Genomic DNA, 71,666 nt, shown 5'->3' on the forward strand with positions numbered 1-71,666 from the left:
CCACGGGGTGGCAAAAGAATCAGACAAGACTTAGCAACTAAACAACAACAGCAACAACATTCAAAGAGGATTCCCGGCTCCTTCCTCATATGAAAAGTGAAGAACTTCTGGGACTTGGGGCTTAGACAGAAGAGATGGTTTGTCATACCCACTGATTTCGCTGGCAGGAACTGAGCATGGAGGACCAAAGGCCAAGCCGTGCTCCTCCCTTCTCAAAGGACTCATCTAATAAAGCCTCCTGCCTGGGCCATCCCAGCTGCTTATCTCTGGAGCATGGCCCTCCGTGTTCCCTGGGTGGGCTCGCTATAGGACCAGTATGCAGCTTGCTCCCTGGATGGGTGGCAGTATCAGGGAACAGGAAGCCTGAGCCAGAGCGGAGGAGGTAGGGAATGAGCGGCACGTGCTTCTTGGAGTCACCCACACACATCGAGGAGACGTGGAGGTGTCCTGGAGCTGCGGTGTGTCATGACATGGGAGGGAAACCATTCCTTTGGGGACTGGGGGTGCGGGAGGTGCCAGGGGGCCTCCTCCCATCCATGAATCATTTGTCCCAGGTTCCAGAAACTGCCTGCTCTAAGTTCTGGTCATGTGACGCTCTGAGGGATGTGCCCATCCTCCCAAGGTGTTGCCCACCCTGCCCCTCGCACAGCGGAAGCCTGGTAGAGAATGGAAAGATCCGCAGAGGCAGATGGCAGACCCCAGGAGGGGGCAGCTGGGAAGACTCCACCTGTTTTTTAAAACAGCTTTTAACATCAGTCAGCCTGGATTCAATGTCCAGCTCTGCCCCTTAGTAGCTGTTAGTTTGGGGGAAGCTTATTTCACTTCTCTTGGCCCTGTTTCCTCATCCGTAAAACAGAGGCCATGAAATGCGTACTTCAAGCTCACAGGAGATAACACACATCAAGTGTTGCACAGCATCTGGCATACAGCAAAGGCTAGCTGCTATTGTCATTATCCTCATCATTATCGTTACGAGGAGCTCTCCATGTGCCTCTCCCAACGTCCTTCCAATTTCATCAGAACATTGGCTGAGCAATTATGGGCAACAATAGCTCCTGGGAACCTAACCAAACCCCAGAGGCAGCTGGATGGGCAGCGAGGCTGTAACTGGCTCCTCCAAAGTGTCATCTTCATCTGCCCCATTCCCGAAGCATTCACTTGACCCTGCCCCTCTCCGCGGGGAACTTCGAGGGAAATTCAGCCATCAACAGAGCTGACAAAGCCAGAGAGTTTTACTGGTGCCTGGAGAATGCCTGGGACCTAGCGAACAGAGGACAGTGTCGCCAGCAAACCCTCCCCTCAGTACACACCCATCTTCCTGGAGATTCTGAATCAGTTTGGGAAGTCCCATCACCCACCCTCCATGAGTTTTTTCTCTTTTTTATATATAAATCTCTACGGTATTTTGGCTTCCCAGGTGGCACTAGTGGTAAAGAACCTGCCAATGCAGGAGACTTAAGAGACATGGGTTCAGTCCTTGGGAAGATCCCCTGGAGGAGGGCATGGCAACCCACTCCAGTGTTCTTGCCTGGAAAATTCCATCAACAGAGGAGTCTGGAGGGCTCCAGTCCATGGGGTCGCAAAGAGTCAGACACAACTGAAGCGACTTAGCAGGCAGCACACCATGGCTAAGGTATCTTAGTCTAGCTGGAAATCCTGAGATTCTCCCAGCCTCTTCCTTAATGATTTATTTTTATTTTTTGTTGCACTGGGACTCCATTGCTGCACACGGGTTTCTCTAGTTGTAGTGAACGGGGCTCCTCTTTGTTGTAGTGCGCGGGCTGCTCTTTGCAGTGGCTTCTCTTGCTGCGGAGCACAGGCTCTAGGCTAGAGGGCTGCAGTAGTTGTAGCATTTGGGCTCAGCAGTTGTGGTGCAAGGGCTTAGCTGCTCTGCAGCATGTGGAATCTTCCGGGACCAGGGATCAAACCTGTGTCCCCTGCATTGGCAGGCGGATTCCTATCTGCTGTACCACAAGGGAAGTCCTTATGAATTTATAGCCTCTATAGATGTCCTGGGCCTAAGGAATACTTTTATTTTTTCCATTTAGAGATTGCCTTTTCTCTTACCTCCCCCAAACATGCACATGCCTTGTTCAGTTGCTCAGTCACGTCCGATTCTTTGTGACCCCATGGACTGCAGCAGGCCAGGCTTCTCTGTCCATCACCATTTCCCAGAGCTTGCTCAAACTCATGTCCATTGAGCTGGTGATGCCATCCAACCATCTCGTCCTGCCCTCAATCTCATGCTGCTTTCAACCCAGCATCAGGGTCTTTGCACATACGCCTGCACCCCTGCAAATCAATTTCTGCCCTAGGAAGCCAAGAGAGGAAGGAAAGGGTTTGGTTCCTTAGGAAACAGGAACAGAATAGGCCTAAGCCCTAACTCTCTGCCCCAAGGCCTGGTTTTGAGGATCTGACCAGCTTCCTCTGGGAGACAGAGATGGCTGGTTATCCTCCAAAACAAGTGTTCACTCCTGCCTGGGAACTGCCCAGGACCGCTTTTCTTAGGGCCTTTCCCACTTGATCTAGTTGGTGCCACGTGACATGCGGACAGCCATAAAATATGAGTGAAGTGCTATGGATCACTCCTGAGTCAGAGGGTTTAAGAAATGGATCTGCCTTCTTCACGTTTTCTTTCCTCTGTCCTCTCACTGGAAGCAGATGACAAAGTCAACCAGGCTGAAAAACTCTGAGTCCCTGAAAAACCACGTGGAAGCAAGGCTCCCATTGGCTAGACACCCTCATTGGACCCTTCGATAGATGAGACATAAGCTTTGATTGGGTCAAGCCACTGAGATCATGGGAAATTGTGGGATCTGTGACAGCAGTTGTGTTGCCCCTATTGCTCATCCAGCAGGCCTGGCACATGCCCCCACCTCATGCTTTATCATGCAGATGGAATGAGAAAATGATTGGAGGAAGGATTTGCCTTGGCACTGGCCGGGGGAATTAAACACTCTGCTGCTGCTGCTGCTGCTGCTGCTGCTGCTGCTGCTGCTGCATCACTTCAGTAGTGTCCGACTCTGTGCGACCCCATAGACGGCAGCCCACCAGGCTCCACCGTCCCTGGGATTCTCCAGGCAAAAACACTCTGGAGGTGTCCAGAGGCCAGGCCCATGCGGGCAGGCCTGGAGAATTCTGTGCTCATGGCTAGAGGCATGAGTGTGTGTAGTGGGGGTGGTGTGGGTGCTGGGCATTCATCGTGGGAATGTAATATTAAATGAGGTCAATAAAATAAAAGAGGTCAATACTTTAAATGCAGGAAAAGTACGGAGCAAGAAGGACTAGATCTTTCAGACGAGGCCGATGGAACCACCCATCCAATTCTCTTGGAAACAGTTGAGTAAGCACTGGGGCTTCTTCGTAAACATGCCTTTTGCTGAGCTGGCAAAGGCAGAGGCAGAGAAAGAGGAAGGAGGCAAAAAGGACTGCTGGACTGCTCTTCCCCCACCCATCTGCTTGGTGAAGACTTACGTACTCTTTAAGAGTCATTTCAAACCTCACCTCCTCTGGGAAGCCTTCCCTGACCTCCTTGGTGAGGCTGCCAGCTGTGTTCCAGGCACAGTGTCCACACTGAATCACAGCTTCCATCACACTGGGTCATGACCTTGAGTTCCTGAGGACCACTGTTGCTTTTGTACCTCCTGGGCCTGGTATAAGTTCCTGGTACAGGGCAGGCACCAGTATGGTGGGTAAGTGAATAAATAAATGAATCATGATTAAATGAGCAGAACCCAAAGCTGAGGAACCCAAACTAAGAACTAAACTGAGGATGCCTGAGCATCTGGGTAGACAGCCTCAGTTTTCTACCCAGGGTACCACTGAAACATCCAATGACCAATTTTCGGGTCACACAGTTTTTATTGTTGAAGATCACTGCTGGGGTGCTGTGGACATGAACACTGTTCCCAACCCCAGCCTTGATAACACATCACCAGCCCCCTCAGAACCTTCCGAGCCATGCTAGCCAATCCCAGCTGCTCTTCCAGAACAGTCTATCCCCCAAGCAGCCACCTGCCTGAGCTGGGCTGGGCTGATCTGCTCCGACCCCGCTTCTGGGAGTCATAGCATCACCAGATAGGCCCAAGGGAGGCAGGAGACAGCGGGAGGACCAAGTGCCCCAGAGAAAAGGATGCGGAAGATCCGGGACTTCAGCTGACTCAGAGGCCAGACTCACTGATGTCCAGCAGGAGCGGCAACTCGGATCCTTCCTAAAAGCAGTTTGGAAGCAGCCTGGGGACAGAGTCAGCTTTCTCTCTGAGGCAGTTTCCATGGCAACACTGTGTCCCTGAGAAGGTGAAAGATGAGGAAAGCTGAGAAGAAATTCCAAAGTTCCAGGACATCCTGGGCCAACAGAGAAGCAGCATCGGTTCCTTTGGATATAGCCCTCAGATACAGCAGCAGCGTGGCCGTCTTGGTGATGGATTTGCTTCTCTGAGTATCTCAAAGGGCCCCTTAATCTGGCCCCTTGAGGCCAAGAGCATTCCACAGGATGCCAGGGGGACACAGCTGCCAAGAGTCCCTCAGAGTGCTTGGGGTGATTGAGTGGCTAGCTCTCTTGGCTCCTGGAATTTTGGGAGAACCTTTAAATAATACATTTATTTCCATTACTTGAATATAAAAATGAAATGAAGTTTGCCTCCAACAGCCTGTGACCGGACGAAGACAGTAAGCCCTGTGCTGAGTGATCAGCATGCACAGCCACGGCGCGGCCCCTCTCGGCATCCAGCGAGAGGGCCGAGACTGGGCGGGATGGGCCGACGGTCAACGGGAAGATCTTCCCACTAGAGGCGGTCTAGGCACTCTGTGAAATCTGATACTGTCCCTTGCTGGCGGTGATGGCTGGGCCACAGGGGGCTGCCTGTTCTAGACTAGTCTCCAGTGAGGGTCGGAAACAAGAGTTCCTGACGTGGCCTTCCAGACCATCCCTGGGCTCCGCCTCCTCCATCCGTGACGGACACTTCCGTGTCGGGGAACCCCTCACGGGGCCCAAACGGTTGTCTTCAGGTGATTTCCAGCCGGGGGTTTGGGAAGAGCTGACAGCTCTCCTGATTTCTGAGGACCTTGGGAGAGCAGTGACACACACATGTAAACATACACACGTGTGTATTCACAGAGGCAGCAGACAGTGGAGGTGGCAGTAGCGATGGTGTCTGGTGGCCTTTAGCCCAGAGGAGGTTGCAAATGGCCTGGTCCCTTTGGCCAGAGTCTTCACGGCGGACTCTGTGAGCTGGCGCAGGACAGCTGCTTATGATTTCCGGAAGCGCACCTCCCTCTGAGGACGAGAAGAGAGAGAACAGAGTGGAGCTGGGCTGGGTGTGCACAGGGCAGGATGCGGGCTCAGAGCCTAAAGTTCAGCCCAGCTGCCACCGGGCACTGCCCCTCAGAGAAGAGGGGCAGCCAAGGGGACAAGATGGAAGTGGTTTCTTAGAGACCCGCTACCCTGGATTTCCAGAGCAGACTTCCCCACCTCTACCCGAGCTCTCACTGCCTGGGTGGAGAAGGGAAGGGCGGGCACAGCTACAGGAAGGATGGGGGTCCAGGGGAGGCAGGGGCTGGACTGGGTCAGCAGAGGTGGGGTAGACCTCTCCTTCCCGATGCCCAGTTTCCTGGGAGACCAACCTCCTGCCAAGGAGGGGAGGCCTCCCCAACTCCGTGTGTGAATTCACAACTGTCCATCGCTGGGGAGAGGAGAGGGATCCTGGGGGCCGGCCCTCGCCCCTTTCCAACCCTCTGAGCTCTGTTTTGCAGGAGGAAAAGGAGGGGAAGAAGTCCAGGCAGCTAGGGTTGGCTAACATTTGACACCTGTCCTGTCCTCTCCTGGCAACTTTTGAACACCCCCCAAAGGCAGGCGGTGTGGAGACCTGGCTGAGACCCTGGGGAAAGGCCAGGCTCGCTTCCAGGCACCCCACCTTTGGGGGTCCCTGCCTGCCAGGAGCATGCCCCCAGCAGGGCTCTCACCTCCATCTTGCTGTATATCCAGGGGAGCACTTCGGTCACCTTGGTGTACACGCCGGGTTTGTTCCTCTGGCCGCAGCCCGTGCCCCAGCTGGTGACTCCTGCCAGGTACCAGCGGCCGTTCTGCTCGCAGACCAGAGGCCCCCCGCTGTCTCCCTGTGAGGGAGCATGCACATCAGCAGTGTGGGAAAGGTGGCCCTTGCGCAGGAAACGGTGGGCCCCCGACTCTCCTCCCTTCCCTCTGGGTCCCAGGACCTGAGCCCCACGCAGAAGCAAGCCCACCTGGCAGGAGTCTCTGCCTCCTCGCAGGTCCCCCGCGCACATCATCCTCGGGGTAAGGTAGCTGTCGTAGACCAAGTAGTCGTTGCACTTCTTGAAATCAATGAGGTTGACCTGCACCTCCCGGAGAAAAGGGGAAGTCCTCTCTTCAGCGCAGTGGGGTGGAGGAGAGAGAGGGTGGGAAGGGAGTGAGACTCCGGGAGGCTCTGAGGCCTTCCAGCCGCCCAGCCCAGGCCCCAGACTGGCAACCTTCCAGGCGCGGAGGGCACCATTCCCATGGTGGGCCACCCACGTCACAGGGGCACACACAGCCTCACATCAGACACAAATCACTACACAGAACAGAGACACACACACAGAGACAAACACACAAGCCTATCAGGCTGCCTGACATGCGCACAATGCTTTTCTGTATTCAAAACAGAAAAGATTGAACGGAAAACCCGAAAGAACTTTTCAGTCAACACAAGAGATCACTTCATTTGCCTTTGGGTGCTTTAAATGATGTGCTTTAAGGAGAGCAGGTGTGGTGAACCCACTTACAGAAGGAGAAATCTGGGGCTGAAGAAGGACTTGCCCACAGTCTCGGGTGGCACTAGTGGTAAGAACCCACCTGCCAATGCAGGAGGCATAAGAGATGCAGGTTTGATCCCTGGGTCAGGAAGATCCCCTGGAGGAGCACATGGCTACCCACGCCAGTATTCTTGCCTGGAGAATCCCATGGACAGAGGAGCCTGGTGGGCTACAGTCCATAGGGTTGCGGAGAGTCAGACACGACTGAAGCGACTGGGCAGGCGTGCACAGTCACCCAGGTAGTCAGTTAGAGAGCTAAGGTCAGAACAAGGCTGCTCCCAGCCAGTCACTTCATCCCACGAGCAAGGTCTTGACACCTGCAGCGGCCAGCCTCACGAGTCTCACGGTAAGGCCAGCTGACTGCTGTGCTTTCCTGCCCAGTATCCACAGTCCGACAGAACTGACACCAGATAAGGCCGCCCAGTAATCACGATGAAGTGAGGGAAGACCAAACCACTTTCTAACCTTGTTTCAGCCCAGACAAAAACAAAGTAGGCCACATCACAAAAGGACCAAAGGGCCCCCTCTTCCAGCCAGAATGAGTGGCTGCTGCTTCTTCATTTCTTCATCAACTATAGCTTTAGGCTCAGTCTATTGACTCTTTCTAGATGAGGTTATTAAGATAATCTGTGGAGTCCTATCCCAAGATCACAGGTGCAAGGCTTTGCACCAAGGCCACAGACATGGAGCCCAGAACCAAGGCCACCTCCAAAACTGACTGAGTCCCATTGTAACCATTGCCAAAAGCCCCCCCTGATCATCACCAGTAGGCTTCCGGACCCCAAATTAGGCAAAAATGCCCAACCCAGTGCTTACCCTATAGCGCACTTGCATGCATGCTATCACTTCAGTCATGCCCAACTCTTTGCAACCCTACGGCCTGATAGCCCACCAGGCTCCTCTGTCCATGCAAGAATTCCCAGCAAGAATACTGGAGTGGCTTGCCATGCCGTCCTCCAGGGCATGTTCCCAACCCAGGGTTTGAACCTGTGTGTGCTGCATTGCCAGAAGACTCTTTACCACTGAACCACCAGGGAAGCCTGGCTTTGATGTATATGCAGGTGTATATATATACACATTCACATCCAGGCCCATGAATCTATATACCCAAACCCTCATCTAGGTAGACCCTCATCTCTATACCCCTACATATCACCCCATACACAGAAGCACATGTATAGTTTTTCTGATAAGCAACCTGAGGTGACCTCTAAAAATGGTTCACTAGTCACTTGATCCAGAAAACACCACAAAATTGTGCAAATCAAGAGGTTCAAATCCTCATGTTCACTCTAAGAACACTGATGAAACTGCCCAGGCCATTAAAGGTATGCATATCTGAAAAACCATGAAGTATCTGAAGGGTGTCACTTTGAAGAATCAGCATGTTCCATTCCATCGTCACAATAATGGAGCTGATACGTGTGCTCAGGTCAAACAGTGGGGCTAGAAAGAATCAGTGGCCCAAGAAGAGTGCTGAGTTTTTACAGCAAGTGCTCAAAAATACAGAGAGTAATGCTGAACTTAAGGGCTTAGATACAGATTCTCTGGTCATTGAGCACACCCAAGTGAGCAAAGCCCTCAAGATGGAGCACAGGACTTACAGACCTTATGGGTCGAATCAACCCATACATGAGCTCTCCCTGCCACATGGAGATGATCCTTACTAAAAAAAGGGCAGATTTTCCTAAACCAGAAGTGGAGGTTGCACAGAAGAAAAAGATACCCCAGAAGATCCTGAAGAAACAAAACTTATGGCCTAAAAATAAAAGCCACAAAAAAATACAAGTAAAAGAAAAAAGAAAAGAAACACATGTATAAGTCAAACACACACACACACACACACACACACACACACACAGAGTCTAGCATCTGCCTCTCACCATCTGTCTCCTTGGTCTTGCCAAAGCCTGTGATCCAGCAGATCTCATTGAGGCCGAAGGTCTGTCCGTGCATGGGGAGGCAGGCAGGGTGGACATGAGCTGCAACAAGACCTCAAGACGTCAGCGAAGGGAAGAGGCTGGAGGTTTTGGAGGGGTGTGTGGAGGGACAGGAGTACCAACATCCTAGGACATCCTCCTTCCCCATAGGGTGCTCCTGAATCTTTCAAGGCCTTCAATTGACCAGGCAAGAAACTCAGTCACTTCATCTTGACCCTCCAGTCTTCAGCATACTCAGAGTCCCCCAGACATACTGACTTGTCAGTGGGCGCCATGTGGGCATATACATGTGCCTTGGAGCTTCCCTGTGCCAAGCTGACACTGGGTGGCTGAGGGTGTCTCCACTCCAAGAGCAGCTGTCCTCGCTGAGTCTCTTCCACATCTGTCCCCCAGAGCAAGATGCAGCACCGGCTAAATGCCAGGTATTATTGCCATGATGTGTCAGTGGTGGGTCCTGCTTGGTCTGGAGAGGGCACCCCTAGTTAGCCAGGGCCTGAAACTCTCCCTCCAGGGTGAGACAACCTCTCCAAGTGGGAAGAGTGAATCCCTAGAGGCACAGCCCACTAAACTGCTGCTCACTCGCTCCTGCACTCAGAATCGTATAGAAGGTGCTACTGTGTATCAGTTCCTAAGTTCGCTCTGAGGACTAGTGTTCCCCTGTGGATTAGGGCATCGACCAGTTTACAAGAAGAAAAGAGTTGATAGAAAGGATATTTGCTGTTGTTTAGTCGCTTAGTCTGACCCTTTTGCGACCCTATGGACTGTGGCCCACCAGACGCCTCTGTCCAAGGGATTTCCCAAACAAGAATGCTGGAGTGGGTTGCCATTTTCTTCTCCAGGGGATTTTCATGACTCAGGTATCAAAGTCTCATGACCCTACGTCTCCTGCATTACAGGCAGATTCTTTACCCCTGAGCCACTGAGGAAGCCCTGAAGAGGATATTTGCCATGTTCATAACTGTCATGCATGCTGCAGATTCCTGTACCTAGAGTTGTGCCTGATACATATAAAGTGCTCTTAGGAAGGAGGAGGAGGGAAGGAGGAAGGGAGGGAGGGGGCAGAGAGGGAGGGAGGGAGGATAAATGTAAAATTTTTTTCCTATAAATTGGGAGTCTAACACATTTATCTGCTAGAGTGTAAACAAAAAATAAATGAAGGCATGGCACTAATTAACAACCAAAACCACAAAATATGACTTAAAATAGTCTATGCCTCTGAAAGCATTCCTTCTAAGATCAGGAACAAGACAAGGGTGTCCACTTTCCCCCAAATTATTCAACATAGCTCTGGAAGTCCTAGCTGCAGCAATCAGAGAAGTGAAAGAAATAAAGGGAATCCAGATCAGAAAAGAAGAAGTAAATCTCTCACTGTTTGCAGATGACATGATACCGTACATAGAAAACCCTAAAGATAGTAACAGAAAATTACTAGAGCTAATCAGTGAATTTAGCAAAGTTGCAGGATATAAAATCAATACACAGAAATCACTTGCATTTCTATATACTAACAATATAAAGTCAGAAACAGAAATTAAGAAGTCAATCCCATTCACCATTGCAACAAAAAGAACTAAATATTTAGGAATAAACTTACCTAAGGAGATGAAAGAACTGTACACAGAATATTATAAGACACTGATGAAAGAAATCAAAGATGACATAAACAGATGGAGAGATATTCCATGTTCCTGGGTAGGAAGAATCAATATTGTGAAAATGACTATACTATCAAATGCATTCTACAGATTCAATGCAATCCCTGTCAAATTACCAATGACATTTTTCATAGAACTAGAACAAAAAATTTCACAATTCATATGGAAACACAAAAGACCCTGAATAGCCAAAGCAGTCTTGAGAAAGAAGAAAGAGAAAGAAAGAAGAATGGAGCTGGAGGAATCAAGCTTCCTGACTTTAGATTATACTACAAAGCTACAGTCATCAAGACAGTACGGCACTGGCACAAAAACAGAAATATAGACCAATGGTACAAGATAGAAAGCCAAGAAATAAACCCATGCACCTATGGGTACCTTATTTTTGACAAAGGAGGCAAGACTATACAGTGAGGCAAAGACAGCCTCTTCAGTAAATGGTGCTGGAAAAACTGGACAGCTACATGTAAAAGAAGGAAATTAGACCACTTCCTAACACCATACACAAAGATAAACTCAAAATGGATTAAAGACCTAAATGTAAGACCAGAAACAAAACTCTTAAAGGAAAACATAGGCAGAACACTTGATGACATAAATCAAAGCGAGATACTCTATGACCCATCTCCTCAAGTAATGGAAATAAAAACAAAAGTAAACAAGTGGGACCTGATTAACTAAAAAGCTTTTGCACAGCAAAGGAAACTATATGCAAGGTGAAAAGACAACCCTCAGAATGCAAGAAAATAATAGTGAATGAAACAACTGACCAAGGGTTAATTTCCAAAATATACAAGCAGCTCATACAACTCAATACCAGAAAAACAAACATTTCTCCAAAGAAAACATACAGATGGCTAACAAACACATGAAAAGATGCTCAACATTGCTCATAATTAGAGAAATGCAAATCAAGACTACAATGAGATATCACATCATACTGGTCAGAATGGCCATCATCAAAAAGTCTACAAACAATAAATGCTGGAGAGGATGTGGAGAAAAGGGAATGCTCTTGCACTGCTGGTGGGAATGTAAATTGATACAGCCACTATGGAAAACAGTATGGAGATTCCTTAAAAAACTAGGAATAAAACCACCATGCTGCTGCTGCTGCTAAGTTGCTTCAGTCATGCCCAACCATATGACCCAGCAATTCCACTCCTAGGCATATACCCTGAGGAAACCAAAATTGAAAAAGACACATATATCCCATTGTTCACTGCAGCACTATTTACAATAGCTAGAACATGGAAGCAACCTAGATGTCCATCGACAGATGAATGGATAAAGAAGCTGTGGTGCATATACACAATGGAATATTACTCAGCCATAAAAAGGAATGACTTTGAGTCAGTTCTGATGAGATGGATAAACTTAGAACCTATTATATGGAGTGGAGTCAGAAAGAGAAAGATAAATATCATATTCTAATGCATATATATGGAATCTAGAAAAATGGTACTGAAGAATTTACTTGCAGGGCAGCAATGGAGAAACAGATGTAGAGAATAGACTTATGGACCTGTGGAGAAGGGAGGAGAGGGAGGGATGTATGGAGAGAGTAACATGGAAACTTACATTACCATATGTAAAATAGATAAGCCAATGGGAATTTTCTGTATGGCTAAGGAAACTCAAACAGGGGCTCTGTATCAACCTAGAGGGGTGGGATGGGGCAGGAGATGGAAGGGAAGTTCAAAAGGAAGGGGATATATGTATACCTATAGCTGATTCATGTTGAGGTTTGACAGAAATCAACAAAATTCTGTAAAGCAATTATCTTTCAATAAACAAATAAATTAATTTAAAAAACAAATAACAAGAACCTACTGTATAGCAAAAAAAAAATTAGTCTATACCTATTTTGGAGACATACAGTCTTAAAAACATGTAACACTAGTATATATCTACTTGTGTTTTTATAGAGTAATTAAATTTATCCGTGAGTTTCCACAAGCTTTCTCAGCTAGTACAGTGACTTCAAAGTGCTCAGTCTACCAGGCAGTTTAAGAAAATCTGCTCTGATTTCTAAACCAAAAACCAGGGCACATGGTCTGACCTCAGGACTACATAAATCCTAGCTGTGATTTATGATGCTACAAAGATGCTTCTTGACCAGAAGTGAAGGGCAGGGAGGGGTGGCTATCAGAGTATAGGGAGGGACTGCTGTAGTCTGAAAAGCATATATAATGCTATAATAACTTAAATTTCATTTTACAAATTATTTAATTAGATTTGGAATTTCAGATAATATTAATGGGGGTTTGGGTTGATGGCAAACGAGGTCCGGATGGTTAGCCAAATGGAGTCTGTGTTTGACAAGGTTGGGAAGGCCTGTTTTGGTCCTGCAGACTGCCTGCCCCCTTTTATGTGTGCATGAGGGGGGCAAGGCAGGGGCAGTAGGGCACCCCTCCCCTCACAGTCCGAGGCTCCGCAGACAAGGATGTTGGGGGCGGGGTGGGGGGTGGGGGGTGGCAGGCAGAGGGCAGAGAGGGCCCGCAGCGTGGGCGTGGCTGGAGGTGGGCGTGGCTCTGGATTGGCCCCACCCAACCGAATCTTGTGTTGGGGATTGGACTCCTCCCCACACCACTCTGACGAGCTATCTGCTCTGACTCAGGACCAACCCCGCCTCCGCAATTAATGTGCCAGGAAAGGCCAGCTCACAGGCCCAGAGCGCCAGAAAGGCTGGACTAACCAGAGAGCCCTCCGAGGCTTCCGGAAGCCTCTCTAGCCTGCCAAGACTGATTAGGTGCCCACATCTGTGCCGCCGTACCCGCTCCCGCGGTGGCCCCTGACATCACATCACTAGCTTCTAAGCGGCTGTTGTTCTCTTTGCAGGGGAACTGCAGAGCCGCTAGGTAGTACACACTGTATTTGATACCTGAACAAATGCGCGGATGAACTAATGAACGAAAACTGATCTCCTCCTGAGAATTTAGGTAGCATTTCCTTTCTGTAGCCCCATTTAGTTCTCAAGGTCTCAGCTCCATCCTTTGAGCAGTTGGCTGTTTGGTTGCGTAGGTATTTTGCTTGTGTTTGCAACTTCGGTGTTGGCAATTTGCCAGCACAGAGCAGCGTGGGAAGAACATTGCCTGTGAGGCAGACCCACCTGGACCCAGTCCTGAAGCTGCTCCTTATTACTTCATGACCTCGGGAAATTCTCTCTCTCTAAAGGTCTTCTCAAAGGGAAAATGAAGCTAATAATAGTACCTGCTTCACAGGATCTGGTAGTGAAGAGAATATGAAATTGTAGATGTAAAACACTTACCATGGTGTCTGGCCTCTGTTAAGTGCTGGATATACCAGTGAAACAATTCGATCTGTTTATCTTAATGAAGCCCAGTACGTAAACCCTGGCTCTGTCACCAACTTGCAATAGAAGAGGAGTCACTGGGGCAAGTTTATTTCCAACCTCCCGGTCTCAGTTCTCCCAACTGTAATACAGAGTTCCACCAAATGATCTCGAAGACTGACATCTGCCATGCTGAAGCTCTGGACCCTGGGATGGGTTTGTGGATGCTGCTAAGTGCAAAGGCTCGGCACCGAGGGGTGCTGGCTGAGCAGGGGGCTCACTCACCGGACAGGGTCAGGGGCTTGGAGAGCCGCATGAGGGCGATGTCATAGTCATCCTGGTCATCTGAGTAGTTGCTGTTGATGATGATCTGGGCGACGGAGGCTGACTCGGGCAGGTGGTGCAGGTCGTTGGTGCCCACGTACACCTTCCAGCCCTCCAGGATCTTCTCCCGGGTACTGCCAAAGCCACAGAGAGCACGGGCCAGTTACCACCTGGCAGAGGTCCTGGCAACATCTGCTGCACACAAGGAGCTTCAGCCAGAGCACCAGCTTGGAGGCAGGAGGATGGATGAAGTGACCTCTGGAGGGGGCACTCTATCTTAGCCCAGGGGTCTAGAACAATCCTCTACTTTCAGAAAGCTGTTCTGAACTGGTGGTTCTGTACCTTACAATAGAAAATGGGGGCTTCCTTGGTGGCTCAGTGGTAAAGCCACAATACAGGAGACACAGGTTCGATCCCCGGTCCAGGAAGATCCCACATGCCGAGGAGCAGCTAAGCCCATGTGCCGTATCTGTTGAGCCTGCGCTTTAAAGCCTGGGAACCACAACTCCATGTGCCACAGCTACTGAAGCCCCAGCACTGCTCCGCAGCAAGAGAAGCCACCTCAATGAGAAGCCCATGCATCTCAACTAGAGAGTAGCCCCGGCTCGCTGAAACTAGAGAAAGCCCACATGCAGCAATGACGACCCAGTGGAGCCATAAATGAATAAATAAATAAAATTTTAAAATGGAGAATGGGAGGAGACGAGTAAGACTTCTGGAACCACTGGCCCCACTGTCTCCTCTGGATGCCACCAAGGATCCAGTGAAGTGGACGGGACGCATCTCAGTGGTAGTATTCTCAGCAGAAATGAGGCTTTCGACAGGACAAAGTGACCCACTGAAGACTCACTGCTGGGGAAGCTGGTGCCCTTGAGGCCTCATCTCCCAGCCCTTTCCTGTCCACCAACTCGAAGGACAAGCCTGGCTGGTGCCTGTTGAAAGCTGACTGCTCTGTCCTGCCCGCAGTTTCCGGGACAGCATTCCCAATGTCTCCAGCTCCTCTTCTGTAACTTCCAGGTTTGAAAGCAGCCACAAGCCCCAAACCTCTTTATTTCACCCTGTTCTTTAGGGCAGGCTCCCAATTCCTCCTGTCTACCTTCCCCTCTCTCTCCCCTGAAGCCAGCAATGGTATTTTCTCACTCTGCACTAGCTCAGGATAAGTAACCCCAATTCATACTCCCAGGACCGAATCGTGGTCCTCACCACACATGTGCCACCCAGTCCTCGGGGCCAGGCTTGCAACCAAAGTCCCCCTCCACAGAGAGAAGTCAGTCTGCCCTCAGCCCTTCCTGGCGTCCAGACCCTCAGCCGCGTCTCATCATGGCGCCCTCGGGCACTTACATAAAGAAGCAGTGGGCAGCGGTGAGAATCCACTGGGCATCGATCAGCGTGCCCCCACAAATGTGGGTATGGGAGAACTGCAGGCTAACTTGCCAAGGCCACTTGCTTTCTGGGGCCAGTGCCCCTCCCACGATCCGCCCGGTCATGGCCCTCAGTCCACAGTCTGGAGAGAAGCCGAAGAGATGAACTATGAAGTCGGCTTTTCTTAGAGCTGCTACCGTGCTCCTAGGCCCAGAGAAGCTCAGGCATGAGGGCACCACCCACCCACCCACGGAGGCCGCTTTGCCCACTTAATCTGATTCGGCACAGCTATTTTCCGCCAACACAGAGCTCCCACATGGTGGGTTAGCTTTCTGGGATCATCCAGTAGAAAGTCTGATCCTAGGAAATATCCTCTTTCCTCCCACTCATTTATTGTTCTAGTAATTCAACAAATGCTTCCTAAGCACCCCCTGCTTTGGGTGATGTGCCAGGCGTTAGGGTCACAATGGTGAACCCCAGGGCTGCTGTCAAGAGCTTTGGAAAACAGACCAAGTCTAACACAACCCTGAACTGATGAGCAATGTGATTTGGATCATTTCAAAACGAAGAAGAAAATTCCTTCCCATGATGCACAAGTAGTTGGTGCTCACATGGTTTCTCAGGGGTCATTTAGTGCTGTTGGGGACCCTGTGCCCCAGGGGAACATTTCCAAACATGTTCCAGAGTGAGTCATCCCCTGAGATCATGCACAGAGTTTCCTTTCTCTTTGAAGGAGGAGAGAGTGAAGAGCCAGCGGGGGTCTGAGGGGGCTCTGTCCATAGCACTGTGCCCACTTGCTCAGGGGGGCACCCCACCTGTTCATCATGAGGACACAGCACTCGTGGACTGGTTAACGGTTTGGGCCCTGTGGTCAGACCCAAGATTTAATACCAGCTCTTCACCTACCATGAGCTCTGACATGCTCTCTCAATCCTCTGCCCCCTGCCCAGAATCCAAGACACTTGAATGATGAGGTTGCTGGGCTGGGCAGAGTCAGAAGGGGAAATGCTGCCCTGAGAGTGTCTATCCAGATGACTTGCAGGCACCCTGGCCCTGAAACAGGCCTGCTGCTCAAGCCCCTCTTTCTGGCTCTGATCCCCAGGGTTGGCTCTCTTCCTCACAGGGACTCCATCCCTCTGTCCCCTGACTCCCACCCCACACAGGCCACAATCCAGGAGGAAGAGTGTCTTCTTACGGGAACACTGTAGAGCGACATACTGCTGGGAAGGGCAATCAGACCTGCAGGAGAATATACAAAAGTTGAGAAAAGGGTGCATCAGCCACCGCCTCCAGGAAGGCTTCCATGATTGGCCCCTGCTAAGTTCTATCCTATCCCCTTTGCACAAGAAGGTGGAGATTCTGACCTTTCTCCCTCCCAGTAGGACAGACCCTTCCTGTGCTTTCTCTAGAGACAGGGATGGCTTAGTGCGAACCAGCCCCACTCTTCTCCCCATCTCCCAGTTTTTCTGTGGCAGGTTGCACATACAGGCTAGGTCATGTCTTCTGAACTCATGACTTCACTGTCCCAGCATCTTTCTGCAGCTAAACATGTGGCTCAGCTCTCCTCTGACACTTGCTCAACGCTCTGCCAGCGATGCAGCACGTGAACCACCCAGCACAAAGCAGGAATCCAGGAGGAAGCTCATTTGCCTTCCTTCCCTCTCCACGCCTTTTTCTCTCACAGCCTGGTTTCTTCTCTCCTCTCCCCAGGGTAAACACTGCTAGCTGTTGGAGAGCCCCCCTTCCCCCTCCACCCAGTGGCGTTGGGACCAGAGCAGCTGCAGTGCAGAGTGACAGGTGGCGAGGCCCAGCGGGGAAGAGAGGGTGAAGCTCCCCAGATGGGCCTCCCTGCCCCTGACTCCTTGCACCTGGCACTCCCCCTCCCCACTGCCACCCCAGCGATGTTTCTCCCCCTCCACCCCAAGCACCCTCCCTGCAGCAGCTTTCAGTCCTAACATCAGGCTGATCAGTGGCCCCACGGTTTATTCATTGTCTTTGGCAACCAGGTAAATTCTTTGGGCCCCCCTGACTTCGAGGTGCTCTGTGCACCAAGTTTTGATGACTTCCAACTCAGGAGGCAGGTAGTGAACGAGAGCTGTTTCTGAGATGCTCTGGACATTCACGAAGGACTCCTGGAGGCAGCAGATAGCCACGCCCACCCCACATACGTGTAGGTGCTCTCCTGGATGGTGGAGTTAAATTCGGAGACTGAGAAACTGCTGCCAACATTCCTATTGGCCACTTTGGTTGTCCAGTAAGCACTGCAAGGGAGGAGAAGGGAGAGGAATGAACCACCTTGAGAAAGCGCCCACCCCTGGTCCCCGAGCCTGCATGAGAGTCCCAGCCAGCCCTGCTGCAGAGGCCAGAGGCAGTTAAAATCCAATGGTCTCAGACCCCACACACATATTCCACTACTCCCCCCACTCGCCTTACACACTAGCCCAGTAGTTTTGAAAATATGGTCCCATCTCAGGGGACAATGTTAGCACTGCCTGGGAATTTGTTACAAATGCAAATCTGGGGGCCCTGTCTCAGACCTGCTGAATCAACAGTTCTGGCTCTGTGTTTTAACAGGCTCTCCAGGTGATCCCGCTGCACTCTGGAGTTTGAGGAACATGGACTGAGCCCTTTCCTGTCCGGACTGTGATCCATGGACCCACAGCAGCAGCATCCCCTCCAGACCTGCTGAGCCATGCTCTTCATTTTAATGAACTCCATGTTATGGGTTTGCACACTAAAGCCTGAGAACCATTTAGCTCCTTAGACCAGAGTGTGCCTAAGAACCACCCTGGGGTGTTGTTAAGTGTTTGAAATCCTAATTCCAGAGATTTTGATTTCAGGGTGCATTTTAACAAGCACCCCAGGTGATTCTGCTCTGTGTGATCCATGGACTGCTATCTGTGTGGCACTGTGGTGCGTTTCTAGGACATGGGACGCCCTTGCATGCAAGCTTGCCTTTGTGGGTGCTCTTCCTCCATTGCTCTGCTGACCTCCAAGTGCAGTCAGGCACCCTCTCTGTTGTGTGTACATAATGCTTCCCACATATTCTTTCCATTACACATCACACAGCCCTGTGATTATTGGTTAAAGCCTCTCTCGCCCACACCATACCAGAGATTGTCCCACAACAGGGATCTTGTCTGGGTGTCTGGCACATAATAAAAACTCGATGAATATTCTTTGAATAAATGACGCTGTCTATTGAAGTCCAAGGGAAGTTCACATTTGCATAAAGTCACACAACTCAATGATAAACCATGTCCGTCATCTTCCAACTAGGTCACCCAGGTCATCTTTCACGATCGGAACTCTGATGTGGGGGCAGAGAACTGGTTCTCAGTCCTAGCCTCCAAGCCCTAGTTTTCCAGGTGCTTCTTCTGCAGAGAACCCACAGTGAGATCCTTAATAAACCCTCTCTCCAGAACTTCACACACATTAGTGAACCGCCCCCCCAAACTACTTGGTTTGAAACTCAGACCAAAAGGGAGTATGGAGGTGACTATGTGGCCAAAAATGGAGGGCTCCTTCAAGCTGGAAGGTCATGGTAAACCCCATTCCCTCCTCCACCCACTGGTACCAGCTTCCTGTTTCAGATCTTTAGAGTCAAAGGTGCTAAGGACTTTACCTGGCCACATCTGCCCATCTCACTCTTCGTTTGATGAGTCCTAGCTCGAGTTGCAGCTGCTCAGAGTCCGCTGAAGGGTTTGCCCAGCCTGAGCTGCTAGTTATCAGATGTGAGGAGAAGACAAGACCTGCCCAAATGCACACCCACCTCACAGGCCACCACGACCATTGAATGTGATCGTGGGCACAAGGGTGCTTTGATGCAAAGAACCCTATGGGGTGCCATCCTGCTGCAAATCTGCTAATAACTACTTTGGCCTCCTGGAAACATCTTGCCCCCAGACCTGGGCTCCCCAGGATGCTGTTCCTTTGAATAACTTGAGGGCACTATGAGCTCGTGACCTCAGCCCTGGTCCCCAAGAGTCTTCTTGGTATGAGTGACCCTCATTGAGCCTGAGATGCCCGTGTGAAAAGTCTGAGACGTCCCTGAAGCAAGGACTGGTGGGGAAGGTGTACCTCTCGAAACCCAGCTGCTGGCAGGTCTTCTTCGAATAGGAGTCATTCCAGCTGTCACTGCAGATGGGAAGCCACTGATGGGAGGATCCAGAGTAGACTTTAAGCAGAGACTTGTCCCAGTCAAACCTCACTGCCGGTCAAGAAAAGGACAAGGTGGGTCCTCAACACCGGGAGGCTCCAAGCTCTTGAGGAATGAACTGAGCGAGGCTCTGAGATGCTCCTGTCCCCAGGCTTCTTGCTGAGGCCTTGCAGACGTCTGGGAGCTTGGCTGGGGACAGGATGGCCATCAGCCAGTGCTCAGAGCCCAAGATGCTTGGTGAGGGCAGAGCCAAGGCAAGGGGCTGGAGCGGAGCAGAGAGCTCTCTGTTCAACAGAACCCAGGAGCCTTTGCTGGGAGAAGGGGTGAGCACTGCCAGAAGGCATTACCCTAAGAGGGCAGTGACATGCCCAAATAAGAGTGTGACAAGGGGAACCTTGATCCAACTGAGTCCTCACTAGACCTGTGCAGTCACAGATGGATGTGGTCATGGGCAAGAACACACATATGCACACAGGTGGAAGGGGCAGGTTATGTACCCACAGACACCCACGCCAGGGCTGTACATAGACGACACTTGTAAAAACCACTGAGGACAGCACTTAAAGAGGTCTTTGTCTCATCTGCAGCTTCATTTACAAACTGACCTTCATGAAACCATAGAGGTGGCAGGTCAGAGGTTACCTGCTGGGTGAAGAGAAGGGGTACACGGACAGGCCTTCGGACCCCACCCTTGTCTCCAGCTGCAGAGCAGCTCTGCTTTGCTGGGAGCTATCAGATTTTATTTGAGAAGCACTCATCTTGTCCAGTCCACACATTTTGCAAATTAAGAAACTGAAGCCCAGAGAAGGTAAGTGATTTGCCCAAGACACACCCAAAGCCAGGTTCCAGACCCCAGTCTATTATGACTAGAACCCAGATCCTCCAGGTCTCTGTCCGTCACCTCCCGTTTGAGCTGATAGCCAGTTTGCAGCCCCCAGAGTGCACGCCCGAACGCACGCACAGGCCCAACCTCCTTACCACAGCCCAGCTCATCACTCTTCAGCTTACAGTCCTCGACTCCATCACAGCGCACAGCGTGACTGGGGCAGCTCTCTCTTGGCTCCTTGTAATTGACCCCTGTGTGGCCCCACCAGAAGTAAACTGAAAAAAAAACATGAAGCAGAAGCTGGGTCATTGCTAGCCCCAGAGAGACATGACATGATGCAGCCCAAGGCCCTGGGGGTTCTGAGACACCGACCTGCAATCCCTCTTGGGCTCTGGGGTTCTCGTCCCCCATCTGTATGGAGAGAAAGGCTGCTCAGGAATGCTCTGGAATGTTCCAGAAAGCTCCTGCAAGCAAGACAGCACCAGGCAAACTCAAAAGCAGCCACTCAGAGAGCGAGAGAGAGAGAGTAAGGGAGGGAGGTGTGGAGATGGGTAATACTCTGGAAGTTCTCCTGCCTTATGTGCTGGGCAGAGTGTTGTTCCGAGAAATCTTCCTTTCCAGTGTCCCAGAGGCCCCTTCTCAGACCCAGTCCAGCACCCTCACCATCTCTATGCGCTGCAGGTTGTAGCACACACATCTGCAGCCACTGCCTGTCTGGTCTTCTCAGAGGTTGTCCTTCCAGCCTCAAAAGCGCCTAGATTTTCTTCCACCTCCCTCTTCTCCAAACAAGAGCTATCCCCTAGGCTCAGTTCTTGCCCCACTGCTTGTCTCAAGGCCTTTAACTGTCTTCCCAAGGACTCCCTGGTCGTCCAGTGGTTGGGAATCCACCTGCCAATGCAGGGACACAGGTTCGATTCCTGGTCCAGGAAGATCCCACGTGCCTCAGGGTAACTAAGCCTACAAGCCACAATTACTGAGCCCGCACACTCTATAGCCCGTGCTCCAGAACAAGAGAAGCCACGACAATGAGACACCTACGGACCGCAGCCCAAGAGTAGCCCACCGCTTGTCGCAACCAGAGAAAGCCCACACACGGAAATGAAGACCCAGGGCAGCCAAAAATAAATAAGTGTCTTCCCACTCAGCGAGCAGCTCTAGGTGGCTGATTCCCGAATCCACAAGTTGGGTTGAAAAGCCGACAGCTTAACAAACCATATGTGAGCATCAGCTCCACAACTCCTAAGAGCGCTTTCCATACTGGGAGTTGTCATGCCTCCCGCCTGGAAACTCCTCACCTTGGACGCCTGAGGAAGCCCAGGGTCTGACCCCTCACCCTGCCTCCTGCCTGCAACCTGTGTCTCAGCCCTGACTCCGGCCTCTGTCGCTGGCCCCACTGTGCTGTCATGCCATCTGGAGGTCACCCTCTGTGACTGCTCCTCCCTGGTTCAGACACCAGTCCCCCTAACTTGTTGGACTTCCCTTCCTCCTGTGCCCTGGTCTTTCTACCCCCAACCCCCATCCCGGGCACCGAGGCTCCTGGGATCGCCTTGATGTGCAGCAGAGAGCTCTCAAGAGACGGGGGCTCTAGTCCTGACCACATTGCCAAGCTGCTCAGTGACGACCTCCCTGGGAAGTCCGGAGGTCAGGGGACTTAAGGAAATGCTGTGAAATCATGTTGAGAGTCCCCCCTGCCCAGGTTGCCCTCTCACCTCCCCCTGGATTATTTCCTGGTGCTCTCTGTGCACTGCTAGGGGCCTCCCCTGGAGCATGTGCCTTGTGTGGGAAAGGGAGGGAACAGGGTCGAGCATCCTGGTGGGAGGTTCACATGGGGGCCACGGGGCAGGCTCTGTGCTGACACCCTCATGCGCATTGTCAAGCAGGCGGGGAAACTGAGGCTCAGGAAGTTCATTAACTTAAGTGGCTGCGCCAAGATGCTTCAGCAGGTCTGTCTGGTCCTAAAGCTGTACTTGTAACCAGCTACTTCTTTCCACGTGATTCTCTTCCTCAAACAGCCCTGCCAGCTGGCTGTTTCCCTGTAGTCACCCAGCCTGCCCTTCACCACCCTGTGCAGCCTCTGTAACAGAATCCTTACCCCTTGGCCTGGCACTTCAAGCTCTCTACAACGTGGCCAAGCCATGCCCAACCCAAGGACAGCCTTCAGGTCCCCAGATGAGTATTCACCTTGGTGAATCGGGTCCCTCCCCATGCCAACTTGTCCATTTGCCTCCCCCCCCGACACTTCCTGCAGCTGCTCACCCCGCTTAGATGCCCTGCCAGGAGATCCTCCCCTCCCTGCCATCTTCTGGATCCTCATCTGGCCCCACAGCCTTCAGGAACTGCCCCCTGCCTCTGTACCCACACAGCTGTCCTCTCTTCCTGTTGGTAATACTCAAATCCACTTGGCCTTAATCATTTCTATCTCTGTCCCCCAGGAGACTGTACTCGCCCCAAGGACTGGGGGGTACAGTGGGTACTCTCCTTTGCTTCCCACTGTGCTGGGCTCAGAGCAGACACCCCCGCAGGGAGCCCTGGCACAGGTCCTGAGTGTCTTTTCGAGAAGATGTGGATTTCAGGGAGATTGGACCCCTGAACGCTTGATCTCATTAACCAAAAAATGCCCAAGGGGCCTTTACCTCATCAATGTTCCAAGTGTCTGTTTTTTAAATAACTCACATTTTTAGAGGGGGATTTTGTGTCAGGCACTGTGCCATTAGCTCATTTATTCCTCATAACCCAGTGAAATCTTCAGGATATTTTACTAAGCACATGTTAATTTTAATGAATGAATGGATTTAATCCCATTTGAAGACACAGAAACTAAGCTCAGACTGGTGAACTACTACAGAAGTGACCCACTGCCGGTTCCTCTGACTTCCCACCCTCTCAACCCACCCACCGCCAAGGGGCCTGGAAGTGCCAGGGTTCAAGGCCACTTGTAAGAGTGTCCCTCTGTGAACACGGCAGCCTGTGTGTGTTCCCTACTTTTGTCTCCCTGCTGAGTGCCCCCATCCCCCAACCCCACTCCACCCTGCAGTGACCAGGGGCCAGCCTTGCTCCCTCTGTTAAACTCACATAGGATGATGAGCGACACCGCGAGGGCGATGAGAAGAAGGACACATCCGATGAGCGGCAGCCGCTTCTGGCCCTCCTGCCAGGTGAACTTGGGCAAGGTGATACCTAGGAGCAGGCCAGCAGCAGGGGAGGGTGTGACTGAGAGAGGGGAGTCAGGCAGAGAGGAGATGGGGTAGGGAAAGAAGGCTGGTCCAGGAGGACCCAGTTAGGCCCTCTCCTCCCAGCATATGGTACCATCCCTGCCTGATACCAAGTTCCCTTTTACTTAGCATCTATTATGGGCCCGTTAGGCATTTATGTGTGGTATCTTATTTAATTCTGACAGCAACTGTGTGAACTGGGCGTTATTATACCCATTTTATAGATGGGGAAGCTGAGGTTCATGGAAGTTAAATGACTTGCTCAGGGTTACTTGGCTAGTGAGTGGCAGAACAGGGATTCAAATGAAATGTGTTTGATGCCGAAGGTCTCTATACCAAAGTGCCTCATTGACTCTTCAGAGGGCAAGATGGGCAGACTGAACTCGAGGGCAAGAGGAGGGCAAGCTGGGATGGGGGCAAAAGGGCTGCTTCATTAAGGGCAGAGCCAGTCCCTGAGGCCCATTTGGCATGTCTCCGTATGGGCTGAATCATAATGGCCAGCTTGGGAAGTTGGGGGTGGGGAGTGCCTGCCTGATCAGAATCTCTCCCTTTGTTCCTTCACCCACAGATAGGCCCTTGATCATCGCTGTACTCCCGTGTAGACTCCAGCTTCCCTGGCAGACCCTCCAGGGCAGCTCTAGGAAAGAGGCCTGGTTTCTAACCAGGAGCTCTGGCTCTCAAAATCTGCACCTTGACCCAGTATGTGCAGCCTCCAAATTCATGCCTGCTGTGTTGGTCCTGATTTCTCATGCTTTGCCACATTTGCCCCAATTTCCCACTGTCTTGGGTTTGTGTGTGATGGTTCCTTTCTGCCCCCACCTCCCCAGGTCCCCCACTGCCCATCCAAACCATCCCCCCTCCTTCCCAGACGTTGTCATCCAAGAACTAGAGGAGAAGCAGAGAGCACCCAACTTGGAGATTTACCTGCACCACACCCCCTCCGCCTTCCGATGGCTCCCCTGTCCCTCCTGCCTTCCCTGCAGGAGTCCCCTTACCTGGGCTCTCCCTGGCGGCCCTGGTGGCTGCTGCGGGCCCGGCAGGAGACGCACGGACAGGGACAGTCCCCACTGGTGTGGCTCTCACAAGGTACACTCGGGTTGGAGATGATGTCAATGCTGACACGGTAGACGAGGACCTGCCAGACGATGACCTGGAAGGTGATGCCCGGGCTGGGGGTGCTCGGCCCGGGGATGCCCGGGCTGGAGGCGTCCTTGCCAGGGAGGCATTCTGAAAGCAGATCAAAGGATGTCCCTCAGGCTGCTCCTCTATTAACTCATGCAGCAGTCAGCCCTGCTGACCCAGGAGATAGGTCCTGGGGCAGGTGGCTAAGGGGTGAGCAGAGCCCCCAAACAGGGAAGAGAGTGTCTGAGGATGGAAAGAAAGCTCAGAGCCTGCTGTCCCCAACTCCCTGTGGTCTCTGCCCTTACAGAGAGGTGGGCAGAGGGCACTGGGCCATCTGCCTAGAGCGCGGGGCATCTGCTTTGGCTGTATGTGTCTGCTGTGCTGTGCTAAGGCACTTCAGTCCAGCTCTGTGTGATCCTATGGACTCTAGCCCACCAGGCTCCTCTGTCCCTGGGATTCTCCAGACAAGAATACTGGAGTGAGCTGCCATGCCCTCCTCCAGGGGCTACATGTGTCTGCTGCTGCTGCTAAGTCTCTTCAGTCGTGTCCAACCCTGTGCGACCCCATAGACGGCAGCCCACCAGGCTTCCCCGTCCCTGGGATTCTCTAGGCAAGAACACTGGAGTGGGTTGCCATTTCCTTCTCCAATGCATGAAAGTGAAAAGTGAAAGTGATGTCGCTCAGTCGTGTCCAACTCTTCATGACTCCATGGACTGCAGCCTACCAGGCTCCTCCACCCTTGGGATTTTCCAGGCAAGAGTACTGGAGTGGGTTACCATTGTCTAGGGACCCTCAAAAAAGAGGCTGCTGGACCAGACCTCACTCTGAGCTGGGAGTTACCACCCTTTCTTCCCTCTTCACTCCCCAGCACCCCATCCTTCTGTGTATGTGTGTTAGATTATAAACCATCATTCTTACTTTGAGCTGTCATCAAAAAGTGTGAGAAGCACTGCTTAAGAAAAGCCCTGACCTGTCTTGTTCTCCCCTCTTCTCAGTAACAAGGGAACTCGTGCACACTCACACACACACACACACACACACACACACACACACACACACACAACACAACAGGAGAGGTAGAAGGCAGGGGAAGAAGGTGACCAAGGTCCTTAACCTTATTCAGCTATAGGAGAAGTGATTCATTCATCTAGAGTTAGCACTTTAATCCGTAGTTTCAGAGGAGTTAACGTGCTTTATATGTATTTATTCACTTGATCTTGAGAAACAACCCTATGAGGAGGGAACGCTGATTATCCCTATTGTGCATCCAGGGAAACAGAAGCAGAGAGTTTGATCAAAACTTGATCTCACGTGAGAGTGGCAGAGCCAGGCTGTGAGCCCAGAAAGTTGGGCTCTGAAGGTCATGTTCAACCAGGAGGCTTTGCAGCCTCTCTGAGGAGGGAGGTGAGAGTTAAAGCAGCTGCGGCCAGAGCAGGTGATCCACGAACGCCAGCGCTGTTCCTCCGTGGAAAGCCTTTCAGTTCAGTTCAGTTCAGTCGCTCGGTCGTGTCCGACTCTTTGCGACCCCATGAATTGCAGCACGCCAGGCCTCCCTGTCCATCACCAACTCCCAGAGTTCACTCAGACTCGAGTCCATCAAGTCAGTGATGCCATCCAGCCATCTCATGCTCGGTCGTCCCCTTCTCCTCCTGCCCCCAATCCCTCCCAGCATCAGAGTCTTTTCCAATGAGTCAACTCTTCGCATGAGGTGGCCAAAGTACTGGAGTTTCAGCTTTAGCATCAGTCCTTCCAAAGAAATCCCAAGGCTGATCTCCTTTAGAATGGACTAGTTGGATCTCCTTGCAGTCCAAGGGACTCTCAAGAGTCTTCTCCAACACCACAGTTCAAAAACTTTGGGTGCACTCAATTTGGGACTGGGAGTTGGTGAGCAGCCAGGGCTGATGGAAAACCTTCGAGCAGCCTCTGGTGGCAGCCATGCCCTGGTCTGTAGGACACCCAGGCCCTATCACCAGATTAGGCCTCCTCTCTCCTCCCCCTGGCCCCTTACAGAGGTCTCTGCCCTCCCTCATACCACCTCTGCCTTCTAAGCCCCTGTACGTGTCCCCAGCACAGCAGGGGAGCTGGGGGCTAGCCTGGCCTAGGGGGTCACGTCTGCCCCTCATTCTCATTTTTGCTGAAGGTTGACTGAACACCAAGGAGGGCAACGGGGGAGCAGCAGGAAGTGGGAGGAGCCGGGACCTGTGCTCAGGGTCCCTGCACTGGGGGTATAGTCAGCAGGGCTGTGAGGAGGGGATGTGGTCTGGACCTCAGGCACCTCCTTTTCATCTTTCACCTACCACTGTGCTTAAACGCATTTGACATTATTGGTAAGCAGCCCAGTTACTAAAAAGTCCTGCTTATTAGAACATCAAACTCAAGTCAACACTATCAAGCCTACCAGACAGGGTTGGTTTTTTTTCTTTTAACTCCATCTTCTAAGAGTCAGAGGTAACGGATTTAGTTACTTCTTTGTTTTTCTGGAGGCTGTGAGATGAATCCAAGAAAGAGTGTCACGTCCCTGACTATGCTCAGCTTGCCAGGGGCAGGGACCAGGAGTGACTATCCCAGGAGTCACTAGTCCCCGGGGTTCACTGACGGATGTGGGTAAATACACACGGTCCAGATGCCCCGGCCAGCACAGCAGCGACACACGCGTGTGTGTTTAGGGACGTGAAGAGCACCTGCAGCAGCTGCTGACCCAGATGAACCAGAGCTCAAATTTCCTTCCTACCCTCGTTGTCTAGAGGCTAGAGCTCCACAGAACAAAGACAGGGTATGCCCCTGGAAGCCTCAAGGGCATCAGGACAGGAGTCGGAGCAGGGAGAGGAGGTGAGAATATGTGTAAATGTACAATGCCTCTGTTCACAGCACTGGCTTTGGTGTCAGGCAGACCTGGGCCCCAGTCCTGGGTCTCACCCGAGGTGTGACTTTGGACAAGCCCCTCAACTTCCCTTTTTCTTAATCTGTAGAATAGGACTAGTCGTCCTGAGGATTCAATGAGATAAAATAGGAAATCTCTGGCCTGTGTCCAGCAGGTAACGGTCATTCCTCTCTCCCCTTGCACTGGCGCACCCAGCACCCACCGTGCTGAGATTTAACAGCCCTGGGGCACGACCAGAGGGCTATAAGGTGGTATGAGCTCATCTTTGGAGAAAGAAGGAACTGGACAAAGACCAGACCAAGGTCCTACCATGAGAGGGACAAGCTCAGGCTGGGTAGGGTCCCGTCCTTCCTTCCCAGCAGTCACCCAAGCCTCAGCGCCTGCCCGGGACCTTGGCATGGTGGCATCCCCACTGACCTACCAGGTCTCCGTCTGTGATGCTCATAATATAAGTTTATCCCCACCTCAGGGGAAATTCCCATAACTCAAGACAATAATATGATAATAGCTCCCAGTGAGTGGCGCTTTAGGGTTTACCATAAACCTGCATATCTCTGTCCTCCTGGGATCCTCCATCCGTGGGAGGTAGACACATCTGGAAGCCCATTTTGTAGATGAGGAATCCAAGGCTCAGAGCACAGATTGCCCGGAACCCCAGAGTCCGGAACTGCCCCAAGCCGGCATGCGTCTGAGCCCCCTGCCCCCCTGAGTCAGCAGCCAGAGGCTGCTGCACACCTCTCTGAACGCCGCACCGGTTGCTTGTTCTGCATCTGCGCCGTGGCCTGAGAACCGGGGCTGGGGCCTCGCAGGGCTGGGAGCACCAGAGGGGATCTGGGGGTGGGGCCGGGGGTCCCTACAGGGATCTCGACCTTGTGGAACTTTCTGGTGGGAACCAGTGTTGGTCCCAGAGGCCTGTCAGGATCTCGGGTGGAACCTGGTGGTCAGGAGCCCTCCAGAACTCTCGAAGCCGGGTGGTAACTCTGGGAAAGTGGCTCAACCTCTGTGCATCTTGGTTTCCTCGTCTGTTCAGTGAGCTGGTCACCCTGCCTCATAGCATTGCAGCGGTGGGTGATGAATTTTGCAGAGTAAGCGCCTGGCGACCATCACGCTTGGTGATGGCGGGTGGGTAGGTGTCTATTTGTTTGTTTGTTAAAGATACTGGGCTTCAGATGGAAAAATTTGTGTTCAAATATGACGACATCCATGCCTGACTGGCTCAGGCAGGCGAGTTAACTCTTCAGAATCTGTCTCCCCACGTGCGAAATGGGACTGATCTTGTCTCCTTCCCCCAGATAAGCGAGGAATCTATACGACAGAGCCCAGTTTATAAATGCTCATCACTGTAACAAATGGAACAGCCCACCAGACGTCTCACTTGATCCCATTTCAACCTCATAACAGCTTTCGTGGTTGGTATTATTAACTCCATTTTACAGATTTTGAAACTGAGCTTCAGCGTGGTTGAGAATATGCCCAAATTCACATCTCAGTTAATTGATGGGCTTGGATTCTCACCAGGCCCCCTCAGAGCAAGTAGAATCTGGCCCCAGAGTATCAAGAAGGCCCATAGTAACTTCCTGCATTTCTTCAGGGTTTACAATTTGCAAAGAGCTTTTATACCCTTTATTCCACTTTTCACAAGGCTCTTAGTTAACAAGCTGGACAGAAATTTTTATCTCCAGTTTATACATGAGGAAACTGGGGTTCAGAGGCACTCAAGAGCATGCCTAAAACCTCTAAAAGGATTGGTGGTCTTGGGACTTGATCACAAGCTTCTGATCCTGTTACCCCATCATGAAGGGCAGGGGCTGTATAAGAAAGGGCTGAGAGGCCTGCAGTGGTGAAGGCCCAGAGGAAGATGGGCATGGGTAGACCTGGGGGAGGCTGGAGGGAACAGGGGGCAGGAGGCAGAGCAGGAGGCCAAGAGCAGCCATGAGAGGCAGGGTCCCTGTCCCTGATGCTGGCTTCACCCACAGGTAGGTCCCAACTTGCCCACCCTAGGCCTTGACCAACAGGAAGCAGAGATGAGCTGAGCCCTGGGGTCCTGGCAGGAAACCACCTGGGTCCCTCTTCTCTGAGTCTAGAGGGAGGTGGGACCTGTAAGATGGAACCAACCCAGGGGCTTGGTGCCCAAGGAGCCAGGTGGAAGGGTGAGTCATCTCCAGTCAGACTCCTTCAAACTGTTGACTCTGGGCCTCGGTGGCCCAGCACAAAGACTTCCCAGGGTTGGGAGGCAGGGGGTGGGGGTGGAGGAGAAGCTGGGGGAAGGGGAGAAAGAGTGATACCCCAGAAGGGGCTGGACGCCCCAGGAGCACAAGCACTCTAGTGTCAGACAGGGTAGGAGGCAAGTGGAGAGTTTCTGAGCCCGCGGACCAGGGACCTCCAGGTGCCGGACGAAGCGGTCCATGTGGGGAGCCACCCCAGTGTGTGCGCCTAGCGGGGACAGGGGGTGAAAGCGCGGCCCCAAGACCAGAGGAACACAGCGTCAGAGAGAGGCCACTGACTCCGTCTTCCTGACTCCAAACATCACAGGACATGCTAGGTATTCTCATTTTCCGGGACCCCCCAGAGTAGGAGGTTCCGTGGCCGTTGACGGCCTGCCTCCCCACCTTCCCGGAAGTCCTTCCTCAGGTCTAGCCTACTAGAGCAGTAACTCATTTCCTTTCCTCAATTCTTGGAGAGCAGTTGCTGAGATTCCAGCATCCCTCCTGGAGACCTGACCTCACCCTCAGGGCAGATGCCTTGAGCAGGTGGGGAACAGGGCGGGGAGGAGACTTCCTGCCCTTGGTCCTGGACACAAGGGGCAGAGCCCAGGCCTCAACCGGCCTGACTCCTGGCCTTGGCCCGTGAGCAGCAGACCCAGTAATGGAACTCAGAGGACCAAGGCCCAGGCTCTCCACAACCTACCTGCAGACCAGAGGCTCCACTGCCTTCCCTGGGAGGTGGGGGTGGACAGGGCAGAGCTGAAGCCTGGGTGACTCAGGGCTGTTTCCCTGGCTTAGCATTGCCGAGCCTAAGGCATTTCTTCCTGTCTAACCCCATCCACCCCTGGCGTGGTCTCTGGGTTTACCCCTCAGCAAATAGAGCTGTGAACCCTCACCCTCTTATGGACCAGGCCTACACCCCAGGTGGCTGCTGCTGCCTGGCTGTGTCTCTGCAGCTCCCAGGGACCCCTACTCAAAACTCATCCAGTCCCCTCAAGATGTTCTGGGGCAGGAGGAGGGAGGCAGGGCCGGGGTCCGCAGGAAGGCAGCGGGGATGGGCCAGGGAGAGGGCTGACAAGAGCAGGCCCGGTCCTGGGCCCTGGGGCTCTTTCCAAGCACTTTCCTGGCCAGGAGTTGCTGAGGATTATTATGCCCATTTTACAGACAAGAAAGTAGAGGCCCTAATTATTTGTATGCTTTGCTCAAAGTTGCTCAGGTACGTCTTGTCTAATCGCAGAACAGGGACTGAAACTAGAGACCTGCCCTCTGTACCAACTGCATCCAGGGTAGCGTCACCATGGCTCCTGGGCCAGGGCTTCCTGCTGCAGCTCTGCCCTGGCCCCTCACCTGGTGGGGGATGGGGGTGAGCCAGCAAGCCCCCGGGTGTATCCTGCCCTTGGCCTCTCTGCATCTCCTGCAGGCCCAGCCAGAGGTGCCAGGGAGGCGGGGGCCTCTGGCTGTGCTGAGTGATGTCACAGTCACTCTCCGGTTGCTTCATCTCAGCAGTTACGTGGCTGCCGCCATGGACTGTGCCCTGGGCTTTCCGCAGTGACAGTTATTTACCCGCGGACGGCAGGCTGCACTCTGCACGTCACTCAGAGCCCCGGGCAGCACAGGGAAAAGTGCCCTTTAATAACGTCTCACGCTAGACTTGAGAATGTCCGCCTGCAATAGAGATCCAGACGTGGAGAACGGACTTGTGGGCACAGGAGGGGAAGAAGAGGGTGGGACGAACTGAGAGAGTCGTGCTGGTCAGTGCTAAGTCGCTTCGGTCGCATCCGACTCTTTACGACCTCGTGGACCATGGCCCACAGGCCCCTCTGTCCATAGCGTTCTTCAGGCAAGGATACTGGAGTGGGTTGCCATGCCCTCCTCCAGGGGATCCTCCCGACCTGCATCTCTCACGTCTCCTGGGTTGGCAGTGGGTTCTTTACCACTAGCGCCACCTGAGAAGCCCCGAGAGGGCAGCACAGGCATATATACACAGCCGTGTGCATAACACAGGGAGCTCAGCCCGGTGATCTGTGATGACCTGGAGAGGTGGGGTGGCAGTCGGGGTGGCAGAGAGGCTTAGAGGGAGGGGGGTCTGTTGTTGTTGTTCAGTTGCCCAGTCGTGTCTGACTCTTTGTGACCCCATGACTGCAGCGTGCCGGGGGCGGGTGGAGGGGGGATATATGTATACATATAACTAATTCACATTGCTGTTCAGCAGACACTAACGCAACATTGTAAAGCAATTATACTCCAATTTTTAAACTAAATTTAATTTTTTTTTAATTTAAAAAGAAAAAAAGGTCTACCTGCGGCAACCTGAACATGTCTTCAGGACCAAGGGCAGGTCCATCAGGGCCCTTCAAGTCCAGCCCGGACTGACTGGGCCTCCCTCCTCAGCCCTAGGCTGTGCTTTAGGCTGTCTACAGACTAGAAGCATCTTGAAATCCCCCTAGTCCAACCCATTTTCCTACTGCTGAGGTCATTAAGGCCCAGAAAGGCAGTGTGACTTGCTGAAGGTCACACAGCCAGCGGGGGCAGTGCCAGAATCAGAATCAGGACCTGACTCCTGCCCTCAGGCTGCTGCCCACCTCCAGGGTCCCCCTACTGCCCACCCCTTAACAAGCTCAGAAAAGGAAGGACTCTTCACCAGCTTGAGGCCCCTGTGGCAATGTCGCTCTTCCAGGGATCCTTAGCATCAAGGAGGTTCGAGGGCTAGGCACCCCAGCACTCCAGGGTAGGCAGGAAGAAGTGGTCCCCAACCCTGCAGAAGCCGGGATACCAAGAAAGATCAGGAGCCCCTTTAACAGCACCCAAAAAGCTCCCTGGCTTATTGGGAGCCTGTGGAGCCCATGGGCCATGGCAGGGGAGCCTGAACGCCCTCCAGCATGAACTGGACTGGATCAGAGAGGTTCAGCCTTCTTTCCATCCCCACTGCCCAAGCCAGGCTTCGTCGCATCTCCAGTACACAGGGCTGACTCCTCCCCTCCTTTCCCTGGACCCGGAGAAACCCCACAGATACAGGGCCTCAGAACGCAGGCAGATTCCCCAGCATCTCCTCCCACCCAGCCCCCAGTACCACCCACCCCCACCCCCCTGCGCCTCCTCCCCCACACACACACACAAGCAATGTTAGCCTCAGGGGCCCGAGGCAGCCTGGAATTAAACTGGGCTCCAGGACAAGGAGCCGGAGCTGTGAGGCGCCCCTCGCCCCATGCACTGAAGGCACCATGGAGTCTTGCTTCTGCTCTGAACCAGCTCTGTGACCTGAGGGATAACGGCATTCCTTTCTGGAGCTGGCAACTTTACACAATGAAGGGATTGAACAATCAGCTGTTCCAGAGACAGACTCACAGACTCTGAGACTGAGCTTACGGTTGCTGGGGCGTGTGGGGCGGGAGGAAGGCAGGAAGGGATAGTCAGGGAGTTGGGGATGGACATGTACACACTGCCATATTTAAAATGGATAACCAATAACGACCTACTGTCTAGCACAGAGAACTCTGCTCAGTGTTATGTGGCAGCCTGGATAGGATGGCAGTTTGGGGAAGAATGGATACATGTATATGTATGGCCGAGTCCCTTCCCTGTTCACCCGAAACTATCACAGTGTTGTTTGTTACTGGGCTGGTATACCCCAATACAAAATAAAAAATTTTAAATAAATTTAAAAAAACAACCAGCTATTTTCAGACAAGTTTCTACTGAGCATTCGAAGTTCCATGGAGACGCCTTGGAATCCAGCTTAGTAAGTAAAAGTCTTCAAGTCCTTTATCCCACTTCAAACAGAGCAGATTAACTTTTCAGTTTGATACAATGGGTTCCAGATAAGATTTCATCTGAATGAAAGAGGCTGCTGCTACAAAGAACTTGAAAATTGCCAGCATGATTGGGAGCTAAAGTTCCTTCTAGTTTATGATGCCTCTTAAACATGTGAAAAAGCTGGGGATCCCTATTAGGCCAGAATGAAAACACCTTCCTATTCATTCATTCATTCATCAAATAGTTCAAAGAGTATTGAGTACTCCCTATTGCCAAGCAAACAATGTTTGGTTTCCCAGGAACTTGGTTCCTCAGTTTCTCCTTATGTCCCCTCTCTGCCAATGGTGGGGTGTTGACACAGTTCAGGGTTGCTATGAATGGGAGCCCCATGGGCAGTCCTGGGTACTGCTACCCTACCACAGACTCCACCTGGCTTTATCAAGGCCTCCACTTGGCTGACAAAGCCCGGGGTTCCCTGTGCTAACTTCCCTCATGCCCCAGTCCAGCATCCTCCCTGCCTGGCTGGGCACCATCCACCCCCGTTGTTGCCATACCAAGAGGAAGCTGTTTTGCCAAAACACTTACCCAAGACACTTAAGCTAAGTGGCTATTGTTACATCAGTCGGTCTTCCTGCCCAGCACCCAGCCTGCAGCCCCGTACACACACACCCCCCCACACTGATGCTCACATTTGCCAGGTCACAGGGACAACACAGGGGGCGGCAAGGCAGGCTGGGCTTGGTGGAAGGCTGCTCAGCACCAGTGCCGACCGGGAACCCAGAGGTCTCAGGTGAGGGCTGCATACCTGCAGGGACGAAGGGCAGGTGCCCGAGGTCCTAGGGGGTGCCTACACTTTAGGGTCTAGGGAGTGGCAGAGTCACCCGAGTCTGCTGTCTGCCATCTTGGGAACCTGACAAGCCTCCTGTAGAGAGGCTGCCTCATCCTGGACCAGACTTGGGATCTCCAGCCATTCTCAAGTCCACTGCATCCGTGGTCTTGGAAAACCTGCTCCACTTTAAGTAGACCCAGGAGGGGAAGAGCCACTCTACAGAGAATTGTTGCTTTGTCAGTGGGTCTACTCCTGTCTTTCTTTAATAAATGTGACACTTCTTTTTAAGGATTAAGAATGTGAAGCCTTATGAAAAAACACGAAATACACACTATTTTTAAAGAAGCAACGTGCATCTCCGTGGTGGCACAGCTGTAATTCCACTCTATGTGATTCCAGAGATGGTCACGGAACCAGGAAAGGGCCTCAGGGCAGTTTGTCCAACCCTCTCGTTTTGTAAGTGGGGAAACTGAGGAACAGAGAACAGAAGATATTTGTCCAGATTTAGAGGAACTAGGACCAGACCCTAGACAATGATGATGATGACAATAAATCTTAGCTATGAATATAGGTCTACCTGTATATCTATATCTATCTAACTATGCTAGACATTCTCGTCAAAGAGCCTTATTATGTGAAAGACACTGTTCTAAGACTCCTTGAAGTAGATACTACATTGGTTCCATTTCACAGATGAAGAAACTAAGGTGCGGAAAGGTTAAGTAATTGGTTCAAAGTCACAGCTGACCAGGAACTCAGTCAGTGTTCTGTCCACCACACCCTACAGCTTCTCCTTTGAATACAAAGAAGCTCTGAACCTTCTCTACCTTCTTTCCAAGATTCCCCTGAAGTCCCGACCAGCTCTCAGAGAAGCTTCATCAGGCTGAAGTCCAGTGGCCACCATCTTTCTCACTCCTCTATGGAGCTGATGGTCAAAAAGTACAACGCATCTTTCTAGACAGAGTCCTCAGGGAGAAGGCACAGCCTTGCATGATCAATTACTCCCACTCTGCTCTTACTCAATTTCATTTGTATTAAGAAACCCACTGCAGATAAGATTAAAACCTGCAGGAAGCTCTCTCTGTCCCCCTCATCAGGCTCACAATCTTGGAGTTTCCACCTTAAATAAGGGGACAAATCTAAGAACCCTAATTAAGGAAGCAATTGTTCAGTTCTTTCATTCTGAGGTAAGTTAGGACAGCCTCCCAGAGTGAACATGGCACCTGCCACACATGCGCCATTTATCCATCAATAATGAAAAGCCTGCATCCATCCTGTGCTCCAGTGACCTTCCATGTTGGTCCCTAACTCTGGAGAGGTGAGCTTCCTAGCAGGTATCACCCACTCCTGTCACCCTGCCCCAGGGACTGACCTGGGCTTCTGTTCTAGGAGCCATGAAGTTAGGTTCCCAGCAAGTTATCAAGGAGCATGACCCATGGCTGAGACCATGGGCTCACTTTCCCCGTACCTCAGACAAAACTCCCTCTGCATTACGCTTACTGCTCACCAGAGGCTCCGATGACCCCCAGAAGCCTAGGGTCGAATGAGCTTGGTGAGGCAGAGACATGAGCCAAGAAGTCCAGAGTAGAGGGCAGGAGAGAAAACCAAGGACAGAAAAGTCAAGAAGCAGCTGGAAAAAAATGGCAGGAGAGATGATGGTAACGTGTGCAGAAACACTTCTGGGGTTCAGAATGGACCACAAGCCCACTGTCAACCAGGACATAGGCTTCCGTTCCAGAGGTGGCCCATCCTTCCCCAAGTCCTAGATTCTACCACACCAGTAGAGAACAGAAGAAGGTGGAGATGCGCAGAAAATAAGACCCGAGGAGAAGTTAGAGCACAAGAGGAATGTCCCTCAAGAAAAGAAAGCTGAGCTGAGGAATCGTTGAACAAAAGCTTTGGAAGCCTTCAGAGGCACATGGCAGGCTTTTCCACAGAGGACAGTTGGCTGCTCTCCACCACCAGAAGCAGAAGAGGAAAGTCACCTTGGTTGTAGCAGAAGGAATCATGGTTAGACATAAGGAAGCACTTTCCAAGCGTGATGATTATGGAGGCTCAAAATAATGACCAAGGGAGGTTGAAAAAGCCCCTTGAAGATCTAAAATGCACATAGAAAGTCACCTTTTCCAGGATGGTTTAGTGAGGAAGTTTCCCAAGATAACCTTGAAGCTTGGTGAGAATGCTATTAATAATTTTTTGTGATTCTCAAACCAGCTAAGATTCCCCAGGAGCACACACACTGGCTGGGGTTCTCAGAGACCACAGACTGGGAAGCTGGGATCCAGCCACGGAGCCCAGGGGCTGCTTCCTGACCAGTCTCCAAATCCCATCAGCTTCTCCTCCCATGCAGCCCCTTCTAGGAACTGTGATAAAGCAGGCTGCCCAAGTAGCTGCCAAGTAGCTCCTGGAAAAGGCACCTTCAATTTCCTATGAAACCCAATGCGCACACGGGTGCCCGTGCCACACCTAGCTGCCAGACCCATCCCTACTTTCCCGGTGCTAGGAGGTTCTGGCCCGAGGTCCCCAGATGCACTCACCCGGCGGCTGTCCCCTTCCATGGTCTCCCAAGGCCTGAAGCCTCCAGACTCAGCTGGTGTTGAAGGGAAGATCCATGTTGGCCTCTGGCGTCCCAGGCATGTAGGGAAAAAGGGGGTTGGAACTGAGGGCCGCCCCCCACACCCCCCCGCAGCTGGGCGGGGAAGCTGGTTGGGACATGTGAAGTAATCCCATGTATGAACAACAGCGCAGAACTAGCCAGACCTGTCCCCTGCCCCTCCTCCAAGGCCTCCACAGTTACTCAGCAAATGCCGAATACCCGGAGGATGAAGCTACCTTTATTCCTAAATCTGCCCCCACAAAGTCAGCTGTTGGGGAGAACAGGGGTTCCAGATTGCCTCTTTCAGAAGAGGATTCTGGGGAGACAAAATGGCCCAAAATGTCCTCACAGCACCTGTGAGGATGATCTTAGCCTTGCCAACCTCGGCTCCTAAAACAGGTGCTTCTGAGCCCTCTGAGGTACGATCCTGTCCCCATGGGGCTCGGTCAAGCTCAGAGGCCCACCCATGGCAGGACAGTGTGAACCTTCATCTGCAAGGACCGCATGCCCACATCTCAAATCAGGACATGTGGTCTGGCAAAAAGAATTTTTTTTTGCTTATTTCTATAAAAACGCTAAAGGAAATTAAAATCAAACGGCTTCTAATTATGCACATAATGAATTGCCTCTATTGAAAATGATAAAATGTTATGAAACAAGACATCAAAACCAGTGCAAATAAAACATACAAATGTTTTGAAGGGAAAAGGTTCCAAGAAATCCTAGGCTGACTCATGGTTCCATACCTCTGCCCTACACTGTCGAAAGAAGTTGAGTCTAAAGAAACAGAGCAAGAGGAGCCGTGAAGGGTTACTTAGCACCTCCACACCCAGCTGAGCTGCTGAGAACAGCGGAAGGTGAGCTTCAGGAAGAAGCTTCCAGACTCTGAGTATCTGGAGCACCAAGATCATAGAACTGCAGATCTTTTAGAGCCTGAAGGAAGCCGAGAGTTCATCTAGTGATTCAGTCTCCTCACTTTACAGGTGGACAACCTGAGAACTAAGAGCCTGAGGAATCTGTGCAAGTCACATCTAACAAACAATAGCAACAGCAGAAATAATAATAAGGTGCTGGGTATCCTACCAAATGCTTCACATACAGCGATGCGTTTAATCCCTACAACAATCCTATTCACCCATCCTTCACTCATTCATTGAACAAATATGTGTTAAGGGCTTCTTATGTCCCTGGCACCATTTTAAGTGCTGGGGACCCAGTAAACAAAATAAGTGAGGACCCCTGCCTTATGGCACTAGCATTTGGGGGGTGGGGCAGACAAAAATAATTTTTAAAATAAACAGATAGATAATAAGGATGGTGATAGATAGAAGATACAGTGTGTTAGAAAGGGGAGAGCGTCATAGAGCAAAACAAGGCAGGGAAGGAGATTGAGAGGGCTGGGGAAGCAAAATCACAATTCGAAACAGGAAGGTCAGGGAGGGCCTCACTGAGGGGACATTCAAGCAACAACAACGGATGTGACTACTATTGTCTCCATTTACATACAGGAAAATGGAAAGTTCTAGATCAGATTGGAAACCATTGGCTCCAAAGGTGCTTTAAGGGAAATCGAATTCAGAGACAGAAGGATGGAGGACAGGCATTCCGGAGGGCCCAGGCAGAGACCCCAGGGGTCTGCAGATTTGGGTGGTTTGGGGCATCACCTCCCTGGCTCTCCAAAAGAACTCAGCTTTGGCCCCATCCCCTTCTCCCTCCCTCCACCAGCCTGCCATGGTAGGGGGACTCCTCCCACATGGCTATCCATTCCCAAGGAGATGCCAAATTGTACCTTGTCTTCCCTCTTTCCTAGGGAGGCACTTACCCCGACTCAGGCCATCAGGGACTGAGGCTGGAGACTGGCATTGGGCCTTTCCTTCCACACACCAGACTTGAGGACCACCACTCTGTCCCCCAGGCAGACCACTGGCCTCCCAGGGTCACCCTTAACTTCACGTCATTCCCTGAAGGTCCCACCGGCCTCTGATAAGAGCTCAGGATTGGGGTCCTGGGCCAGCCTGGGGGGATGGGAATCCCACCTTGGAGATAAAGGCCAGCTATGTGAACTTGGAGGTTTTCAGATTCACTCTCTGGAAGACGGTGGTGACACGTCCACCCCCAGAGAATATGTCCAGCACTGTGAGGCTCTGGAGAAATGTTGGTTGTATTTCTTGCTCTGTTCTTTGGGTCCATCAGAGACACAGGTTGTCTCAGCATCCTTGCTGACCAAGCCTTAGGACCCACGTGGAAAGCTCCACCAGCCATTGGTTCAGTTCAGTCAGTGCTGATGGCTCAGCACCAGGCCCCACAGTAGCTGCTGGGGTGAGGGTGGCAAAGAACAGAAGGGCGGGGTCGGGGGAACATGCAGGATATGTGCTGGGGCTGCGAGGAGGTGCTGAGGGACACTGAGGCTTGAAATTCTGCTCTGGTAGTTTTCCTCTTTCCAGAGGGGTAGGTGCTAGGCTGGCCTAAGGTCTGGACTCTCCCCCAACAGAACTGGCCTTGGGGAAGACTTACCTCTGCCCTCGGCTTCTGCACTGTCTTGTCTCCATAGAAGGAAGACACCCGGTCACACCATCCTCAGTTCTCTCCGACCAGGGACCTGACCTTGACCACTTCCCACCCAGAGACAAGCAGTGCGACGGACCCAGGTGTTCATTTGCTCCGTTCATCTCCACTGCAGTGGGGACCCCAGGCCATCCGCAGCCTCGTCCTTTCCTGCCTCTGGGTCATTTTCCTTCAGGGTGGAGGAGGTTTCACATAAAATATATCATCCATGCAAACAAGCAAGTGCCTCGAGGCAACCCCAAGAGCGTGAAGAGTGACAGAAATCTCACTACTATTTTGAGACTAAACTCTTGGCACTCCGCTTTTCACGGCTGCTCCAGTCGCCACTACCCAGGTCCTTGCGAGCTCCTTCCTAGGGCTACAGATTGGGGACCGAGGCTCTTAGCCATTCTATTTGCACCTGGTTGCCAATGGTCCTGGCTCCTGAATCCTTCAGCAGCCTCCCTCCCGAATTTCTTCCTCGCTTCCTCCGTGGAAACTCTGAGTGCCCTCCCTCCTAGGCACCCCACTTCTGAGCTTCTCCATCACTCAGAGCTCTGCAGAAGGGTTTCCCTTCAGGTCTAAGGGAAGCCAGGACACACAGACCACATACTTAGAGGCCAGGAAGAGAGAAGTCACCCTCAAGGGAGTAAGTCACCAGGAGAGACCCCTTGGGTCAAGACACCTGCCCCACCCCAGAGTCTGTACTACCCCCACCCAGCCCCCGCTCCCCACCCTCCAGCCCCCAGTCCAGCACTATCCCTGAGTCCAGACCAGCAGGGCCACTGGCCCGGATCAACACCAGGTACTTGGCTAAAGATGCTCCCCGATAGTATAAGGGGAGGCTGGATAGAGTGGGGGTACTTTTTTCCAAGCCAAGAAGAAACAATCCATGTGCCTAAATGATGTCCCTGGTCCCAGCTGGCCCCTTGGGTAGCCTAAGGAAGACTGGTAGGGGGCTTGCTGGTGGGGCACGGCTGAGGCTTCCCAAGTCCTACAGATAAGGGGCCTCTTGGCTTGAGTAATGGGGAGGGCAGAGGGAGGAAGGCCAGGCATACCTAGAAAAGACAGGTAGGCAGGAAGCCTGAACATGGCCAAAGGGCCACCTGGTGACCCCACAGCTGAGTGCCTCGGAGGGTCCAGAACCCTCAGCCCAGGAGCCAGCGTTCCCCTTAGTCATGGAGTTTCTACCCCCTGGGTCTGGTGCAGGATCAACAGGAGGCAGAGAGGTACCACGGGTCTTCTCCCCGTGACCATCACAGTTCCCATCACTGTCTAGGGTGGTTAGCATCACCCCAAATCCATGATTACATGGGATAAACTAGGTAAGACGCCTCTGGCAGAACCCTGGGCTACCTTGGCACACTCTGGCTCCCGCTCCCTCTAACAGTGGGCAGTGAGCAAGGCTGGGCCTGTCCTCAGGATGTCCCAGGCCACAGCAGCCCAGCCCTCTCAGACGGACCCTCTGTGATGCCCCGCCCTGGAAGCCACCCAGCTGTGCCCACATGGGAGCAGAACATGCACCATCTGGAGACAGTCCTAGGTGCCACCTGTTTCCAAAGAAGGATTTGGCGCAGCTGCTCTTCCTCATGATTCGCCCACACCCGTCTCTCCGAATTCCCAGTCCTCCTCCCAGCAGAAGTCAAGTCCCGCTTCAGCACGACAGCCCCTCTCACACTCTGGGGAATGGTTTGGTGACCCTCTGAGTTGGCATCTGCCCACCTGAACACACCCAGTTCCTTCACTTGCTCCTAGTGTGAAGGGATATCAAGGTCTTCTTCCCTCCACGAATTTCTCCAAAATTTCTTCCCATGGGTGCTCTGGCCCCCCTGAAACATGGGCCCAGAGCCAGGGCCCCCACAGTCATATTTGCACAGGCTCCTCCTTGAGATAAAAGCAGGTGGCACAGGTGGTAAAGAATCCGCCAGCAGTGCAGGAGACCCGGGTTCGATGCCTGGGTCGGGAAGATCCCCTGGGGAAGGGAACGGCTACCGGCTCCAGTACTCTTGCCTGGAGAATCCCATGGACAGAGGAGCCTGGTGGGCTACAGTCCATGGGGTCAGAAAGACTGGGACGGGACTGGGCGGCTGAGCACAAGCAGCGGTTCACCAGGACCACCCACCGACTGCTGCTAATTTTTCCACAGGACTGAAGCACCTGCAAACAGACTGATGGCGCTGGCAGACAGGTGGAGGGTATGCCCTGCAGAGGCGCACTGTGCCACCTGGGCACAGCCAGCCAAATACTTGCAGAGTGTGAGGATAAATGAGACACTGCTGTGGCCACGAGACTCCCACGTCAGACAGCAACGTCTCTACTCCTCTCTGATCCATCTGAGAAGGCTTTCTGGAGGAGGAGGTGAGATTCCAGGAGGTGTGAGAGGCAGGCAGTAAGACAGGCTGGCACTCTGGGGCTGCCAGGGGGAATGTGAGAGGCCAGCGGGAATGTGAGAGGCCTTAAAGGAACATTCAGAGTAGGGAGTGTTGAGTGGTTTGTACAACAGACTTTGAGATCTGGCATGGAAGCGAAGAATTGATGCTTTCAAACTGCTGTGCTGGAGAAGACTCTTGAGAGTCCCTTGATCAAACCAGTCAATCCTAAAAAAAAAAAAAAATCAACCTGAATATTCACTGGAGGGACTGATGCTGAAGCTGACACTCCAATACTTTGGCCACTTGATGTGAAGAGGCAACTCACTGGAAAAGACCCTGATGCTGGGACATATTGAAGGCAGAAGAAGGGAATGACAGAGGATGAAATGGTGGGATGGCATCACCAACTCAATGGACTTGAATTTGAGCAAACTCCAGGAGGTAGTGAAGGACAGGGAAGCCCAGGGTGCTGAAGTCCACGGGGCTGCAGAGAGTCAGACATGACTTAGAGACTGGACAGCAAGAATCTCAGCTCTCCGGGTACGACCTCTGTGTCCTTGGGCAAGTTACTCCTCATCTCAGAGCCTCCCTCAGACGGGGATAATGGTTCCTCTCAAACAAAGTATGTATGTCCACTCACTGAAAGCATTTGTATAAAACACTTGGCCCAGGCCTTGGGACATAGTACCCACCAATGAATAGAAGCCGTTGTGATATAATTTCTAAATTTGGTTGAACAGCAAATAATGCTTTGAGCGGGTATAGAGAGGGTTAAGACCCATGCTTTGAATCCAAAGCCCAGAGAGAAGGATCCTTACTGGAAGGGTGGTGGAGGGAAGCCCTGGGCTACGGCTCAGTACTGGACTTTGGTTGCTGCCGTGTTACTCTTAAGCAACTTCTTCCCAGGGGCCCCTAGTCTCGGCTTCCTTATCTAAAAAGTGAGGTCCTTTTCAACTCTGGAGAACCTCATCTCTAAGCAGAGAGACTGGGCACAAGAGAAGGGAGTCAATGAAGGGGACCAGGCAGCGTGGAGATTGTTGCAAAAGAGCTGAGGAACAGAAAACCTCACAGAGAGAAATAGAATCACAGTCCAAGAAAGAAGACAATGCCACCAAAGTTTGCCCAGAAAGACAAGAACAGAAGGGTGATCAGAACCCAGAGAGAAGAAGAACAGGTACAATGCGCAGTAAATAAGAATCTGAAGGGAAAATTCTATATATATATGTATATACACACATATATATTTCATGGTTAAATATAAAAGGAGCACCAAGAAATAATACCTCACATTTGCAAAGCACTTGCATGAATATTATTTCATTCCATCCTCAGAACACAATTTCATTTTGCAACAAGGAAGCAAAGAGTCAATAACCTTGCCACTGTCAATAGTTTATGCAGGATGGAGCTAATGCTCATATTCAGATTTTCTGCCTCACATCTATGTTCTTACCATGATAGTGTCAGTTGTAATAGACCGGTGTAATGGGTCATCACATTTTTAAATTTTCTTAAGTATCAATATGCTGTTTTGATAATAAAGTTTAAAATATTAAATATGCACGTTCTTGTTAGAACCTTTATTCTTTGCAACTCAGAGTATTTTAAAAGGACGACTTCATTTGGATGTAAATAACTCTTTTCCTAGCTTCATTTTTTCAGATGTGTTTTTATCAGAGCAGATGAAAAGTGTGAAGTCGTTGAAGGTGAAGCCCTGCAGGTCCCCAGATTAATCATGCTGTGTTTTGTCAACTGTCACCAAAAGATAGACATTTATATTGTTTCCCCAATGAAAGGGAAACATTGCGCATTTTGAACTTTGGGCTTTTCTAATATGAATTATTTTAAAAAAGATACAAAGTTATCCAGGCTTTAAATCTAGACAACATGAGAAAGTTTAGAATTTTTGTGGGGTATAGTTAATTTACAATGTTATGTTAGCTTCTGGTGTATAGAAAGTGACGAAGTTTTATATATATGTGCATATATATACTTTTCAGATTTTTTCCATTATAGTTTATTACAAGATATTAAAAACAGTTCTCTGTGCTACACAGTAAATCTTCGTTGTTTATCTATTATACATAGTAGTTTGTATCTGCTAATCCCTAACTCCTAATTTAACTATCCCCCCCTTCCTTTCCCCCTTTGTAAACATAAATTTGTTATCTACGTCTTTGAGGAACTTTAGATATTCGAGCATGCAACTATGTTATTCCTTTTCTCCAATAGGTTATTCAGAGTTTGGAAAGCAAGCATGAGCCTTTCTGTTTTTTCGGCTTTCAAAAGATTTCTCAGTTTAGATCAAATTAATCTATAAGAATATGAGTTTTTCCCTCTATGCACATGGATATTAAGACATTAACAACCACATTTGCAAAGCCCTTTCTCTTAGTTTATCTCCTCTAGCCCTTAGGACAGCACTCCTACATGGACCGGACAGCTAACAATCTCAGGAAAGGCCAGAGAGTCTCTAGGTCCCCAGGCTGCTGAGCCCGGCTGCAGCCGAACTGCCTGCAAGGCTGTGCACTTCACATTCATGCCCCTAACAACTGTGATCAACATAAAAGTTCATGAAGGCAAAACTTCCCTTGAAACTGTCTGTGTATCCAACTTAGAACACTGCTTGGGGACAACGCGCCTTGACCCAGGTCCAGTCCTGGCTCGGTTCCTTCCCCAGAAGTGGAACTTTGGCCAAATCACTCCACTTTAGTTCTCTCAGCTGTGACCCAGCCAAGATAGGGTCTTCTCTGCCTACCCCTGTGAGATCAAATGGTAGTGTGAGATGGCTCATGGGAAACACTGAAGTAAACTTTTAGGACATAAGATGTTATTACCATCAGCTTGAAACTATGTATAAACACGTCTGTCTACAATTTGTCTTCACTCAATGCTTTTGACTGCTAAAATGTGTCCAGAATTCAGTTCAGCCTTCCAAGTTTTCTAAGTTCATATTGGGGTTTTCTTTTTAGCTTTCATTTTCCCACAATTTCCCTAAACTAACTGGGTTTAGGGGTTCCTGATGGAAACCCTTGAAGCACTGAATGGTGGCATTACACAGAGCAAGATCAGATTTCCAGCTAGTTTCCAAAGTTCTCCCGCAAAACATCCAGATTCCATGGACCTTCTGTGCTGTGACTACCCTTTGAACCACCCACTAGTAGGCAGTATCCAAAACTATTAGTAACGCCTTTTGGTTCCCTTTCTTGAGTCAGAACAAAAGGCTCAGGACCCACGACCTTGAAGGTAATTGTTGCTGCTGTTGTTGTTCAGTTGCTAATTTGTGTCCGACTCTTTGCCACCCTATGGACTATAGTACACCAGGCTTCCCTGTCCTTTACAATCTCCTGGAGTTTGCTCAAACTCATGTCCATTAAATAGATGACGCCATCCAACCGTCTCATCCTCTGTTGCCCCCTTCTCCTGATGTCATCCTTTCCCAGCATCAGGGTCTTTTTCAATGAGTTGGCTCTTCACATCAGGGGGCCAAAGTATTGGAACTTCAGCTTCAGCATTAGTCTTTCCAAAGAATATTCAGGGTTGATTTCCTTTAGGATGGACTGGTTTGATCCCGGTGCCTGGATCATTTTGCTGAAATATGTTCCCTTCCATTTACCACTCAGCCCCTGAAATCTTGCTTAATTATTATACATCTGTAAACAATAATTTGCTGTGCATCTATCATGTACCAAATACTGCTCTGGCCACGAAAACAGAAGGAGCAGCCGAGCATGGTGCCCGTCTTCATGACACTTACCCTTTCATGGAAGCCTCATTCTTCTCCGTCCTCACACTCCTCATCTCAGGACTTTGCTACCAGAAGAGTCGCTAATGTGTATTGAATCCTCTTTATGGGCAGTGTCTGAGTCGATTGCCACATCACACTTATGAATGGATACTTTTATCCCCATTTTACAGACGAAGATGTAATCAAGGCTCAAAAAGGATAAGCAATTTGCCCAAGAACACATAGCTAGTAAGAGCTGGAAATGTGTCTGAAAACAACTGTGACTTGACAATTCTTTGTATAGAGAAGTTTCCAATTTTCTCTATGGTTGGTTTTCTGGGTGAGGCTACTATTTTATCTATAATGGTTAAGGATGTAAACTAGACTATGGCTTAAAATATATATACCCTAAAGTGAAATTCAGGTTATATTACTTATAAGTTTACTATCTAGATCTCAGTTTCTCTATCTGCAAAAGAGAAAAATAATACCCCATTACTATCCCATGGAGTTTCAAAGGTTAAATGAGACAACGCTCAATACAGTGGTAGTATATTATATCATGCAACTTTCCTCTTAAGCACAACTTTTTCAATAACCTTGAATATTGGAGCTTTTCACCATATTTAGAAAATCTAAAACAAATATTGAAAACTAGCTTCTCTCTAGTGGGATTAAGATGTTTGTGATGGGAAAAACTCAGTGTTCACCTTGTGTTTCCCCATTCCTGCCTTACCCACAACACTGACACCAGAAGGTGGGTTTTTTCCACACACCAAGCAATTTTGTGACACGAGATGAATGTGCTACGATTTAACTCAGTTCTGACACATCCCACGGGTTAAGGGCACAGTCCCATGAGGCTGCTCCCAACTTCAGATACCATTGCAAGTAATAAGGTCTCCGCTTACCTACAACTTTCATTCAACTTAAACTGCAAACTGGAGGATCTCATGACCTCCTCCCCCTTGGATTCAGTTACTGACTAAAACAAGTCACCAAACTCAGGGAAACAACTACTCACACTTACCTTTTATTAAAGGGTATGATAAAGGACACAGATGAGCAGCCGGATGAAGAGACACACAGGTGAGGTCTGGGAGGGCAGGAGTCTCTGTCTCCACGGTCACCCTCCCAGTGCTCACCAACCTGGAAGCTCCCCATGCCCCACACTATTGGGGTTTTATGGTGGCTGCCTCAGGCAGGCATGATCAATTGTCAACCCCGTTTCCAGCCTCTCTGCGCTTTCTAGGGAATGATGGGGTGGGGCCGAAATGTTCAAGCTTCTCATCCTGACTTGGCCTTTCTGGTGGCCAGCCCCCATCCAGGAAGGCTCAAGAGCCCACCCAGAGTTGCCTCATTAGAACAAAAGACACTCGTATCACCCAGGAGATTAAAAGAACTTTAGGAACTCTGAGTCAAGAACCAGGATCAAAGACTAAAACACTAAAACACTAAAACAAAAGGTTCTCCTAGCATTCTATTTACAAGGGATGCAGGAGCTCTACGACAGGAATCGGAGGGAGCAGAGACGAATACATAGATTTCTTCTTATTTCACAATTTATTTTCTTTAATTTGGACACTATTACTTTAACCTGAACTAACTGCCAACATTAAAAAACCTATAGAAGTTTGGTCTCTCTTCCAAGACCGGACAATACTTTTCAGAAGAATACACACAATAAGTACTCATTAATTGACATGTAATTCTTTTGCATCCCCTCACAATGTCTAGCACAAATCTAGGCAACCAGTCAGTCAGTCAACAAGTCTTCATTTTTGAAACAAAACTTTTTATTTTGTATTGAGTGAGAGTCACTCAGTCGTGTCCAACTCTTTGTGACCCCATGGACTGGAGCCCGCCTGGCTCCTCTGTCCACGGCATTCTTCAGGCAAGAACACTGGAGTGGGTTGCCATTTCCTTCTCCAGATTTTGTATTGGGGTATAGCTAATTAACAAACCATGTTGTGATAGTTTCAGGTGGACAGCAAAGGGACTCAGCCACCCATATGCACGTATCCATTCTCCCCCAAACTCCCTTCCCATCCAGACTGCCATATAACATTGAGCAGAATTCCCTGTGCTAAACAGTAGATCCTGGATGGCTATGCATTTTAAATACAGCAATGTGTACATGTCCACCCCAACTCCCTAACTCTCTTCCCCCGTCCTTTACCCCAGCAACCATAAGTCTGTTCTGTAAGTATCAACAAGTCCTTATTGACCCTCTACTATGTGTCTATCAGGTGTCGCTTACTAACTAAATTTCCTCCACTGATCTCCCTATCACAAAGAACAATTCCTGTGACTAGGCTACACCTCCTAGGGTCATGTGAAGATGAAGACAGGGCACGCACAGCTGTGGCACAGACTCAGTGCTCAGTGGGTGTTCACAATCAGGCTCGCAGAATGTCCGATCTGAAGGAACCTCAGGGATCCTCTTTTCCGAATCATTCTCTTAAACTACTGCAGGGTAACTCTCTGACATCTTATGGCAGAGCTTTGAGAGGCCAGAATTCTAAAGACCTACTTCCTGTCCTTGCCTTTTATTCCTAGGCCTCTGCCCACATCTTGGAGCCTGAAGGCTGCCCAAGGCTTTTTGGTTCAACACCAAACCATAGACCCTCCTATACTAAGTTCAATGCTTCAAGGCCAAACACGAGGCCAACCAGCCAGCCATCCTCAGCTCTGGCCTGAGCCACCGCGGCTCCACCCACTCTGGGGCCCAGTTTTGGGGTGAGAAGTGAGGAAGACCAGAGAGCCCTCTGTGCCACCACTGTCCCCTCTCCCTCTAAGTGCTGAGCGCCCTGGCTTTCCACTCACCCCGAGCACCTGGGAGAGCCAGTTCTCCCAGTCTTCACTGGGCCAAGACTGGTGTGATGCAACGTGGCCCAAGTCATCAGCCCCAAGTTTAGTGCAATCATTCACATGTGTGGATGACACACACACAGAGGTTGAGGGGCAATTAACCCCGGGCGGGGTGACAGAGCCCAGTGACTAAGAGAATGCTTTGCTCTAGCACGGAGAGCTGGAGAGAAAATTCCAGCAGTCTCACCTGGGCCTGGATCCTGTGCAGCCCTCCAGGACACCCTTTCCAGGAGGTCTCCCATAGCATCCAGGGATGCTCCATGGGGATGGAACCCCAGAGGAGAATGGGACATGTGTGTGGACTTCTCTGGCATCACTGTGCGTTTCCAGAATAGAGCAGAGTAGACCAGCTCATGGGCTTTGCGGGGGCTGCGGGTAAAGAACCCACCTGCCAGTGCAGGAGATATAAGAGACACGGGTTTAATTCCTGGGTCAGGAAGTTCCTCTGGAGGAGGGCACAGCAACCCACTCCAGTATTCTTGCCTGGAGACTCCCATGGACGAAGGAGCCTAGTGGGCTATAGTCAATACGGTTGCAAAAAGTCGGACATGACTGAAGTGACTTAGCACACACAGACCAGCTCTTAGCACACAGACCAGCTCATGGGGGCATGTCTTACTTGATTTGTCTCCCCTAAGAGCCAGGAAGTGATCAGAAGAAGCAGATTCATGAATTCATCCCCCTGCCCCCGCTCAACACACACAAAATTGCAGCTTTGAGACAGAATTCACATCCCTAATAACTTGCCTGCTTACAGTGTATAGAGTTATGCAACTATCACCACAATGAATTCTAGAACACTCATCGCCCCTCAAAAGAACATCCCACCCATTAGCAGTCACTCTCTCTTCTCAGCTTACCTCTCACAACCCCATAGGCAACCACTAACCACTAGGCTACTACAAATATTTATGTACAGGTTTTTGCATGGACACATGTTTACAATTCTCTCAGGCATATCCCCAAGATTGGAATTGGTGAGTCATATGCTTGGAGGGAATGGGGGCAGGAGGAGAAGGGGACGACAGAGGATGAGACGGTTGGATGGCATCACTGACTCGATGAACATGAGTCTGAGTGAACTCCGGGAGTTGGTGATGGACAGGGAGGCCTGGCAAGCTGTGATTCATGGGGTCACAAAGAGTTGGACATGACTGAGCGACTGAACTGAACTGATGATAACTCTGTGTTTAACCTTTAAAAAAAAACTTTTTCACAAATCATTTTGAGAGCTTCCTGTGTGTTAGGCCTGGGCTGGGTACTGAGGATTCTGAACAAATCTGGTGAAAAAATCTGAACAAATTCTAGTGAAGAAAACAAATGAGGTTCTTGTCCTTATGGAGCTTAAGTTCTAAAAAGGAAGACGAACAGTAAGCAAGAAAGAGTAAACAAACACAATCATTTCATGTAGCAATGGAAAGAAAATTGATAAAATGGAGCAGAATGAAGGGGTGCTTTGGGTGATGGAGTCAGGGAAGGTCCTGGATAATGAGAAAGAATCAGAGGCGGTGCTCTAGGTAGAAGAAGAGCTTCATGGAAAAGAGAGCAGCATCATGGAAGCAGAAAGAACAAGGGAAAGAGTGGTCCTGGAGTCCCATAGGCCACAGTCCAGTTCAGTTTAGTCGCTCAGTCGTGTCCGACTCTTTGTGACCCCATGAACCACAGCACGCCAGGCCTCCCTGTCCATCACCAACTCCCGGAGTCTACCCAAACTCATGTCCATTGAGTCGGTGATGCCATCCAACCATCTCATCCTCTGTCATCCCCTCTCCTCCTGCCCTCAATCTTTCCCAGCATCAGGGTCTTTTCCAATGAGTCAGCTCTTCACATCAGGTGGCCAAAGTACTGGAGTTTCAGCTTCAGCATTAGTCCTACCAATGAACACCCAGGACTGATCTCCTTTAGGATGGACTGGCTGGATCTCCTCGCAGTCCAAGGGACTCTCAAGAGTCTTCTCCAACATCACAGTTCAAAAGCATCAATTCTTTGGTGCTCAGCTTTCTTTATAGTCCAACTCTCACATCCATACATGACCTCTGGAAAAACCATAGCCTTGACTAGACCGACCTTTGTTGCTTTTTAATATGCTATCTAGGTTGGTCATAACTTTCCTTCCAAGGAGTAAACATCTTTTGATTTCATGGCTACAATCACCATCTGCAGTGATTTTGGAGCCCCAGAAAAATAAAGTCAGCCACTGTTTCCACTGTTTCCCATCTATTTCCCATGAAGTGATGGGACCAGATGCCATGATCTTAGTTTTCTGAATGTTGAGCTTTAAGCCAGCTTTTTCACCCTCCTCTTTCACTTTCATCAAGAGGCTCTTTTGTTCTTCTTCAATTTCTGCCTTAAGGGTGGTGTCATCTGCGTATCTGAGGTTATTGATATTTCTCCTGGAAATCTTGATTCCAGCTTGTGCTTCTTCCAGCCCAGCGTTTCTCATGATGTACATCTGCATAGAAGTTAAATAAGCAGGGTGACAATATACAGCCTTAACATACTCCTTTTCCTATTTGGAATCAGTCTGTTGTTCCATGTCCAGTTCTAACTGTTGCTTCCTGACCTGCATACAGGTTTCTCAAGAGGCAGGTCAGGTGGTCTGGTATTCCCATCTCTTTCAGAATTTTCCACAGTTTATTGTGATCCACTCAGTCAAAGGCTTTGGCATAGTCAATAAAGAAGAAATAGATGTTTTCTGGAACTCTTCTGTTTTTTCGATGATCCAGTGGATGTTGGCAATTTGATCTCTGGTTCCTCTGCCTTTTCTAAATCCAGCTTGAACATCTGGAAGTTCACGGCTCATGTACTGCTGAAGCCTGGCTTGGAGAATTTTGAGCATTGCTTTACTAGCCTGTGAGATGAGGGAAGTTGTGCAGTAGTTTGAGCATTCTTTGGCATTGCCTTTCTTTGTGATTGGAATGAAAACTGACCTTTTCCAGTCCTGTGGCCACTGCTGAATTTTCCAAATTTTCTGGCATATTGAGTGCAACACGTTCACAGCATCATCTTTCAGGATTTGAAATAGCTCCACTGGAATTCCATCACCTCCCCTAGCTTTGTTCTTAGTGATGCTTCCTAAGGCCCACTTGACTTCACATTCCAGGATGTCTGGCTCTAGGTGAGTGATCACACCATCGTGATTATCTGGGTCCTGAAGATCTCATTTGTACAGTTTTTCTGTCTATTCTTGCCACCTCTTCTTAATATCTTCTGCTTCTGTTAAGTCCATACCATTTCTGTCCTTTATCGAGCCCATATTTGCATGAAGTTTTCCCTTGGTATCTCTAATTATCTTAAAGAGATCTCTAGTCTTTCCCATTCTGTTGTTTTCCTCTATTTCTTTGCATTGATCACTGAGGGAGGCTTTCTTATCTCTCCTTGCTATTCTTTGGAACTCTGCATTCAAATGGGTGTATCTTTCCTTTTCTCCTTTGCTTTTCGTTTCTCTTCTTTTCACAGCTATTGTAAGGCCTCCTCAGACAGCCACTTTGCTTTTTCGCATTTCTTTTTCTTGGGGATGGTCTTGATTCCTGTCTCCTGTACAATGTCACGAACCTCCATCCATAGTTCATCAGGCACTCTGTCAGTCAGATCTAGTCCAGACAGGGGTCTAAATTTTATTCCAAGAACAATGAAAAGCCATCGTGTTCTTTTAAGTAAGTGGAGTGTGTTGAGGGAGTGTAGTGGCATGATCTGATTCATTTTTTTAAAAAAAATCAGATGTCATGAAGTGTAATTTATGTACCATAAACTTCAACTTTTTAAAGTTTGAAATTTGATGCGTTTGAAAAATATTACAGTTGCATAGCTGCTACTGCATTCAAAATAAACAATTATTTTCATCTTCCCAAAAGTTTCTGTTATGCCTTTTCTCAGTCAATCCTCTGTCCACACTCCCAGGCCCTGACAACCATGGATTCACTTTTCTGCGCCTTTTTAGAATGTCATATAAATTGTAATCGTAAGTATGCACTCTTTAAATATGTGACTTCTCTCAGTCAGCACCGTGTTTTGGCATATAGGAGTAGTCTGCTCTTTTTTTTTTTTAATTGCTAGTGCTATTCCATTATATGGATATGCTGCAATTTGGCCCTTTACGAGTTGGTTGACATTTGGATTCCTTCCAATTTGGAAATTATAAATAAAGTTTCTATGAATGTTCATGTACCTCTTTGTATGGACATGTTTTCATTTCTCTTGAGTATAAAATATCTAGGAATGGAATTTCTGGGTCATATGGTAAGTTTACGCTTCGCTTTGTAAGAAAAACTAAACTGCTTTCCAAAGTGGCTGTACCGTTTTTGCATCCCCGCCAGCAACATATGACAGTTCTGGTTGCTCTGCATCCTCACGCATGCTGGCTATGGTCAGTCTTTTACATTTCAGCTATTCTAATGCGTATATAATAGTATTTCAGTGTGGTTTCAGAGTGCGTTTCTCTGATATCTAAGGACATTGAGCATTCTTTCTTGTGCTTATTAAGATAAGGTAAGTGAGTGAAGTTGCTCAGTCATGTCCATCTCTTCGCAACCCCATGGACTGTAGTCTGCCAGGCTCCTCTGTCCATGGCGTTCTCCAGGCAAGAATACTGGAGTGGGCTGCCATTTCCTTCTCTAGGGGAACTTCCCAACCACGGATCGAACCCGGGTCTCCCACTTTGCAGGCAGACTCTTTATCATCTGAGCCACCAGGGAAGCCCTGTGCTTAGTGGTCATCTTCATATCTTCCTTGGGTTTGCCTGGTGGCTCAGCTGGTAAAGAATCCGCCTGCAATGCAGCAGACCCCAGTTCGATTCCTCGGTTGGGAAGATCTGCTGGAGAAGGGATGGGCTACCCACTCCAGTATTCTTGGGCTGAAGCTGAAGCTCCAATTCCTTGGCCACCTGATATGATCAACTGACCCACTGGAAAAGACCCTGATGCTGGGCAAGATTGAAGGCAGGAGGAGAAGGGGACAATGGAGGATGAGCTGGTTGGATGGCATTACCAGCTCGAGGGACATGAATCTGAGCAAGCTCCAGGAGTTGGTGATGGACAGGGAAGCCTGGCGTGCTACAGTCCATGGGGTCGAAAAGAGTAGGACACCACTGAGCAACTGAACTGAACTGATATCTCCTTTACTTGAGTGTTTATTCAGATCTTTTTTGTCCCCTCCCCTTTTTATCTAGCTGCTTCTCTCTTTATTACTGAGCTCTAAGAGTTCTCCTTATATTCTAATATGTTTTGCACTCTCTGTATATCTCCATTCTGCAGCTTATCTTTTTATTTTCTTCACAGTGTCTTTTAAAGAGAAGGGTTTATTTTTGATGGAATTCAACATATCAGTTTTTTCCTTCATAGTCTGTGTTTCTCAGGACTTATCTAAAAGTCATTTCTTGGGGAATTCCCTGGCAGCCAAGTGGTTAGAACTTGGCGCTTTCGTGACCAGGCCCTGATTCAATTCCTTGTTGTGAACCAAGATCCCACAAGCCACAATGTGGCCAAAAATTTTTTTTTCTTAATAAAAAAGTAAATAAAAATTATTTCCTAATCCAAGGGATTTTTCTTCTATTTTTCTTTATAATTTTTATGGTTTCAGCTTTTGCTTTTAGATCTATAATCCTTTTAAAGTTAAAATCTTTGTGTCGTTCGAGGTAAAGGTCAAGATCCTTTTCTCTTTTTTTTCCATTTTGAACATCCAGTTATTCCAGTACCCTTTATTATCTTTTCCGTATTGAGCTATCTTGGTATCTTTGCCAAAAATTCAACTGACTATGTATATATGTTGGTCTATTTCTGTACCCACAGAGCACATTAGTGTCTGAAGCAGGGAGCTACATAGCAATCTCTGACCCCAGAGTAGGAATGCAATTAGGGTCACTGGGCAGCCACATGACCCCTGGGCTGATGGATGCCCAGGACCCACCTGGGAGGAGGCACACACAGGGATTGTTCTCCACTGTGAAGAGGAAAAGGGAAAGACTCCCAGGGCACAGTGCCTGGCTCTGGTCCCAGCAGAGGGGACATCTGAACTTAGAGATCTCTTTCAGCTTCTCTAGTGAGAAGTGAGAGAGGCTAGAGAAGGGGAAGGCCAAGACAGAGGATGGATAGTAGAAGGGATGTTGCTGATTGGTCTAGGCCTAGTAGGCAAAGCTGGGGTAGAATTAGCATTAGGAACCTAGGCATCCAAGAAAGACCTCGAGAGCCGCAAAGGGAGATGGAGAAGCCGGGGAGGGGGAAGGAACAGCAGTGGCCACACGGGCCAGCACTTGAGCCTGGAGATGAATTACTGCGCCACTGACACCTGGGTCTCACCCCAGTCAAAGCTGTGGAAGAGAAGCTGGCCACTTGTAATTTTGAGACGCTTGCCTAGTAATTCTGATGAGCAGCCAGGGCTGAGAACCCCTGTTCTCATCCAGCTGCTTTATCTTGCAGAAGAAGAAACCAAGAGGCAGAGCTGAGCGAAGGCTTGCACTAGAGTAACTGACCATCTTGGTTTGCCCAGGACTCTGGGGGTTCCCAGGATGTGGTGCTTTCAGCTGTAAAAGCAGGACAATCCCAGAACGTGGGACTTTCAGTGCCCAAACTGGGTAAGCCCCCGGTTAACCAGGATGAGTCGATCATCTGAACTAAAATGTGTACCTCCCTATTCTCAGTAGCTCTTTCCACTTAAAACGATAGATTAGATGATCAGTGAATCCTGACAACCTACTGGGTGTCTTGCCGTTTGATCAAACCCCTAATGTGGCAGAGTTTTAGTTTCTAGCTGCCCCTCAGGACATGACATCCCTGAAATTCAAATGCAAAGCAGTCAATTAGCCTCTGAGAGGACGGAAGTCAGGTGACCTCAGCAGAAGCCACATCTAGCTTTGCTCAGACGGGTTACCATGCTGGTTTCCTGCCTGTGGGTAACAGAGGGGCTCCTTTCCTGGCTAAATTCTCCTAAAACAAGCTTTCATTTCACCATACACCTCTCCTCTGTATCACAGTAGTCATTCTGTATTTCTGTGATAACTGGATGGACCTCTGTCAAGATTTTAAATTCACTGAGGACAGGGGCCATGTCTGTTTCAGCTCATTATTGCATCTCAGCATCTAGTGCAGCATCTGGCACATAGTAGGTGCTCAAGAAAGGAGTAAATGCAGGCATAGATGAATGAATGAATCATGAATATCACTACCTATAATTGTGCCCAGGGAGTAACACTGCCCCACATCCTTCTATCACTGGGAGATTTCAAACCAGTAGGAGCTAAGGGTTAAGTGCTTGCCTAGTGGGTCCTACGCTGTTATGATAAATGTAATTCATCATCAGTTGAAATGTTCAGGATGATAATGAACAGGGTGTGCTATCTTTGCTATCTGCTTCCTGAGACATGACTACTTCCGAAAGCAGAGGTGCTGGTTATCCTCAAATCCAAACCACACACCACCCTGCCTCAGTAACCTCTGACATCTTTATTAGTATCTGTGACATTCAGGGCTTGCTTCAGCAGAGCCTCCGTAGCATTCCTAGTACGTTAATACAGATGACCCATGGATGTATCATCAACATCATCACCATTATCATTATTACCATATCTTTATTGAATATCCATCGCTATGTTCTAGTCACTGTACTGAACGCTGGCAAAGAGGTAGCTGGGGTGGGAGTTCGTAAGATAGTGTTAACGAATGAGACATAATTCCTAGCATCTTTTACCATTCAGCTGCTTGGAGAAATAAGACATGCACTTTGAAAAAACTTATCAGACTCTAGGGCAGTTTGCATTAAATGCCAGAGACGTAGTAGCGTCAAGAAGTCGTGTGCAGTTTCAAAGGAGGGAGAGTGCAAGAAAGAACCATGGGTTGGGCTGGGCTGGGGTGTTCTCCATTTTGCCATCCACACCCCCCATTTTCCATGTTCAGACACCAGTGTTTGGCTTTGGCTTCCCCATCCTCCACTCCACTTCCCAAACTCAGAAGGAAGCAGGACAGAGGTATCTTTGTGGAAATGCTTGCTATGTCCCTCTAGATCAGGCACTAATTAGAATGTTGATGAAGGTCGAATGAATAAGTCAAGAAGGGAACCCCCAGCTGCACCGTCACCTCAGATATAACGAAGTGATGCAGTCCTCCTGGGTTTCACCCCGCTGAACCTAGTGATGAACAGCCCACTGATGAAGTCATCCTGGAGAGTCATTTCCTGGCAAAGGGCCTGAGGAACCACCTCCCACTTTGCTCGCTGAGCCTCACAGGACATACTTGGTTTAGGGCGCCACCTGCTGACGCTTCTAGGAAAGGCTCTCCAGTTCACCACCTCCTTACCTGCCTGGGCCAGCCTCAGAGTCCTCCAGGCTAGGAACTACAGGACACCAAAAGAACAGAATCAACTTTTTCAAAACTCCTCCTGTAATCCTCTTGTGTGGCCTTGGTTTTGATCACCCTCTTAAGGGAAAATGTCCCCAGTATATCAGTTTTTTATATGCCCCTAACACATTTCAGTTGTCTGAAGATTTTACCCTCTGCTCCCCAGCCCAAACTTGTGGGGAGCCAGGGTCACTCCCCACACCTCCAAGGATGACAGAGTGGGACTCCTGTTCCCCAGAGTTTTCTCTAGATCTGCATTCTTTCTTTTGCTGGTGCCGGGACTTTTGCTCACTGCTCTGGGTTTTACATCCTATTCACATGCTCCTCTTTTTCTACACCAAATACCCTAACCCTAACTTTATTGTGGGAAGAGAGTCTCCAAGATAGCTCAGGTCAGTTCTGGACAGGAGTTCTGCGTGAGCAGATGATGGCCCTGCCCTCATGAAGCTTACATCCTAGTGGAGAGAGATGGGCAAAAAGCAGCGGGACTAGTAAATGACAAGGTGACTTCCATAGTAGTAAGTGTTACAAAGAAAACAAGGTGATAAGGAGTGATTGGTGGGAAAGAAGAGAGGGAGCTGCATAAAAACGATGTCAGGGATGACTTCTCTAAGAAGGTGAGAGGCGAGCTAAGATCTGAATGGTGAGGAGATAGAGCAAGGGGGAGGGGAAGAGCAAATGGTGAGGAAGAGAGGGAGAAAGGAGTCAGAGTAATAGCCTTTCACCTTTCAGCTGAAGGGTCAGAAAGGGACCCCCAAAGCTAGGTAACCAATGTGAATTTAAAGGACAGGAATTTCAACACACAAATTCAAAATTCTGCATTCATTGAGAGGTATGGCGTGGTCACCCATTTTCAGTAAATTGATCATACTCATGGATTTTTTTCTTTGCAAGGGAGTTTTTACTTTTGTTTCTGTTTTGGTTTTGGTGGAAATCAAGGGAAGAAGTGTAATCGTCACCACAGAACAGAAAAGAAAATGTGATGTGGAAACAGAAACACCCAGAAAAGACAAGCTTGAGCTCACAGGCCTCCCTGGGGATTCCTCTTGAGCAGGCTTCAGAGCACAACCAGTCTGGGACTTGGAGCTCAAACCCACCCTAGATCCCAAGGAGCAGGGAAAGAATTTACAATGCTTATTGCATCGTTGCACTTTTCCCAACATCTCATTTTAGCCTTGCTCCTAGTGTGGACGTTCAGGTAAGAGAGGTCAAGTACCTTGCTGAAGATGACATAACTCCTAAGTGGAAGATTAGAATTCAAGTCTGACTCTAATCTTGTGCCCTGCGTCAGACTCTACAGATGGCATTGTCATTGCTTATTCTCTAAGTCGTGTCCCACTCTTTGCGACCCCATGGACATAGCGCACCAGACTCCTCTGTGCATGGAATTCTCCAGGCAGGAGTACTGGAGTGGGTTGCCATTCCCTTCTCCAGGGGATCCACCTGACCCAGGGATCAAACCCAAGTCTCTTGCTTTGGCAGGCAGATTCCTTACCGCCGGGGAAGCCCACGGCTGGCAAACACAGATGAAATTTTTAATGCATATTTCTCCTTCCCTCTCACCCCAACACTCAAACAGCCACACACACAATCAATTCCTCACTCCGTTGACTCCCCTAAGTAGCTGGTCTGTTGAAACTTGAAAGAGGCCTTGACTGTGCAGAGCAGTGGTTCTCACCCAGGGACATTTGTCCTTGTCTGGAGACATTGTTGGTTGTTGTTTTTGGTGGTGGCGTGCACCTAGTGGGTAGAGGCCATGATGCTGCTAAACACCTTGCAATGCATGGGACCCACAATAAAGCATTATTCAGACCAAAATGTCACTCATACTGAGGCTCAGAGACTCTGATGTGGAGGATGTCATCAAAGAAAGCCACTAGCTGGTCAACTTGACATTATCTTGATGATTTAATCTCAGTCAGGGACTGTTTCTCAGCTAGCAGGACCCAGAACCTAGGCTTTGTGAATTCTCTGAGATGATAAGGTCCTAAAGAAATGATTCATCTCAAGCCAAACGGACTTGTGGACACAGAGGGGGAAGGAAAGGGTGGGACAAACAGAGAAAGCAGCATCTACATCTAGACGCTGCTGCTGCTGCTGCTGCTGCTGCTGCTGCTGGTTGGGTGGTTCAGTCACTCAGTCGTGTGTGATTCTATTACCCATGGATGCTAGGCTGCCCGTCTCCTCTGTCCATGGGATTTCCCAGGCAAGAATACTGGCGTGGATTGCCATTTCCTTCTCTAATATATACACTACCGTGCGTAAGATAGATAGCTGGTGAGAAGTTGCTGTATAACACAGGGAGCCCAGCCGGGTGCTCTGTGATGACCTAGAGGGCTGGAGTCAAGATGGCTCAAGAGGGAGGTGATATATGTACAGTTATGGCTGATTTGCACTGTTGTTCAGCAGAAAGCAACATAACATTGTAAAGCAATTTTCCTCCAGTTAAAAAATACATTAAAAACAATAAATATTTGAAGGTGGACCCCCCCAAAACCAAACTAAAACAAGAACTCTCCCCCCTATTCATAGATGCTATTGCACTAAACCCTAGAAAAACCAAAGGAGGAAAGTGAAAGAAAGCCTCAAGTTCATTAAAGTCCTGGGGTATCAGACCTTTTCTCCCAGCAAGTAGGGCAGGAAGAGCCCAGGGCACTTACCCACAGCTGGGCACCACTCATCCAGGGCTGCTCCACTGGCACCTGGGAACAGACACCAGAAGCAGCCCTTCTAGAAAGATCCAGACTTGGAGATAGTCTGAGATCCACAGGCACAAAGCCAAAAAGCGCCCGAGAGGACAAACCCCACCCCAAGGAGACCAGCGCTTTCCCCAAAGCTGGCCTCATTAACTGACCACAGAGAAACAAGGGTCTAGACAAGTCTAGAGTTTTCTGATAGGCACAGAAATAAACTCTCCCCAGAAGAAAACCCTCAGAAAACCAACTGCTCATTCAATTTGGAGAGAGATCCAGAGAAATGAACTTGATAGTCTCCTTTGAAAGTGCCTTCCTCACCCCAGGACTGATCAAGCCAGACCCTTCCAAAATGACTCTAGTCCTGAGTACAGATGACCTTCAAGCTTCTTAGTCCTAGAGAGACCTGGATTCCTCTGCCAACCTCCCTTCTCACCCACATGTCTTTTTCCTGCAGACATGTTGTCTAGGTCATAGTGAGTCTTTCTTAGCCAGCAGCGAACAGGTCTCTTGATTTGATGTGGGATGTGTTGATTTTCTAGCTCAGCCCTCAAAAGGCTCTCTCGTGTCCCTCCTTCACCAATGCGAATTCACAGGGGCCCCTGTGCCCTGTGCTGCTGCTCTATGCTGGCTGCCCTATTACTTCCTGCCCTGTAACAGTCCCCTGGGTATGTGTGCTGCCTCCCGACCCCTAGTCTGCAGTTGGCAAGGCAAGTTCAATAGTGCAAACTCTCAATGTGGGCAAAGTTGAGCCGGAGTCCCAGATGCAGCCCGCCCTGGCTGTGTGACCCTGGACGGTGGTTTTAACTTTGCCAAATCTCAGTCCTCTCATCTGTAAATGAGGGTTACACAGGGCAGTCTCATGGGGAGGTGTGAGGACTAAACGAGGGGACAGGGATGAAGTGCCTGGCACAGTGCCTGGCAAAGAAGCACTCAAGGAACACCAGCAATGACCATAGCTGTCACTTTGTACAGGATCCGGCGAGGGTGGTGGCACCATGCTTCTCACGCGCCCTGTGCCCAGCAGATGTTTGTGACTTGGGAAATCTGGTGGGACTCCTTGTTCACTACTGATTTCAGGCACACATGATTGTCTGATCAGTGTGGATTATAGACTCTGGGAAGACAGAGAGGAAAGCAGTGCCGTGCGGCAGGCGAGGTGGAGCCCAAGGCCTGGATGTCAATCCTGCCTCCTCCTGGATCATCCCGGTGGCTCCTTAACACTTCAGTTTCTTTGTCTGAAAAACGAGGCAATGGCAATACACACCTCCCTTCAGACCAGCACTGGTCAAGAGAAATAAAAGATGAACCAAAAATGCAACCACTCAGACGCAATTTTTAAAAAGTTAATACCTATATGATAAAGAGAATCTCCAATACTTTGACCACCTGATGTGAAGAGTTGCTGCTGCTGCTAAGTCACTTCACTTGTGTCTGACTCTGTGCGATGAGATTGAGGGCAGGAGGAGAAGGGGACGACAGAGGACGAGATGGTTGGAGGGCATCACCAACTCGATGGACATGAATTTGAGCAAACTCTGGGAGATGGTGAAAGACAGGGAAACCTGGTGTGCTGCAGTCCATGTGGTCGCCAAGAGTCGGACACGACTTAGCAACTCAACAACGACAACCTATGTGATATAGAGTAAAAAGAAACAGACAAAATTGAACTTCACATATTTTATTTAACCCAATTAATTTTTTTAAATGTTAAATCTTTGAAATCTAACATGTATTTTATATCCACAGCACATCTCAATTAAGACTAACCAGATTTCAGGTACCCAGTAGCCTCACATAAGGGGCAGCTGCCACACTGGGCAGTGCAGTTCTAGGAAGTTATAAAAAATTAAATGAGTTGATGGAAATAAATTAGTCAGTCCCAAATAAGTGCAGGGTAAATGTTGGTGTTGTTACTTTACCGCCTGAAATGGACAACACACAAGGAGCCTCTGAATAATTTGGTATCAAGATCTTTTTTAATACCCACCTTCTTATGTTATAAACACAGCATACTGTAGAGGATAGCAGCTAAACCCATAGTATCTGAAGTTAAATTGCCTAGGTTTGATCCTCCCCCTGCCACTTAACAGCTGTGAAGCTCTGGGAAAGTTACTTAACATCTCTGGGCCTCAATTTACTCATCTGTAGAAGGGGAGTAAAAACAGGCCCTCCACCATGGGCTAATTGTGAGGATGAAATGAGGTAACCCATGTACGTGCTTAGAACCAAGTCTGGCACTTGGTATCATAATAATAGGTATTATTGTTCCATGTTTGTTAAAGAAAATCTAAAAATACAGAAAGGTAGGAAGAAAAGTAATCAATTAACCCCAGAGTCTTTTCTACCCAGAACAACCACAGATGATATTTTTCTGCGGTGGTTTCTCAATACAACTTGAGGCCCCACCTAGTTCCTCTCTTTACGTTCTGAAAAGCCTCTCCCCACTCCACACCCCTGTTGGCCTTTGAAGTCTCTGGCCCCTGAAGAGAAGCAAAGTGAAGGTCAAAGAACATTCCGAAGAAAACGAAGAAAAAGCAAAAAAACAGACTTATGCTTCAAGGCAACCGTGCTCTGGTCTGCTACCCAGTGACAGTCTGGTCAGTAATCGACATGACATCTTACTTCCATCACATGTCAGTTGAGATGGGACCGTTGATTTGGTCATATCACAGCTCCGTGTGTCAGAGACATGCCACCCCCACATGGGACAAGCCCGGGGCCTTCTCTCAGGCACGCTGGCAGCTGCAGTGCGCCTCGGCCACTCAGATTTGAAGAGAATGCTTGTCCCTGATGACGACCCCTCCTGCCAGGCCTGCAGCTCCAACTGTGGATACTTCTTTCTAAGGCTGCTGCTGCTAAGTCGCATCAGTCATGTCCAACCCTGTGTGATCCCATGGACGGCAGCCCACCAGGCTCCCCCTTTCCTGGGATTTTCCAGGCAAGAACACTGGAGTGGGTTGCCATTTCCTTCTCCAATGCGTGAAAGTGAAAAGTGAAAGTGAAGTCACTCACTTGTGTTCGACTCGTAGTGACCCCATGGACTGCAGCCTACCAGGCTCCTCTGTCCATGGGATTTTCCAGGCAAGAGTACTGGAGTGGGGTGCCATTGCCTTCTCTGCTTTCTAAGGCAGTGGTTCTCAAACTTGAGGGTGTGCTTATGAGATTCACCTGCTGAAATGGTTGCACTGCAGATTTGACTGGGTTTGACTCTGAACGTCTGATTGAATAGCTGTGAAGATACCCAGGAATCTGCGTGCCACAGGAGGTTCTGATGCCCTGTGGTCTGCAGCCCACTCTGAGAAATCCTATTAATGTGAGGGTGGCAATTCTCTTGGCAGTTCACTGATATCTACAGACGCAAAGCTAGAGACAGTGATGGTGAGAGTGAGGGAGCAAAAGGGAGAGAGCCCTTCTGCTCCCTGAGTCTCTGACCCACGGTCCTCTCCTTGGAAACTCAGTGTCAGCCTTCAACCTGAGCACAGACAGCACCCTTCACAGTTATTTTAAAGTGCTGTGAGACTTCTCTGGTGGTCCAGTGGTTGAGAATCCTCCTTCCAATGCAGGAGACACGGGTTTGATCTCTGGTAGGGGAACCAAGAGCCCACATACCATGGGGCAAGATCCCACATGCTGCAGGGCAACCAAGCCCACCCACTGCAACTAGAGAAGCCTGCATGCCACAGTTAGAGAAGACCCCCTGTACCACAACGGAGACCCGGCACAGCCAGAGTAAAAATAAACAGATAACATAAAAATGCTCCACGTCGAAAATATCTTTAAAACAAAAAAAACATTGTGACTCACATATTACATTCCAAAGACAGTGGAAAGAAATACCATGTCTGGAGTCAAATCTGTTAACTTTGAGACTTATTAGCTGTGTGATTTTAAGCAAGTTTTCTTCCTCTTTGAGCAATTGACTCATCTATAAATAGAGACAAAGAAACCAATCTGTTGGGATCCATTAAATTGGATGCTGTTACAATGCTACTTTACTAATAGAAACATATATATTACCACATGTAAAATAGCTAGCTAGTGGGAAGTTGCTGTGTAACACAGGGAGCTCAGTCTGGTGCTCTCTGACAATCTAGAGGGGTGGGATGGGGTGGGAGGTGGGAGGGAGGTTCAGGAAGGAGGGGACATATGTATACTTATACCAAGACAACATTGTAAAGAAATAATTCTCCAATTAAAAATAAGCTTTTAGAAGAAAAGAACATAAATCAAATAAAAATTTTAAAAATAAAAATAAAGCAAATTTTGATACTGTAAATGAACCAAACAGAGCAGAACCTCCTTCATAGTGAGACTAACTTTGTTTATTTAACCACAATTTATCAGAAACCAGTTTGAACCAGGTGGGCATCCCTGGTGGTTCAGCTGATAAAGAATCTGCCTGCAATGTGGGAGACCTGGGTTTGATCCCAGGGTTAGAAAGATCCCCTGGAGAATGGAGCAGCTACCTTCTCCAGGGAAATACTCCAGTATTCTGGCCTGGAGAATTCCATGGACTGTACAGTCCATGGGGTCGCAAAGAGTCAGACACGACTGAGCAACTTTCATTTTCAGTGTGAACCAGGCTCTGTGCTAGCTTTGGAGGCATGAAGATGAATTCAGGGAGCTGCCTTTCTACAAGATGTCCACCAGGTGCTGGAGCAGGCAGGTAACAGCTCACTACGAGACTGAAGGAAAACCAGAGAGGCAAGATGGCTTCCCAGAAATATGAGTCCCTTCCCTTCCCCACATAATCTTTTCCTATGCATTCACAGGTTGGGGAGTGGCCCACTGAGATCCATTCATCCCCACACAGGGTTGGCCATGGAAAAGAGATGGCCCAAGGAAAGCTAACCTCCAGCAAAACTCAAATTCACTAGGTGAGCTAGGAAGCGAAAGCTGACCAGGGTGCAAAGCTCTTGCCTGAGTGCACATCAAAGACCTTTGGTATATTTATGCCCTAATAATCCCAGTTCTTGACATTTCCTCTAAGGAAATGATTTTAAAACAAGAAAACCTTTATACACAAAAATGATATATCATAAGATGTTAAAAAAAAAAAAAGTCCATGCCCTTTAATCTAGTAATTTCACTTCCAGAAATCTATTCTAAGGAAATAATAATAGAGTCACACAAAGAGTGTGAGGTGTATAGTTTGTTCACTGCAGTGTGTTAAGGAAAATTTTTTAGTCTAATGTCACACAAGAGAGGAATTAGCTAGGTAGGAAATAATAGCCAAAACCTTAAACAACCAGTACAAATAAGGGTCCCGAAGACCTCTAGTATGCCAGGCTTCTGGTTGTCAGACTGTGCAAAGACTAGGGAGGGGGTATCCAGGGCAGCCTGGAAGGGAAGACAGGGCAGGGTACCATTGGCTATCCTCTTACTCACCAAGCTAAAAATTCAAATTAGATTCAGAAGAGTTATGAAGTCATTAAAAATGATTGTGGGAACTTCCCTGGTGGCCCAGTGGCTGAGACTCCAAGTTCCCAATGCAGGGGGCCCAGGTTCGATCCCTGGTTGGGGAACTAGATCCCACATGTCACAACTAAGCGTTCTCATGCCACGACTAAAAGATCCTGCATGCTGCGACAGAGATGTAAGATCCCACGTGCTGCAACTAAGATGTGGCACAGCCAAGTAAAGAAATATAATTTCTTGAAAGATTGTGATTACATGTATATACATTTGTCAAGACTCACAAGTTTATACACTTAAGATCTGTGGATTTTACTGTATGTAATTATATCACACTTTTTAAAAAGTATTATGGGATAGGGTAGTGGTTAAAAATCTGTATTCTGGCCTCAAATGAATCTGGGTTGGAAATACCAGTTTCACCAATTCCTTTCCTAAGTCTCAACTACCTATCTATAAAGTGAGGATACTGATAGGTTTTACCTCATAGTATTGTTGTGAGATTAAGCAAGATGATTAATGAAAAAACATCAACACAGTGCTCAAAACTTTGTAACTGCTCAATAAATGTTAATATGAAAAATATGTATGATATATCATAACACATATGATATACATATGAATCATATACATAGACATAATTATATACAAGCATATCATACATATATCATATATATCCATGATACAACAGGAAATTAAAAAGCCAAATACAAAATTATATCTGCAATATGATTAAAACCACATATATTTTTAATTTAATTAATGAAATTAATATACTTTTATCATATGATTATATTGTATATTTTATAAATATATAAATTATATATAAATTATTTTTATTTTATTTTATATAAATTACTATATTTATATATATAATTTTAATATATTTTAACCTTTGCATTATACAGAGAAAAGGATGGAGTGATGTCATCAAAATGACGACATAGGTCATTGACTTCACCCCACTTCACAAGAGCAATGAACAACTATTCATGGACAAGACATCACTGTAAAAATGCAAAAGCATGGAGGTGAGGCTGAAGCACCTCCTGTACCACAGAGACCCAGCAGACCATATAAGTGGGTTATGATGAGTGTCTACACGCTGACCACATTGCCCCTCCCCTTGACTGGCACAGCCCCACACCGAGCCGTTGCCCGTGAGCCGATGGTACCTCCAGAGGGAAAAGGGAGCCCAGTGTGGACATCCAGCTCCCCCAGCGTCTTGGGAGTCCTACTCCGGTCTTGCCTCAGGGGCATCACAGGGGAATCTGTGGAGCTTGACCACTGGAAATCAGACTGGATGGAGAAAAGAGGAGGGCTCATAGAAACCAGAGCTTAGATTCTGGCGGGCCAAGTTCCTACTACCTGTACTTAAGTGGTAGCCTCAATCAGGAAATTTCCTCATCTGTAGAGCAAAGATGGTGCAGTCTGATCAGGGAACAAGGCAGGGTACAAGTCTGCCCAATTTGAAACCTCAAACAAAAGGCCTTGTCAGTCCTAGAGCCTGGTCTGGCCCTCCACCCAGACAGGGAAGCCAACTCACAACCCTAAATACTGCTAGCCAGGAAACCCAAATGGAGCTCCCGGGAATCTCAGTAGCCCATCCCACAGCCCCGATTACAGTGGCACTTGATTGGAGAACCCAGCCAGTGGCTCTGAATCTGCTCAGTGACCATGTCTGTCCAGGGAGCTTAGCATGCAGGTCTGTCTGATTTGATCACCCAAGAAAGAACCTTGCCAGCCCTGGGGCCTATTCTGCAGCCCCAACTGGCAGGGAAACTAATTTATACCATTGCCCAAACCTGAACACAGACCCTGGGCTGACCTGAACAAGAAACCTAATCAGAGCTATCTTGCAACTCTGGTTAGAGCAGCGCTTGAGTGAAGAACCTGGCCAGTAGCCCTACCCATCTGCAGAACTATGATGGTGGCCCATCAGGCTAGGGAAGTTTGATCCCTAAATAATAGCTTTGCAGAACCTACCCCAACAGGGACTCTAACTCAGAGCCCCACCCACTGCTGAATACAGTCTTCAGCCTGTCCAGCCAGGGAACCTAACCAGAGCAAACAGGAAGCTGTGTAGCCCATCCTATAACCCTCCAGTGGCATTCAGAGAGCATATCCCATAGCTTTTCCTGTCTGCAGGGCAAAACCAGTTCACCCATCTTCCAGGAAAGTCAGTGCACTTTCTTGTCTGATTTGGGTCCCCAAACAAGTCATGCAGGCCCTGCCAGTGCAAGGAAGTTAATTCATATCCCCATCTACTGCTGAGTATGGTACCCAGTACCAGCAATCTAGGAAGCCTGATCAGAGAACCCAGACAACCACAGAACCCATCCGATAGCCTTGCATGTGCAGGGAACCAAGCCAGCAGTCCTATCTAATTGTCCTCAGACAATGGAGTTCCCCAGTGTCAGCGCTTGGGCAGTGGACTTATCCAAAAGTAGATCCAGATGGTAAGTTTCACCCGTCCAAGGATGTTACCAGCTGACCCATTTGATCTCCTACCTGAGAAGTCCAGTGAACCTATAAAGCGTGGAAAAGAAGACTGCTTGCTGAAATGTGTGAATACCAAAGTAAGGAAGCAAAGATCATGGAAATCAAGTACACATAATACTACCAAAGGAACAAATAAAGCTCCAATAACCGACCCTGGGGAAATGGAGATCTGTGAACTGTCAGACAAAGAATTCAGAATAATCCTCTTAAAGAAGTTCAGAAGCTACAAGAACACACAAATAGACAACTAAATAAATTAGCAAAACAATACATGAACAATACAAAAATTTCCACAAAGAATACATCACACACAAAAAGAAAAAAAAAAAGAAATCCTAGAGTTGACAAACAAAACGACTAAACTGATTGAACTGAATAATTCAATAGAGAACCCCAACAGCAGACTCAACCACGCGGAAGAAAGAATCAGTGACCTTGAAGGCCGGACATTTGAAATTATCCAATCAGAGGAGCAAAAAGAGAAAAAAATGAGAGAGAATTAATAAAACCTATAGGACTTAGGGGACACTATTGAAACAATATCTGCATTACGGGAATCCCAGTAGAAGAGAAAGAAAAAGGGCACAAAGTATATTTAAAGCAATAATGGTAGAAAACTTCCCAAAACTGGGAGAAAAGGATATCAGATCCATGAGGCCTAAAGAACTCCCAATAAGCTGAACCCAAGTAGGGCGACACCAAGACACATTATAATTAAATTGTCAAAAGTCAAAGACAAAGAAAGAATTTTGAAGGTAGCAAGAAAAAAAGACAGTACGTCACATACAAAGGATCCCCCACAGGATAATTGGCAGATTTCTCAACAGAAACTTTTTAGGCCAGGAGAGCTGGGATGATATATTCAAAACATTGAAAGAAAAGAGCTGTCAGCCACAAATACTATACATGGCAAAGCTGTCCTTCAGAAATAAAAGCAAGATAAAGACGTTCCCAAATAAATAAAAGCTGAGGGTGTTCATCACCACTAAACCTGCTTTATAAGAAATGATAAAGGAAGTTCTTTGAATGGAAGTAAAAGGACACTAATTAACATCATAAAAATATATGAACGTAGTGTAAAAATCACTGGTAATGGTAAATACATAGTCAAAGTCAGTTTTCTATTGTGGTAATGGTGGTCTATAATTTACTTTTTAATATAACTCTAGTTTTAAAGTTTAAAAGTAAATATATTGAAAAATAACTATAACTACAATAATCTGTTACTGGATACACAATATTAAAAATTTGTTAACACAGGGACCGAGCCTGGTGCTTTGTGATGACCTAGAGGAGTGGAATGGGGGAGTGGGGAGAGGGAGACTCAAGAGGGAAAGGATATATGCATCATTATGCCTGATTTGCTTTGTTGTATGGCAGAAACCAATACAACATTGTAAAGCAATTAAAAAATAAATAAGAAAAATTTGTAAACTGTAACATCAATAACATAAAATGTGACAAGGAAGAGAAATAACAGTGCAAAGTTTAGGAATGCTATTGCAGTTAAGATATCAGTTTAAAACAGGATGTTAACATTTTAAGATATTTTATGTAAGCATTGGGCTTCCCTGGTGGCTCAGACACGAGAGAATCTGCCTGCAATGCAGGGCACCTTGGTTCAATGCCTGGGTCAGGAAGATCCCCTGAGGAAGGAAATGGCTCCACTCCAGTATTCTTGCCTGTAGAATTCCACGGACAGAGGAGCCTGGTGGGCTACAGTCCATGGTGTCACAAAGAGTTGGACATGACTGAGCAACTGAGCATGTACACGTGCGTGTGAGCCTCATGGCAACCACGGGTTTCCCAGGCGCACAGTGGTAAAGAATCTGCCTGCCAGCACAGGAGATGCAAGAAACATGGGTTTGATCTCTGGGTTTGGAAGATTCCCAAAGCAGAGTAGGAAATGGCAACCCACTCCAGTACTCTTGGCTGGAAAACTTCACAGACAGAGGCGCCTGGCAGGCTATAGTCCATGAGGTCTCAGAGTCGGACCCGAGTGAGCGACTAAGGATGCATGCACATGGTAACCACGGGGGAAAAACATGTACTAGTTACACAAAGAACATAAGGAAGAAGTCAGAGCATCCTGATGCCACAAGACATCAAATCACAAAAGAAGGCAGTAGGATAAAAAACAGGGAACTGTGGGTCTATAAAACAGTCAGAAAGCAATTAACAAAATGGCATAAGTAACCTATCAATAATTACTTTAAATGCAAAGAAATTAAATTCTCCAGTGAAAAGACATAGAATGGCTGAATAGATTAAAAGAGAGAGAAAACAAGATCCAACAATATGCTGTCTACAAAAGACTAGCTTTAATAAAGACACATGTAGGCTGAGAATGAAGTAATGGAAAAAGATATTATTAGCAAATGGTAACAAAACAAAACCAAAAAAAAAAGAAAAGAGTAGAAGGTAGCTATGCTTACATCAGAAAAAACAGACTTTAAAAATGGTAAAAAAAAGTCATTATATAATGATAAAGGGGTCAATTCATCAAGAAGATATAATGGTTATAAATATTTATGCACCAAACATAAGAGCACCTAAATATACAAAGCAAATACTAACAGAACTAAAAGGAGAAATAAACAGCAATACAATAATAGTTGGAGACTTTAATATCCCACTCTCAACAAATGGATAGATTATCCAGAGAATCAATAATGAAACAGCAGATTTGAGGAATGCTCTAGACCTAATGTATCTAATAGTCACATACATGCATTCTCTCTAACAATAGCAGAATATATATTCTTCTGAAGTGCAGAGGAAACATTTTCTAGGATATACCACATGTATGGATGTGAGAGTTGGACTGTGAAGAAGGCTAAGTGCCGAAGAATTGATGCTTTTGAACTGTGGTGTTGGAGAAGACTCTTGAGAGTCCCTTGGACTGCAAGGAGATCCAACTAGTCCATTCTGAAGGAGATCAACCCTGGGATTTCTTTGGAAGGACTGATGCTAAAGCTGAAGCTCCAGTACTTTGGCCGCCTCATGCGAAGAGTTGACTCATTGGAAAAGATTCTGATGCTGGAAGGGATTGGGGGCAGGAGGGGAAGGGGATGACAGAGGATGAGATGGCTGGATGGCATCACTGACTCGATGGACGTGAGTCTGAGTGAACTCCGGGAGATGGTGATGGACAGGGAGGCCTGGCGTGCTGCGATTCATGGGGTTGCAAAGAGTCGGACACGACTGAGTGACTGAACTGAACTGAACTGAACTGATGACCACAAAACAAGCCTTGGCAAATTCAAGATTGAAACCATACCAAATATCTTCTCTGACTACAGTGGTATGAAACTAGAAATCAATAACAGGAGAAAGACTGGAAAAATAAAAAATGTATGGAAATTAAACAACACTCTCCTGAACAACCAATGGATGAAAGAAGAAACTAAAGTGGAAATAGAAAAATATCTTGGGACAAATGAAAACAGAAATACAACATGCCAAAACTTATGTGATTCAACAAAAACAATTCTATGAAAAGTTTATAGTTATAAATGCATACGTTAAGAAAATGGAAAGATCTCAGATAAACAACCCAATCATTTTGCATCTTAGGAAACTAAAAAAGAACAAACTAATCCCAAAATTGGAAGAAAGAAGGAAATAATAAAGATTAGAGCAGAAATAAGTGAAATAGAGAATAGACAGTAGAAAAGATTAACAATGCTGAGAGTTGGTTCTTTGAAAAGACAAACAAAACTGACAAAACTTTAGCTTGACTAACCAAGGAAAAAAAGAGGGGAGACTCAAATCAACACAATTGTTAATGAAAAAGGAGACATTGTAACCGGCACCCCAGAAACACAAAGGATCAAAGTAGGCTTCTATTAACAACTATATATTAACAAACTGGACAACCTAGAAGAAACAGATAAATTTTTGGAAACATACAACCTACCAAGACTGAATCATGAAGAAATTGAAAGTCTGAACAGATCAATTACTACAAAGGAGATTGATTCAGTAATCAAATATCTCCCAACAAAGAAAAACCAACATCCAGATGGCCTCATTGGTGAACTTTACCAAGTATTTAAATAAGAATTAATGCTGACCCTTCTCAAATTCTTCCAAAAATCAAAGTGGGGGGAATACTCCCAAACTCATTTAAAGAAGCCAGCCAAAAATCAAAGCCAGACGTGGACACTGAAAGAAAAGAAAATACAAGCCAATATCCCTGATAAATATAAGTGCAAAAATTCTCAATAAAATTCTAGCAACTG

General features: G+C 48.6%; 1 protein-coding gene across 2 annotated transcripts; it reads right to left on the minus strand.

The window, feature by feature from the left end:
* Positions 1 to 3,841: 3,841 nt before the first annotated feature.
* Positions 3,842 to 37,023, minus strand: TMPRSS13 (transmembrane serine protease 13). Of its 2 annotated transcripts, XM_042232686.1 has the most exons (14): positions 36,910 to 37,023; positions 24,579 to 24,810; positions 23,444 to 23,548; positions 20,744 to 20,782; positions 20,524 to 20,646; positions 19,467 to 19,596; positions 17,555 to 17,647; positions 16,582 to 16,625; positions 15,366 to 15,528; positions 13,986 to 14,158; positions 8,694 to 8,792; positions 6,241 to 6,383; positions 5,962 to 6,114; positions 3,842 to 5,275 (listed from the first exon to the last, which is right to left on the minus strand). In XM_042232686.1, exons 1-14 carry the CDS (start codon positions 36,928 to 36,930, stop codon positions 5,249 to 5,251), a joined length of 1,545 nt encoding a protein of 514 aa, XP_042088620.1. In that variant the 5' UTR covers positions 36,931 to 37,023; the 3' UTR covers positions 3,842 to 5,248. The 2 variants fall into 2 exon arrangements, with proteins under 2 accessions (XP_042088620.1, XP_011950903.2); XM_012095513.4 differs by lacking the exon at positions 20,744 to 20,782.
* Positions 37,024 to 71,666: the final 34,643 nt, after the last annotated feature.

Source organism: Ovis aries, chromosome 15 (assembly GCF_016772045.2).
Source record: "Ovis aries strain OAR_USU_Benz2616 breed Rambouillet chromosome 15, ARS-UI_Ramb_v3.0, whole genome shotgun sequence".
In the NCBI taxonomy this organism is placed as follows: domain Eukaryota; kingdom Metazoa; phylum Chordata; class Mammalia; order Artiodactyla; family Bovidae; genus Ovis; species Ovis aries.

What these genes read in the sequence shown, in the direction of transcription:
- TMPRSS13 (XM_042232686.1), bottom strand. Translation starts at nt 36,930, where the DNA reads ATGGAAGGGGACAGCCGCCGG. An exon ending in GAGTGATGAGCTGGGCTGTG is followed by an intron (nt 19,597 to 20,523) that starts GTAAGGAGGTTG and finishes CTTGACCGGCAG; the next exon opens with TGAGGTTTGACTGGGACAAG. An exon ending in TGTCGCTCTACAGTGTTCCC is followed by an intron (nt 15,529 to 16,581) that starts GTAAGAAGACAC and finishes GCTTCTCTCCAG; the next exon opens with ACTGTGGACTGAGGGCCATG.